The 72,089-nt window shown below is 35.0% G+C and overlaps 1 protein-coding gene and 1 long non-coding RNA gene across 2 annotated transcripts; both read right to left on the bottom strand.

Annotated features, from left to right (window-relative positions):
- Positions 1 to 30,619: 30,619 nt before the first annotated feature.
- LOC149540214 (large ribosomal subunit protein uL18y-like) lies at positions 30,620 to 43,575 on the bottom strand. The gene is made up of 9 exons (XM_089801352.1): positions 43,431 to 43,575; positions 43,256 to 43,325; positions 43,080 to 43,171; positions 42,603 to 42,729; positions 32,982 to 33,061; positions 32,305 to 32,421; positions 31,674 to 31,808; positions 31,149 to 31,318; positions 30,620 to 31,010 (listed from the first exon to the last, which is right to left on the bottom strand). The coding sequence occupies exons 1-9, from the start codon at positions 43,431 to 43,433 to the stop codon at positions 30,911 to 30,913; spliced, it is 894 nt and encodes a 297-aa protein (XP_089657478.1). The 5' UTR covers positions 43,434 to 43,575; the 3' UTR covers positions 30,620 to 30,910.
- On the bottom strand, positions 41,001 to 42,120 carry LOC149540215 (uncharacterized). The gene is made up of 3 exons (XR_016356373.1): positions 42,082 to 42,120; positions 41,881 to 41,956; positions 41,001 to 41,061 (listed from the first exon to the last, which is right to left on the bottom strand). It is a non-coding gene; the product is annotated as an uncharacterized LOC149540215 (long non-coding RNA).
- Positions 43,576 to 72,089: the final 28,514 nt, after the last annotated feature.

Below are 72,089 nucleotides of genomic sequence, written 5' to 3'. Positions count from 1 at the left end.
CAATTTTGAGGCCCAAATGACAAACTATTTTGAGGATTTTAATAAATTCATGAAGAAAAGGGTGAGAATACCAGTTTCCCTAATGGAAAAACACATCAATGAGATATGCTTTTTGGTTGACATTGACAACACCTACATCTAGGCAGCAATACCAAGAGTAAGATGGCTAAGGCCATTGGGTTATGAACTTGATGTAGATGAAGCCTCAGCAGCAATCATAGCATTGCTTGCAGAAGAGATAGATAAGAAGGCTCCTCATTTTGGCACATATGATGTTGTCAAATCAAAGGTTGAAACAGAATTGAAGACAGCCTCTATTATTAAGAAGAAAGATAAATTAGTAAAAAAGATAAAGAAGAAACTTGGGGAAAATATTGAAGGAGAAATAGGTGGTGAAGAAGAATGAGGAGGAGGAGGAGGAGGAGGAGAAAGTGAAGAAGAAGAAGAGAAAGGGCAAGGCCCAGTGGAACTAACACAAGGCTTAGGAGAAGACAAGGAGGAAGGTGTTGAGGAAGAAGAAGCCAAGGAAGCACCTACAAAAGCCAAGAAAAAGAAAAGAAAGGCTGAAACTCAACCTCCAGCTCATCCCAAGCCCAAGAAGGTCACTAAGCCTACACAAGCCAAGCCAGCACTAGCAACAATGGCTACTACAAGGGCATCCACACAAAAGGCCAAAGAGGCAACAAAAGAGAAGAAGAAGGCCAGTGAACAAATTGATGAAGTTCCAAAGAAGAGAAGAAAATATGTGGCATAGCCTGACACGAATGATGAGGAAATAATAGAATCAGAGGATATCAGCCAATTTAGAGTGTTAAGTCATCCTCCCAAATCTGCCTTAGACAATATTCGTGAAGATGTTAGGAATGCAAATTTGAGTGATCTGAAAAATCTTGATTTTAATAAGTTAAGTAGAGAAAAGAAAAATAGAATAGAGGAATCATTATATGCCATGATGGCTGGATTTAAGAATAAACCTCTAGAGCTAGACAATACCATGCCTAGAGAGCTATATGAGATAATTGAGAATAAATAGCATTATTGTCTGAAAATGGAAAAGGAGATCAGGGAATCTACCTTAGCTCAAGTAAAGCCTAACCTGACAAGAGGTCAAATAAAAAAGGCTAATAAGAAATATAGTAGCAAATTTGCACTTGAATATAGAGCCTTTAGCATCCTACAAAACAAGATTGAACATGTAGTAAATAAATCCACACAATTGTGGAAAAAAATTTACAAAATAACTAATGACAAGGAGGAGGAAGCAAATAAGGCAGAGGCCAGTGACAAAGAAAAGATAGAGGAAAAGAAGAAAATAGAAGACAAGAAAGGAGAGGAAGAGAAGCAAGAGGAAGCAACAACAAAAGAAGATGAGGAAAAGAAAGGAGAAGAAGAGAAGGAAGAAGAGGAAGATAATGGAAAAGGTGAGGAGGAAGAAACACAAAAGAAAGAAGATATGGCAATAGCTGAACAGTAGCAAGAAGAGGAATAGAGTGTGCAAGACACACAAATGCCACCTCTTAGCCCTCTTCATGTAACCATCACACCTGTAGACACAATAATTATTAATGATGTTCCTAACAATTCAGCTCAGAACATCAATCCCCTAACTGTAGAGGATCTCTCCAATGTCCTTCACCAGTCCACTCTACAGGCACAGTTATGCAGAAACCCTGTATTGGTGAGTGTAGATGAGCTACAAAAGGCAATAGCAAAACCACAGAGAGAAAAGGTGAAACCACAAGAACCACCTTTCACCTATACAGCTACTGGCACTAAAATTTTGATGCTTCCACCACCTATAGTAGTAGGTGATACTTTACAAAAGCCAAGCATAGAATAAAGGAAGTCAGATGAGAAAGAGGATACATGAAAAGAAAAGGAGCAGGCTGCCATACAGACATTGGTAGAACTACCAAAGATAGGCACTCCTACAAAGACCCTTCAGAAGCTAAGCACTGAAGCCATACCTTTGAAAATCTCAACACCAGGCTTAAGCTCAACCAAAGTGGCCAAGGTACTTCACTATGGAGACCCTGAATTAGATGAAGACATAGTGATACTTGCCTATGACTCCAAGACCATCACCATGGATCAGATCACAGAAATGCAAGATGCATTAAACAAAAGGAAGAGGCAAGAAATACTCAGAAAAGAGTATAAACACAAGCAAGCACTACATGAGATTAAGGACATCTTTATGGATGTCTTCAGCTTGCAGTCACCAAATGAAGCAAAGCCCATAATAGAACAACTATCTGATATAGTTGACCAGGTGACTAGTGAAAACTAGGATACCAATCTTAAACTTATCGAATGGTCTGAGAGAAAATTTCAAGGGAAAGTGAATGAGAAGATATCAAGTGGTATAGCACTTGAATAGGTAGAATTGGCCAAGAAAATTGACAAGGTCAAAGTTGTACTTGAGAACATTTTCTAATTGTACAGAAAGATGTGTGATTTTTCCAACTTCACATGAGAGATAAATCAAAGGATATTAAGCTTGGAGAGAAATTTGAAGATTTCTATCATGCAACTGCCAAGGGATCCAGCTCAAAGTGAGAAGCCTTTTGCCCAATTGCTTCACACTCAAAGAGAATTAGCTACATTAGCAAGTGAAGAGGCCAATATAAAGGCCAAATTAATGCAGATTCAATCCTCCATAACCCCACATTTGGAGGTCCTCCACAAGGAACAAGTCTATGTTGAAACTATTTTAAAGAAAGATCAAAATCTTTCTACATTGGATGGACTTGTACATCTTGCTGCAGAGATTGCCATCCAGCACAAGTCACTAGACATTGCTTTGGAGAATTGGGATGCAGCTCTGAAAATAATAATGGAGGTAAATAGCACATTTTTTGGCAAAATATGGTATTACTCCTTAGAGCCTTTTGACATAAGTATCAACAAGTGGGAGATAGATATAATGTTTAAGGGAAGAAATAATAATATGGAAGATATGACTAAAGGGGAGATAAGTCATAATTTGTAAATAATATGGGGAGAAATAATATTTTGGGGGAGATATGAATAAAATAGCACATAGGTATAGATTATAGATACAGGACAAAGGCAAAGAATATCAGGCACATTCAGCACAGAGTTTTGGTTGCAAAGGATGCCAATGCACAATCAGCTCAAGGGGAGTTATAAGGTATTTTGAACAAATTTTGTACATATTTAGAATATATTGGATAGGGAACTCATAAGGATAGATTAGTAATGATAAGTGTTTTTGACACTCATGTCAAAGGGGGAGATTGTTGGTCTTAGAATGGTTTTGACATTTGAGTGTCAACACACTTAACCATTTTCTACATTGAAGCTAAGTACACTATGTATGTCGAGCCATCATATGTGTCGAGTCATAATTCCAATAGGTGTCGAGTGACTTTAGGTGCCAAGCATTATATAAGTGCTGAGTGATATAGGTGTTGAGTCACAGTTGATGCCGAGCAAGATAGAGTGCAATAGGTGTCAAGCAAACTAGGATAGTATATGTGTTGAGCACCAATAGTTTGGTATGAACTGAGTAACACAAAATTAGCATATGAGTTTGTGCCCTTAGAAACTCATATGTAAACCATTTTTGGAGCCGACATAGAAGGATTTTGAAGGATAACAAGGATAAGGATGAATCTTTTACATTTCCTATGCAATCAGCATGCAGCCAATTAGAAAAATGGAGAAGGCGTGCAACCAATGAGAAAAATGCAAGGAATAAGTGGGAACTTAAGATTTAATATGGATCATAGATCCATACCTAACCCTAAGTCTTCACAATCTTTAAAGGGAGGACGAAAACCCCATTGTAAGTGTGGATGAGAACACTGTATGGGGAAACTATAGCAAAAATTTATCATGAAGTGTGAAAGACTTAGTGAAGTGAATAGCAATTGCACATCTAGTTGATCAAAATAGTACAAGGGACACGATCATATATTAGATCTCAGAGGATCAAGACCAGAATGAGCAAATCAAGTGCCTAAAATTAGCAATTGAAGATTGTAAGCAATCGGGTCAAAGGATTTCTAATACTCTCTTACCATTGTATTAGATAGTGAAAACCCTATGATGATAGGTTAGCCTAACAACTACTTTGTAGATCCTTTGAAGAGGTGATTAAATCCTTTAACAGGGTGACACTTTATGTAAAGTGTTTGTAAATCCTCAAACCAGGTCACTATTGACACAGTGTAAAGCCTTTAACAGGGTAGGCCTTTCACAGGGCAGACCATCAAAAGTGGTCAAATAATTATAGTTGCAGTAATTTTTGTGGATATCATCCCCACCCCAGTTTTACCTTCTTATTATTGGAGGGTTTTTGGGTTACCAAATCTAGTGTTATGTGTGTCGATGCATGTGTTTATTTTATGTTCATTTAATATGTTTACATGCATGCAATTTTCAGTTATTTGTGTTAAAGGAGTTGAAAAGGCTAAAGTGTGGTACTTCTGATTCACACCCCCCCCCCCCCCACCCTAGAAGTACTCTTCCCATTTTGAACATTCCAATAGGCTTGGCTTAGCTTTCTTGATATAAACAATTACTTTGCTTTATCGAAGTTTATCTAATCAAATGTCCATTGTAACTTCCTTTTCATCACTTAAACCTTTCCTCTAGGAGCTATAGTTATGAGAAATTTTTCAAATCCTCTTCATCAATCAAATAGATATGACATTTAGATTAAGTAGCAATATGTCTCATCCATAAATTTGACATCAATGATAAAACAACAATTGTTCTAATTGTAAGTTTCCAATAGTAGGGTCATGACCCTACATAGCATAAGCTACATAGGATCATGCCCCTATGTAGGCATGTTACTCAATATGTTAATATGACTTTGAAGACTGCTAAAGAACATTAATTACAAGGCAATGTGAATCACAGTCTTCAACTCAACAAATTCAGTCTATAATATATTTTCAGTATAGTTTGAAATAGATATGCTCTCATCAAAGTTCATATTTATTGTCATCATCATAATCTAACTACAAAGAAATTCAATCAAATATATATCATAATTCCCAAAAGATAAATTGAATAATACTCTAATTAGTATAGTATTTCTTCCAATATAAGTTAATTCATTCTCCCCCAAATTGATCTATTTTCTTTAACATGGTATTAGAGCCTAATTGGTAGAGAGATTGCTAAATTACTTAAAGTAAACTCACAAATCACAAAATAAAAGTGACATCATGGAAAGCAATGTTAGAATTGGGGACAAGCTCAAAGGAGCAACAAATTTCTTCTCGTAGAATTTGAATTACAATGATCCTGAAATAATTTGAATTAGAATCATTTATTGAAGAAGACACTTCAATGCTTGAAAATAAGGTAGAAAAATCCACTTGGAAAAGGAAAAATAATAAAGCTAGAAAGATCTTTGTGAATTCACTAAAAGATCACATTCTCCCTTTTCATTTCAAATCTAAAGAAAGCATTTGAAGTATTTAAAACAATTAAGGGTACATTTGAGATTAATAACTTAAGTAGATTACCCACATTTAAAAATCAACTTATGAATATAGGAATGAATAAAGGAGAGTCAATCTCATCCTCCTTTGGAAGAATTTCCAAAATAAAGAATTAACTATCATATATTGGAAATAAAGTTGAAGATCAAGAATTATCTATAACAGCACTTAGAGGGATACATATATCTTGGGAAGAATTTATCCAAGACATCAGAAGATGTACAATACCAACCTTTGATCAACTTAAAAATGATTTCACCTCAGAAGAATCAAGACTAATTTCTAGAGGGATCATTTCAAACTAAGAGGGAGAAAATCAGGCTCTTTTCTCAAACTCTAGTATCAAATGGAACAAGAGGAAATTTAAACATAAAGGGAAGAAAAATGACCACAAAAAAAGAAACAATAACCACAATAGGAAAGGCTTCTTTAAAGTTCAATGTTATAAGTGTGAGAAATTTGGACATAATTACAAATTTTTTCCATAAAGGGAAAAATTTATAGCCACCATAGTCGAAGCTAAAAAGGAAGAGAATATATTATTCTACTTATCTCTATCAAGTGAGATGAATTCCAACAAAAATGTGTGGATAATCGGCAGTGATTCTTCTCATCACATAATAGGATTTGGAGATAAGTTTGAAACTTTTGAGAATTATCTCACTAAAGGAATCACCATTGGAGACAACTCCACCTATCCAGCAAAAGGAATTGGAACATTTTCTATACAACTAAGAAGGAGGATCACTCTAAAATTTAAAGATGTTTTATTTGTACTTGGAATAAAAAGGAATCTAGTATCCACCTCAGGACTTGCAGATGAAGGGCGTCATGTTACCTTTAATGAAGACAAAGTGTTGTACTAGCCTAAAAATTCTAACGTTAAGAATGTCATCACCATATGGTCTAGGAATGGAACTCTATATAAACTATGTAACATTCAAAAGAAAGCCCAAAATCATGAAGTATCAAACCTTAATGAAATATGGCATAGAAGGCTTGGACATCTTAGATTCAGTGCACTACCAAATATAGGAAAAATCACCACTAGAACACTTAAATTCAAACCATATAGGCATTTGTAAAGGGTGCACTCTAGGAAAGAATATTAAAATATATTTTCCCCCAAGAGGACACAAATCTAAATTAGTACTAGAACTAGCTCACACTAATTTGTGTGGACCTATGCCAACACTCTCTCTAAGAGGATATTCATACTACATAACATTTATTGATGACTTCTCTTGGAAAACTTGGATTTACTTCCTAAAAGTCAAAGAATCAAATGAAGTTCTATTGAATTTTAAAGAGTTCAAAGCACTTGTCAAAAATTAAACATCAAAGAGAATAAAAACTCTAAGATTAGACAATGGGGGTGAATACATCTCTGAAAATTTCAAAGATTTATGCACCTCTATTGGGATTAAGAGGGAGTATATTGTACCTTATAGTCCTCAAAAAAATGGAGTGGCAGAAAGGAAAAATAGAACCATTGTTGAATTGATAAAAGCCATGTTACATGATCAAAATTTACACTTCTCATTCTAGGTTGAGGCCACTAATACTATTGTATATATTCAAAACAAATTCCCACGCTCAATCCTAGAAAACACAACCCCTGAAGAAGCCTTTATAGGAATTAAACCTAACCTAAGTCAACTCAGACTATTTGGTTGCCCCCTTTACATTCATATACCCAAAGAAAAAGGAACCAAGTTAGAACCATCTAGGAAGAAAGGTATATTTGTCAGATATAGTGAAAACACTAAAGGGTGTAGAGTCTATATACCTAAGCAAAGATCAATTGAAATTAGTAGAGATATCAAATTCAAAGAAGCCAATGCCTTTAAACTATCCACAACTATAGAAGATGAGCCCATCACAAAATTGGATGAAACTTAGCAAACTAAAAATCAAAGGGGGAACATATCAAAAGAAAATGAAATATTATACATTGAAGATAGGGACATCTCTAATATCGAGAAAATGCCACTATCAGAAAGGAAAACAATTGAAGAGAATAATCTTGAACTGGATAAAATCTCCAGAGAGAGTAAGAAAACCAGAAATAAATCATGCTACACTGCACTAGTAATTGAGCTTACAAAATATGAACCATCAACTATTGCAGATGCTCTATCATGTCAAGCATGGAAAGATGATATGGTCAAAGAATATCGATCCATATTAAAAATGATGTTTGGGATATCGTACCTAGGCCAAAAGACAAATGAGTTGTCTCATCAAAGTGGTTATTGAAAAATATAAAGCAAGATTTTTTGCATGAGGTTTCTCTCAAAACACAGGTATTGATTATGAGGAAACATTTGCTCCAGTTGCTCCATACACTTTAGTAAGGATAATTATTGCAATTGCAGCATCCAAAGGGTAGAATATACATCAAATGGATGTCAAGACCTCATTTATGAATGATTTCATTAATGAAGAATTATATATCGAACAACTCGAAGGTTTTACTATAAAAGATAAGAATCTATATGTATTTAAACTAAAGAAATTTCTTTATGGTCTTAAACAAGCACCATGAGCTTGGTATGAAAGATAGATAGTTATCTCTCCAAACTAGGGTACTCCAAAAATGAAGTTGATACTAACATATATTTCAAAATATGTAATGCTAACATGTTAGTTCTTTTTCTCTATGTTGAGGACTTATTAATAACAAGTGAAGATCATCTATTTGAAAAATGCAAACAAGATCTTATGGCTGAATTTGAAATGAAGAATCTAGGCCTACTACACTATTTTTTGGGTATATAAGTATGTCAAAAGAAAGATCATATTTTTCTAAATCAAGAGAAGTACACCTATGAATTCTTGACTAGATTTGGTATGATGGACTGCAAGCCCCTAGCGTCTCCTATGGAAACAAATCTACACAAGTTAAAAGAAGAAGCAATGAATTCAAAATCTATTGATCCCACTCTTTATAGAAAAATCATATCCAATGAGGATAGGAACCGTGTCCCACCTATCAAAGACCCCAGAGATATGTATTCCAACTCAGGAGTCTACAAAGTGGTCTACTCTTGTAGCACACCTTATATTGGTGAGACGAACTACTCCTTCCAGACTCAAATCAAAGAGAATGTGGTAGACATTAGGCATGATAGGGTGTACAAATTGACATTAGTCAAACATTCTTTTTCTACCAAACATCACATATGTTTGGAGAACACCCAAATCATTTCTAATGAGGGCAACTATTTCAAAAGGAAGCTCAAAGAATTCATTGAAATTAATAACCACCCCATCAACCTCAATCGTGATGATGGTTGGATCTTCAACCCCTCTTGGCATCCTATGTTGTCCTCAAGGGACAAACCCCTCCTTGTGATGGTTAATCTCTTTCTCTGCCTTTTCTTCTTGCTTGGTTGCTATCCCTCTCCTTCTTTCATGTCCCTTTTCCTCTCTCCTCCTCCTCTCCTTAGGTGGTTCATGCTCCCCTTCCTCTAGGGTGGCGATAGCATTAGTGTCTTTATAGTTCTTCCTCTTTTCTCATTTTTCTTGCTTGTCTTGTTTGTGTTTGTCTCGTTTTGGGTGGTGTGGTTTTTCTCTTTGTTTAGGTTCTTGTTGGTGCTCTTGTACTCCTTTGGCTCTTGGGTCCTCTTAATTAGGTGTGTCTCACTTTCCACCTCACTTTTTTGCCTTTTTATTGCACTTTCATCCTAGGTGCTTCTGTTGGTGTTCTTCCTCTCCTTTTATTTCCATCCTATTTGTGTTTCCTTTTTCTATTTTTATTATTCTCCTATTTATATACATATACATATACACATATATACATATGTATATATATGCATGCATATATATATGTATATATGTATATATATATATATGTATGTATGTATGTATGTATGTATGTATGTATGTATGTATGTATGTATGTATACATATACATATATATATATATATATATATATATATATATATATATATATATATGTGCATATGTAAGCACTGTTACTAAAATTTTGCACATGTGTAAAATTTTAAGTATACATGCAGTGAAAATACAAAAGTGCTTTTCATTTCATTCAAACAATAGAAATTTCTTTGTATTTATTTACTTTCAATTATACATTGATGTTTTCAAACAATGAAATGAAATGATATACTGAACAGGAAAAAGTCTCACACAAGCTGTGAGTATAGCTCACTGTATTAAATTTCTTTCATAAGGAAATATATAGACAGATACATATGAATGAAAGAAAAGAGGAGTAGAGATAACCAGTCATTGCCTGTTGCTTTGACTGGTTATAAACCCTCTTCTTTGGCGCACTCATCCAACTCCGAGCTCCATGATATCCAGCATCTGCAAAAACATGGAAGCAACTGATGTTAGATCCCGAAGGATCTAAGCAATGACTAACTATCTCTACAACGACATATTCTATCTGTTGATGCATTTCAAAAGAATGAAAGCTGAAAGAAACAAAAAATATATATTTATGGGTGTCACGAGCCCGTGCTTGAACCTCGTAAATAATATGCCACAGGGTACAAAAGATTACGACAAAAGAATTAATGAGTGATAGCATTGAAATGTATAGCTTGTTGCAGAAAAGCATGGACATGATTGTTTCCTTTAATAAAGACAACAATTGACACAGAGATTTAAATTACATTTTCAGAGAAATCGTTATGTAACAGTAGTGAATTCAGTTGCAAATAATACAAAATGTAATTGGAATATATATATATATATAGATACATATATATACATATATATATACATACATATATATACATATATATACATATATATATACATATATATATATACATATATATATATGCAGTATATACAGCATATCAACAAATACCCACAGCGGAGGAGAAAGTATAACATGGTAATCAAGGACTGTGTCAACCAGATCTTTGCCTTCGAAAAAGTTGTCGCAGACTACATCAAGATACAAGGAAGAGTATTGGATGTGAGTGATGTTTATAATCAAGAGAAGGACTAATATGATCACCAAGGGTTTAATCATGATTTTTGGACATGGTTTTAAAACAAAACTGAGTTCAGCAGGCCTTGTTTATAAGTTTTTTTTTTTAAAAAAAGGTCATTGAGTTAAGCCATTATACAGCAACAAAACGTTTCCAGCAAATAAGATACAAATTGCAGATTTGAACCTTTACTTGCAAGCAGCAGTGAACAAGAAAAATTGGCAACAGCAATAATGAAGAGCTGCAAAGAGGTTCCAGCTGTGAATATAGAATCAACAGTTGGATCATTTACATTTCCCAACATGTCTGAGGGCTCATTCAAGCAAAATCAGTTTGTGTCATTTACCTCTTCATCTTTCCCCACCACTTTTTCAGAGAAATAGGTGATGTGTAGAGAATCTCAAGCAGCAGTGTGAAGCAAAGATGCTAAATTTGAGCAATATGAGTGTGAAATTAAAGAAATACAAGCACTTGCCAGAGAGGAAACTATAAGGTGTAAAGCTGCAAAAGAGGTTATCAGAGTCTTAAATGGACAGCTAAAGGATATGGCTGATAAACTACCAATAAAAACACAAATAAGCAATATCAGCACATTGCTTTCACCCCATCTGAATGCGTGGCATGAATTACTATCTCCAACATATCCTGGTCTCACAGAGGTTCCAGAAAAAGAAGATATCAAATTCAATGACCATAAGTTTTATTTAAGTCCTACTACTCGAGTTCTTAAAGACATACGAGTAAGTGATTCACACAGTTCACCTGTCACACATGGCAAAACATCAAGTGCTGTGGGAAAGAGTTTTGGTTATCAAAATAGTAAACTATAAATTTTTCCATGTTAAGTCCCAGGCAAAGTATCTAAAGCAAAAAAACAAAACAAAATTCCCTGTCGCTGTGATGATTTAAGAAGCGAAAATCCATTCACAAAAATCACAATGGTGTTGTGCAGCAAACAAAGTATGTACAGATTTGATATAAAGAAGAGAGAAACATGTTGTTATACATCTGTGTGAATGTAACAAATACTCCAGATCATCATCTTCAAACGGCAGTGAAGCATTAAGAGAAGACACAGTAGCAACAAATGTCAAGCCAGCAAACTCCAACAACAAATCACCAAGGCGGCATATGTAGAACCCTAGTTGTAACTCTTCTCATATTCCAAAGTGCAAATGCAAAGAATGAATATGTTTTTTTTATGGTATAATAGTTTTGAAACCCTAGTCGCAGCCCCAAGTCATAACTCATAACATTTGGAATCCGATGGAAGTGGAGTGTATCGGGTTTTATTAACCCATATCAATATTCATAAACTCATGTAATATTATTTGTTACTTTATAATATATTAAGTAATATAAGAATATATCACTTGAAGCTTAAATGATATATTATTATTTTACTTAATATTAATGATTTTTTAGTTCTATTTTTTTTTGAATTTGCAAACATTGTAAATAATAATAATTAGTTGATGTTATTATAAATCAATTAATTATTATTAATTTGTGCAAATTTAAATTCAAATGATGAAGTCCATTTTTGGAATTGGGGAAATAAGGAGTTGAAAAGTCAAAATGTGACCAAGCCTATGAAGGTGAGGTGTCTTTTTGATAGTTGAAGGGTATTTATTGACTGTTGGAGCATTTTTAGGGCAGTTCTGAGTGAGTTATTGGATTCATTATGAGGTAGTGGAGTTTTCTTAGGGATAGGACTTAATTTTGTGAGTTATTGAGTCCTTGTTTTGAGGCTATCCTTCCGCATATGACCCAAGGGTTGGGTTTTGTACTTAATGAGTTTTTCAACTCATTGAGAGGGGGTTCTGATTTCATGACTGATTTTTGAGACATCTTTGGAGTCCTGAACTTTGTTACAGAGTCTGTAATTCAACACTTTGAAGAAATAATGCCAGTGACAGAAGTGTGATTATGCCTATGAAGTAAACTATCAAGTTCTTTTTTCCTTTCTACAAATTTTGTGTGTGTTTTGAATGATTTGATAAGTTAACCTGTGAATGTTTACATTATTCCTTGTTTTCTGTCTCATTCCAGCACCTTTTTGTGGAAAAGTAAGTCTGCTTGCAGGTTATGATATGTGTTATAGTTGAAATTAGTCAAAGTGAGATAATAATTTATCCTCTTTTGTAGTTTCAATTTTTTTTTAAACCTTATCATAAATCACTTGTGCAAGCCTTTACAGGAAAATGTGCTTCATCTCTATTTCATAGAACTATAATTCTCTTTGTTACATGTGTGTTACGTCTTCATAGTAACTTTTGGTGTATCACCTCTTTTCTTAGTTTAAGTTTTAGGTTTTAGGTTTATTTTATGTACTTTCTTACCTTTTCCCTCTAAGTTTTCGTTAAGTTTTAGAGTGTTTCACTAAAAGATATAATAGGAGTCGGCCTAGAATCCGGAGGTTTCATTTCATTATCCAGTCTCACGTAATGAAATGACTCCCATGTTAAGTAAGGATTACTAAACATTTCCAGTTTACTAGGGTGCAAATCCTGAAACTTAACAAGCACATATATAGATTTTTTCACAAATATGTATACATATATATCTATGTACATATATATAACGTATATATAGATAGGTTCATATATTTATTTATATTGATCTTTGTGCAATGTATGGGTGCATATATATAGATATCTTTTTGTGGTGGTCTTTTTATTTATTTGGTCCCTCATTCTTCTTTTCACACATGCACATCCTCACACACTTATATAGGCACGTAATCACACATAGATGTGTATGTTCAATAGAGTATTTTTATGGGTGGGAGGTATACATGCATACACACACACACACACACACAGATATATATATATATAGGCACGCACATGCACACATATGTATATATACATGCTAATATTCACATATATGTAGGAATATATAGACACATACATACATACATACATACATACATACATACATACATACATACATACATACATATATATATATATATATATATTTGTAGGTGTATGTGTGTTGATAGGATAGTTTTATATATATATATATATATATATATATATATATATATATATATATATATGTATGTATGTATGTATGTATGTATGTATGTATGTATGTATGTATGTATGTATGTATGTATGTATGTATGTATGTATGTATGTTAATAGGTGTTTGGTCACTAATAGGTTTGTGCAATATAGGACTTTTTTTACATGCACTTATTTTATGGTTATAATTTTATGTAGATGCACATATAGGATATTTTTGGCTTGCACATATTTTTTAGATCATTTTTAGTTTTTCCTCTTATCTTTTGTTTGATTCCCCACCCTTTTTCATTAGGCATTTTCTTAGGATTTATTAATTGCTTTTCTAATATTTCTTTTTAATTCTTCTTCTTGGTTTTCTTTGTTCGTTATACTTTCTTGTTTAGTTTTTTACCCCACTTGTATTATTATTATTTTTCTAGCTTTGGGGTGTGTGTGATTCCTCTTTTCTTGGTCCCTTTATCTTGTGAGTCTATGCTAAATCTGCAACTTACATTGTTTTACGTCTCTTGCTCTCTCATCGTGATGATGGATCACATAGTGTGATTTGAAATGTTGATTGTAAAAATTTCCACACAATCTAATCCAGAAGCTAAGCACCATAACTATCATGGATTGTAGAAATTTGATCTCCTTTAATCATTGGATCACTTATATATTTGGTAAACGCTAGGCTTGATATCTTCTATGCCACCAATGTATTAAGTCACTTCATGTGTTAACCAAAGAAGATTCATTTGATGGTTGCTAAACATATCTTGAGATATCTATGTGGTACTATTGGTCTTTGTTTTAAGTACAATAATGTTGAGATAAATCTTGAAGGATGCATTAATTCTAATTGGGTCGGTTGTTCCATAAACTGTAAGAGTACTACAAGGTGTTGCTTTAGTCTTGGATCAGCAATGATAGCTTGGTTCAGTAGAAAACAACTAATAGTTTCCTCCATGTAAGCTCACGAAGTAGTATGGTCGAGAAAGCTACTATTTGGACTATTTGAAAAGCAACTAAGCTCCACAGTGATTCATTGTGATAAGATTCATTGTGATAACCAAAGTTGCATCAAAATTTCTACTAATCCTTTCTTTCACAATCAATCAAAGCACATTGAGACCTTATATCATTACATAAGAGATATGTTTGATAGAAATGTTATTAAATTGATTTATATCAACGCTGATGAGCAAAACGTTGACATTTTCACCAAGCCCCTTGCAAGGTTGAAAATAGAGTACTTCAGAGGTAAACTTGGCATGACAAGTTTGTAAATACTTTTGTAATTTAATATATTCATGAATAATTGAAAGAAAAAAAAATTGCATTTGTGTGTTATGAAAGGTGACAATCTTTCAAAGATGTGTGTGAGGTCACTATTGTAAGGTGACGACCTTATCAATAGTTTGACCTAACTCCTAGATACACTATATTAACTTGTAGTGCCTAAATGTACTAGATGTCTTTGAGCGAGTGTTATCATGGTTCTTTGGGCTAGATATTTTTGGACACCACGATAAGCAACTTATCATGGTTCTTAGGGTCAATTTTTATCCAACACCATGATAACTAACTTGTCATGATTCTTTGGGCTAGATCTTGTCAGACACCATGATATAGTTACTATTATAGACCACACTTAAGTTGGAGTTTAAATTTATATTAAAGTTATGGAAATTGCTTCAATTCCCTCTTTGCTAAAGAGGGAGTGTTGAGAAATTTAGCCTCATAGTGAATTGAAGTCAATTCTAATATATGTTAATATATGTGTGTTGATGAAAATCCAATTTATGAAAGTATGATCTAATATATGTGTGTGTGTGTGTGTGTTTGTGCACACACACACACACACACACACACACACACACACACACACACACACACACACATATTTACATATATCATATATCAAAAGCATATTATTGAAAACATGATAAGTATCAGATTTATTAAGGACTGAATGTCAATTAAGTATTGACTATCATTGATAATCATATTACTTTGAATCGGTAGTCGCAAGTGATATCAAGTGTGACCACGTAGGGTCATGCCCCTACGTGGGCATGTTACTCTATATATTAATATGTCTTCGAAGACTAATGAAGAACATCAATTACAAGGCTAGTTATCATGGTTTTTTGGGCTAGATCTTATCGGACACCATGATATAGTTACTATTATAGACCACACTTAAGGCGGAGTTTAAATTTATATTAAAGTTATGGAAATTTTTTCAATTCCCTCTTTGCTAAAGAGGGAGTGTTGAGAAATTTAGCCTCATAGTGAATTCAAGTCAAATCTAATATATGTTAATATATATATGTGTTGATGAAAATCCAATATATGAAAGTATGATCTAATATCTATGTGTGTGTGTGTGTGTGTGTGCATCAACATACACACACACACACACACACACACACACACACACACACACACACACACACACACACACACACACACATATTTACATATATCATATATCAAAAGTATATTATTGAAAACATGATAAGTATCAACTTTATTAAGGACTAAATGTCAATTAAGTATCGACCATCACTGATAATCATATTACTTTGAATCAGCAGTCGCAAGTGATATCAAGTGTGACCACGTAGGGTCATGCCCCTACATGGGCATGTTACTCTATATATTAATATGTCTTCGAAGACTGATGAAGAACACCAATTACAAGGCAATGTGAATCACAGTCTTCAACTCAACAAATTTGGTCTGCAATATATTTGCAATACAATCTGAAATAGATCTACTCTCATCAAAGTTCATAGTTATTGTCATCAGCATAATCGAACTGCAAAAGAAAGTCAATCAAATATTTATCTGAATTCTCAAAAGGGAAATTGAATAATACTCTAATTAGTACAATATTTCTACAAATATAAGTTAGTTCAGTCTCCACCAAATTGATATGTTTTCATTAATATGAAATACATATACATATTGAAGAAGAACCTATAGAAGAAAAAAGAACACCAAAATGTGTTACAAGGAATCATCCTAAACATCATATCATTGGTAATGTTGGATGGAGAGTGATAAAAAGAGGTAAGATAAGAGAAGAAATTTGTTTGATTTCATAAGTTGAACCTAAGACTACTAATGAGGCTTGTAAGGACGAATTTTGGGTGAGTGCAATGAAAGAAGAACTGGAACAAATAGAGAAGAATAAGACATGGGAATTGGTCTCTAGACCTAAAGATAAGAATGTTATTGGCACAAAATGGGTATTTGAGAACAAGGTGAAGTTGTAAGGAACAAAGAAATGTTAGTATGCAAAGGATGTTCACAACAAGGTGTAGATTTTTAAGAAACTTTTGCTCATGTTGCAAGATTGGAAACTATGAGAGTATTTTTGGCTTATGCAGCTAGCAATAATTTTGAGGTATATTAGATGGATGTGAAGTCAGCATTTTTGAATGATGAACTTGACGAAGAGGTATATATTGAACAGCCTAATGGTTTCCTATTAACTGGAGACAAATACATGGTATGCAAGTTGAACAATATATTGTATCAATTAAAACAAGCACCTAGAGCTTGGTACTCAAGGTTAGATAAAAGCTTGGGTTTCAAGAAAGGAAATATAGACAATAATATGTACTTAAGAACTAATTCAGATAGTTTTTTAATCATTGTTGTATTTATTGATGATATTATCTTTGGAGGTAATGATGAAGCAAATATAAAGTTTCCCGATGAAATGAAGAATGAATTTGAGATGTCTATGATTGGTGAAATGAAGCATTTTTTGGATTGAAAATAACATAGAATAAACATGGCATTTTTATATCTTAGACTAAGTATATTAAAGATCTGTTGGTAAGATTTGGTATGGAAATTTGTAAACTTGCTAGAACATCTAAGGTGACTGGTTGCAAATTGTCTAAAAAAGATAAGTCACCTAGTGTTATGATATATATAAGGCTAGATATAGAAAATGCAATTGGGATAGTAGCGAGATTTCAAGAAGATCCTAAAGAGATGCATTTGGCGACAATAAAGAGAATTTCTAGATATTTGAAGGGAACAATAGATCTTGGATTATGGTATGACATATCTAATGATTTCACACTATGTGCATATATTGATGTTGATTAGACAAATAATGTTGGTAACAAAAAGAGCACAAATGGTGTGTGATATTTCTTGAGGGAAGATTGGTATATTGATTAAGTAAGAAACAAGATTGTATTTCACCATCCATAACAAAGGCAGAATATGTTGCAGCAACTAACAATTATAATCAAATTATGTTGATGAAGCAAATATTGAAGGTCATTGTTATTGAATTTTCAAAATGTACAATTATGCATTGTGATAACACAAGTATAGTGGGTATGTCGAAGAATCTTGTTTTACATTGAAAGGCTAAACACGTTACAATAAAGTATCATTTTCTGAGAGAGAAATTAATAGAGAAAGAGATCATATTGGAATATATGAGTACAAAGGAACATATTACAAATATATTTACAGAACCATTGATTAAGGATGCCTTTGAGTATCTCATAGGCATGCTTGGGGTAATATCCCCACCTGATATAGTGTAAATGATGAAGCATTGCATCAATCTAGTACAATTAGAGAACTATTCATACACTTGGATGTGATGCTTAGTATGATGCCTTAAAGGGAGTGGTCACAGTGGACTGAAATATTCTATTCTTATGATTGATTTCTGACATAATAGTCTTTGTTAGCTCTTATTGTAGATTGGCTTAATCCAATGCAAGTACTTTGATGAGGATTTTCATTAAAGGGGGAGCATTTTAGATTGATATTTAGTGTATTTGCACCTTTTCCATTAATGTCAAAGAGGGAGAAGTTCAATGAAAAACCAAAAGAAATATCTATTGATGTCAAAGGAGGATTTTAGAGGTTTGACAGGTTGTATATGTTGGCATTCATAGTTTTTCATCTTATGTTCTCATCAATAGCAAAGTGGGAGATTGTTAGGAATACAGGTTTGGTTGGCACTTGGATATGTTGTATTTATGATAGTTTTTGTTATTAATGACAACATATGTTTGTAAGTTCATGATAGACATAGATTATGTATATTGTAAAGGATTATTGGCACAACGAAGTTGACACAAAATAGGTTGAGTTATGCAAGTTTAGAATTATGTTTGTGGATGAGTATAGATAAGATAAGATAAATTTATTAATGTCCAACAAGAGACCAACGAGGATCTAAGGGACTGGAAATAGTACAAAGTGCAGAACGCCAGCAAAGGAAGCACCAAACAGCATCCATAGAAAGAAAGTGAAAGCAAAACAAAAAAAGAACCAATAAAAATAAATAACAATAGTTAAGAACTCCTCACAAGCGAGAAATAGTCCAGAATGGAAAGGTGGACATTAGGACAATCAGGTACTCTAGAAGGTCGCCTTTGAGGTCTACTAAAGGGATGTTCTTAAGTGTAATTTCGATAGGGTCTCACAAATCTAGTGTGAACCAAGACAGTATAGAGAGGATGCTTTGATCCTCGGGCAAGAATTGTAGGACTGAAGAAAGAGGTGATGATCTACATAGGGATCAATGTCGAGAAAAGTTGGAGCTGTATAGTATGCTCGCGAAGCTACATGGTCTCCTGAAGGTAGAGTGCAAGATAGTGTTGGTCAATATATCTGAAGAACGAGGGAAGAGACTAACACTCTCTAAACAAATAGTAGAATCTCCCTCGGATCTCATAGTAAATGGGACAATAAAAAATAAAGTGAGACTTGGTCTCGACCTCCCCAAGGTGACAAAGCGGACAAATCCTATCCTCCCTACTAAATTAGTGATCAGTCTGAATACATAACCGGTGAGAACCCACCCTAAAAGATCCCAAGGATATGCAAAGAGCATGAGTCCAATGACAAGTGAGTTACCAGGGACGTAAGATGATCCTGTCCTAGATATCAAAAAAGTGCTCAACATAGAGGTCCATGCGCAAACAAAGCCCACCTAGGGGATTCTTTCACGTCATGATAACATATTGTCTATAGATGTCAAGTCTAACATGTTCGTTCAACTCCCGCTGAGGTGGAAGAAGATGGGTTGGAGCATCTAGAGTAAACTAGAGGGGGGGAAGATGATCCAAACTAATACCAATCGAGCCCAAGAGAGTAGAGACTTGGGTGTACCAACAACGAGACCTGTGACTAGAGTCTAAACCCAAAACCTCCATAGAGAAACAATAAGCTAAGTAGGAATATTCATGACGATTGTTAGATGAATCAATGAAGCTCTAAAGCCAGTGAAGAAGCCAAACTAAATCAAAGATAGTCCCCAATCTGAAAGAGTGAGCACCAAACTCAGCTGAAACAATGTTGTGTGGTGTGAACTAGTGACATCTGATAATGCGCCGAAGGGAAAGAGTTTGGATTCTCCCAACAGAGGCCCAGTCAGACTCCAAGAGGGACGGGCCCTAAAAAGTAGAGCCATAGAGGATAGCCAGCTTGAATAGGGAGTCAAGAAGAGACATCTTAGTTGTGGTGTCCTAGAAGTGGTGTCAAAAACATTATTGCTCAAGAATAGCAAGGAAGCCAAGCCCCTTTTTTATTCTAGGTTGCATGGCTGGTCTCAAGATGAATCGAGGTCCAAAAAACTTAACCCCCAAGTAAGTATATGAAGAAGCAATCTTGATATCGATAACTTGGAAGTAAAAATGGAGATGGGATGTCCTCAAATAATTGAAGACCATAACCTGAGTCTTGCCTAGATTTACAACTAGCTCACATGAGTCGCAAAAAGAGGCCAAGCCATCAAGGAGTCTCTAAAGACCATCGGGAGAAGATGTTAGGAGAATCACATCATTAGCAAATAGGATAATAGAGATCAATACCTAATGCAGATAACAACCATCGCCAGGGAACGAGCAATCACGGAGAAAAGCCTCAAGCTCATCGATGTAGATGCCAAAGAGAGTGGGGGAGAGAGGATAACATTGTTTCACCCTGATAATGCTCTAGATAGGATCAAGGAAGTCTTGTGGAGTCCTGAATCTTCCCTCAACACGCTCGTATAACCTCATAATAGTTGTAAGAAGAATCTCTGAGATCCTAATGTTCCTAAGACACTAAAAGAGAGCCACCCGAGGAACAGAGTCGAAAGCTTTGTGGAAGTCAACAAAACAAAAATAAACTTTTGCCAAGTGGTAGCAAGCCTCCTCAATGGTGGCCCATAAAGTCAAAATGTGATCAATGGTTTGAAAGTCAGAACAAAACCCAACCTGACCTCTAGCCCAACAATTTCGTTGATCAAGCTCACTAGATAGGATATCGTTCAGCACAGTCGCATAGAGTTTGGCAAAGGTATGCCCAACCATGATGATCCTATAATTTTTGAAATTAGGGGCTCCCCTAGATTTATGTATTAGATAGATAATATGTCATGACCAAGAGTCGAGGAAGCCAACACATACCACTTGATTAAAGAGCATTGTAAGAAAGGGACCTAGGACAGAGATACCCAACTTGAAGTATTCAACTTGAAATCCTTCCTCATCTAGAGATCTACTATTGTTCATAACTTTAACTGCCTCACTAATGTTGGAAAAGGATAAGAGGTGACAATAGGTGGGGGGGAGGATGAGATGGAGAGGGGTTTGGCCAAGAATATCATAGAGTGTGGAGGTGTGGGAGGCAAGGGAGTGAAGATCCAAAGTAGGGGGGGGAGGGGAGTGGCGAGGAAACATGGTGCACCAAAAGAGCTTTGGGGATTGGAAGAACATGGCACAAAGAGACTTACACTTCAATAAGATGAACTTCCATTTCTTATGGCAAAGAAAGCAGCGATAGTCGAATCTCAACTGAGAGGAAGAGGAGGAATAAGTAGTGGGTAGAGTAGAGAAAAGCATGCGATGAAAGGATTTGCAGTTCTCATTGAACCATTGGTTCATGGGGCAAGACCTACGAGTAGGGTGAGGGGTGAGCAAGGAGGTGCAGTGGGGAATGGAGAGAAGGGAAGATTCTACAAGGCAGATGCAAGTGAGTGGAACATGGAAGTGATGTCCCCGGAGCCGGAGAAGAGGTCCTAGGGGAGAAGTCATCCGAGGTGATGGATGAAGAGCTCTACATCACCAAAAATAAGTGTGAGCATAGGGAGAGGGAAGAGGGGGGAAAGAAGAAGCAAATAAGAAAGGCGGAGAAGGTGTCAAGGGTCCCCGAAGGATGATGCTAAAGAGGGCATGATCAGCCAGAGGAAGGTGAGAGATGGTAAAGCATCAAATGAGAGGAATGAAGGAGGCAGTAGAGAGAACATAGTCAACAACGCTAGCACCACCACCATGTGGCCATTAAGTGAAGATTTTGGATCTAGGAAAGCAAGAGATTCCATTCAAGATCATTAAGTCAGAAGACTCACAAAGTTGTAGCAAATTATGACCATACCTAGTGAAGGGCCCCTAACAATCCTCGGAGAGCTGAAGCAAATGCACAAAACCAAGATCAGAAGTAGTCGTACACATGGGATTAGACCTGTGATCATGCAGAGGAGGTTGTAGGTCTCTGGTTCGCGCATTAAAGCCTCCCAAAATAATGATGTCCCCCATGGCAGAGAATCTGATAATGTGCTCAAGAAGGTCCTCATAGGGGTCCCCACCCTTAGTGCTGTGAATTGCATAAAATGAAGATGTTGGCAGGAAGTAGCAAATAGCGATATAGGCATCTCTATAGTGCAAGGTTTCTCGATCAATGTGAATCCACATGAATATGGCATAGCTATCAGAGTGAACCAATGAAATCTTATTGAAAAGGTGGTCTTGAATAAGATAGGTGACCCCACCAGGGCACCTGACTTTGTCTCTAAAAGAGGAGATCCACTGATAGCCAGAAATACTAGGAAGAGGACACATGGGCCTCTCATGTGTCTCTGTAATAAAAAGAAGGTCAGCATAACCAATAACATCATTAAGTAAGCCATGCATAGACCAGAGGATACCATTACTGTTCTAGCAGTTGAGACACAAAGACCTTGTGCTCAACTACCATTGAGCCAGTCATTTGGCCTTAGAGGTCACCCTCAAAACCTACCCTACAGGAAAGCTGTCGTGGATTACTGCTTTAAGATTTCTAATGACTGCATATTTACCCTCTTGTCTTGTTGCCACAACAAGGGCACGAGCTTGCTTGAGTTCTGCCACCTGTGATCGGGTGAGGTTCTCATCTAAGTAGATCTTAGGGGAAAGAGAGAATAACTTCTTCTTTTCCCTAAGAGCTCGCAACATGTCAAAGAGGGAGAGGAACCAGATGAAGAGAGTACCATCAGGACCTAACCAACACCTATCGAGAGTGATGCCTGAAATGTCCAATTGATCCTTGAGGAAAGAGTATCTAGCAGTCAAGGGATCATCAATGGTGGAGAGACCATGGACTTGTAAGTTTAGTTCATGCGTCTACCTTACCCGCTCATTGTCCATTTTCCCTTGAACTAACTTCTCAACACCTAAAAGGGGAGCCTCAATCGTAGAACTACATAAAGAAGCCCAAGACTTCACCTTTAATTCAGTCTCTATTAACAATGAAGAATGTCTATCGACGATCTCTGATTGTTTCTACTTGATAGTGTATAACTCCCTAAGCTGCAAGGTAGCAAATTCCAAATTAGCCTTGAGGCCTATATTTTCAGCAACTAGAGATTACACAGTATCTCGTATAGTGTGGTTCTTGGATTCCAATAAAGCCAACCATTCTGCGATTTTAACATAGAGTGAAGTTGACTAAGCAATAGCACTTTGTAGGACAACATTAGTAGACTCCACTATAGCCAAGCAATCAGCGAACTGCTGGAGTGCAATTGGACCAGACATTCTATCAAACACCTATTACAATGCCACCAAATACCCCCACACACAATAGTGAACAGAGGCCCAATTCACCAGTCAGACATTCCGTCAAACGATTCCCATGCAAAGAACCAAACGATGTTTGCAAATGATATGCATTAAGACTTGATCATTCTCAATGTGCAACTCCAAAACTGAGTGAGCATACCATAGACTCCATCCAAACCATACACAAGGCTCCAAGTTATGTCTGTGGCCCTCACACAACCCTTCAAATCAATTCGCAAGTCCCCTTGTCGCGAATGACAACCCCTACCAGTGAATTGCGGGCCCCTGATAATGAGTGTAGCATCCAACATAGAGATTGCAAGTCCCTTAATATCAAACGCTGCCCTATATTTCAAATCGCAGTGCTCTAGACATGAAAGACAGGCTAGAATATCCAAATGCGGCCCATGTATATTCAATCGCAGGTTTGATAAAACCCAAATGCTACCTGATAATGCAACCCCTTAATAGTAGCTTTGTAAATCTATGTTACTTCAATTTATAAAAGAAAACTGAAATCACAAAAGATAACAAATAAACTAGGTATTATAATAGTGGACTTTAGAAAATGTATGGTACTTCAACTCACAAAAGTAAACTTAATAGAGTAGAACAAACATTTACAATTGGGACACAAAATTTTAGTTTATAGTTCACTCTATCTTGTAATTAAAATGCTCTCTTCAAATGCCTTTGCATCACCATTAACCTATTTTGAAATTACAAAACTATAACAAGTCTTAAATGTCCTTAAGATTTCTACCCCAAACAATTAAGAAATTGTTGATTTTAAATTAAGATGTCACATCTATCTTTGCTTGAGTTTATGATGAGTATTGGCTGAGTTAGAGTTCATTTGGTGAAGATTGGTAGTAGACAATGTGCAGGAAATACTATTAGAGATACTTGTTAGTATTTTGGCTATATCTTATTGGTGAGATGGAATTAATGACAGCAAGCTTGGACCGTGGTTGAAAACATGTTCGTGATGCCATGTTTGTGATAGCAATGCTTAGAGATTATTCTGGAGAGGTCGCTGAAGTGAAATGTCTGATATGTTTTACTAGCAGATGATTGTTTTGGTGTAATGTGTTGATCTTAAATCATTGTAAAATGTTTGAATTTTATTGTAATGTGTGGGAACCTTAATGTAACAATTGTAATGATGCTTAAGAAGGTGTGTATGCCTTAGTGAGGTCCAATATAGTTAATTGTACATTCGGGAAGCCTTAGCAAACTAACCTAATTAATTATTTGGAAAGAGTATAAAGGAAAGATGTTCTCCTACATTGTGATCATCCATGTATCATATGTGTAATTATATGACGCGAGCTTGAAGGGTGGATAATTAGACCAAAGAAGAGGTCAAGTTGATATATTGATGCAAGAGCATCAAGCTTGGATTTTTGTGGAGTTATGCTTTTCATGGATGTGTTGGAGACACATTGGGGAACCTTTTATCATGATTTCATAGATCTTGGATGGATTCAGTTGAAGTTTGAGTTGTTTGTACCTTACTGTTGGAACTGTATTTTTTGATTTATGGGTGCCTATTGCAGGCCATGTAACTAATTTTCCACAATGAATGAGAGGATGATCTTTTCAGGGATTGAAGAGGGCCTAGAGTACTATCTCTGGTTAAAGGAACAAGTTCTAATTCTTTATAAGTTGGGAGATATGAAAATTCTCCTGGAATATCAATTTCTGGCAATTTTGTGCATAGTTTTATATGTGTGACTTTCGGGATAGATGTGCACTTATCCTTGATGAATCAACCTTTGCGCACTTAAGGGGTTGTAGAGGACCTAAATTACTACCCTCGGTTTGAAGCGTGAGTTCTAATTCAATCAAAGCTAGGAGATATCGTGATTTTTCTCCAGGATCAATTTCTAGACAATTAATTGATGTTGGAGGCCGACTTGTGGCTCTTCAAGTATTTAATGTTAGTTTTTAGCATTCTGGACTTACTTGTTCATGAGAGAAGATGGCATAGCAAGGTCGAGGTGGAAGAGGTTGGTTTTGTTGATTAGTTTGTGAAGTATGATACAAAACTTGTAGAGCAACTAGAGGTTATTGCTGAAGATATTCCTAACTTTGTAGATGCTAGGATAGACATTGGTTTTCATGATCAATCAATTAGATCTAACATGGAAATTACAGAGCACTTGGTCATGGATGATCCGATTGCTACTGGTGATGAGTTGTGTGTTGTAGAGCATCCTGTTGTGAGAAATGAGATGGTTTGTGTTGTGAGTTTGGCATGTTTTGATGGAGATCTACATATTGTTGTTGATGTGAAGTTTGTTGCTGCTAGTGTGGATTCACTAGTTGCTGATGTGGATGAGGGTTTGTTGATGAAGCAATATGTTCACTTTTTTCTTGGGTGTGAGTGTGTTGATTGGGTTATGATTCTGATGTTTTAGTGGATGAAGCATAGATGGTGGATATTCAGATTTGTTCTAATAACTTTGATGAAGTGGAAGCCTTTGGTAAAGATGAAGTTGGTTGCAGATCTTTCTTTAGGCATCAAAGTATGGGACATACTTTTCTATTTGCCTGAAGAGTTTGATGTAGGAGCATTGAGCTTGGATTTTTGTGGAGTTATGCTTTTCATGAATGTGTTGGAGACACATTGGGGAACGTTTCCTCATGATTTCATAGAGCTTGGATGGATTGAGTTGAAGTTTGAGTTGTTTGTACCTTCTTGTTGGAACTGTGTTTTCTAATTTTTGGGTTCCTGTTGCAGGGCATGTAACTAATTTTGCACAATGAATGAGAGGATGCGCTTTTCAAGGATTGAAGAGGGCCTAGAGTACTATCTCTGGTTAAAGGCGCAAGTTCTAATTCTTTATAAGTTGGGAGATATGACAATTATGCTAGAGTATCGATTTCTGATAGTTTTGCGCGACAGTTTTTTATGCATGACTTTCGGAATGGATGCGCACTTATCTTTGGTGAATCAGCTTTTGTGCACTTAAGGGGTTGTAGAGGACCTAAATTACTACCCTCAGTTCGAAGCTCAAGTTCTAATTCAATCAAAGCTAGGAGATATCATGATTTTGCTTGGGTATGGATTTCTGGACATTTAATTGTTGTTGAAGGTCGACTTGTGGCTCTTCAACTATTTAATGTTAGTTTTTAGCATTTTGGGCCGACTTGTGGCTTAGATTGGTATAAGTAGGGGTTGTGGTGAAGTCTTTTAGGCATTCATTCATGGAGTGATTCATTCATTCGGAGGAGTGAGTGTGGGAGCAGCCAAAGAGCGAGTTTTCTTGAGTCTGTGGACAAAGCACCGAGTGTGAGGCAGTTTACAGCAGGATTGTGATGAAATTGTGAGTGTGTGGATAGAGCGCCAAATGTGAGGCAATTTACACTTGAATCTTGGATAAGTTGGAGTAGAGCTAGGGTTGCAACTAGAAAACAAGGAGATTGCTTGGTAGGCTTGCGAGCACAAGTTTAGATTTTCTTGGTGGTTTCTTCCAGATTGTTGTTATGTCACAGATTTGGACTAGCTAGTGTTTGGGTTGGATCTTGAGGGATCTTGTAGAATTGATTTTGTAATTGATGTATGTATTTGGCCCTAACCCCTAAAGGCGTTACAGTCGGGCACATTGCATGTAATTAGTTATCTTTTATAAATAAATTATTGTAATTTGGTATCAAATCTTGCATTGTTACTTCTTGTTATTGTGTTTCCATTGTGTGGTTATATAGCTAGGGGCTAGGACATCTCTGGGGATACTCCTGCCTTGCATTGCGTCATATACAGTATTGGGCTTCAAACGAAATATTTTGGCAAGTAAGTTGTGGATTAGTTAGCTCAACTATTTTGGATATGTTATCCTTAAGTATTGATTTTCACAGTTGTTGGAGCAATTTAGACAGTGGGTTTATTTGTTTCCCTAAAATCCTTTAACAGAGTTGGAACCTTCTAACAAGGGTTCAAGGTCTCCTAATAGGGATTTGTCCTCTAATAGGAATTGTTGTACTAAATGCATTGTAATTGGCTTCTAACAAGGTCACATCCTTTCACAAGGAACTTATATGCTAGCACACTATCTTGTGAGTGATATTCCCCATGACTTTTCCCTCGGATCAAGGGTCTCCCTAGTCAACAAATCAATTTATCATTATGCATGGTTTAACTCTTGTTGTGGTTCATTGTTTTGGTTATTAGAGTTGGATTTAATAAGTTTGGTATTAAGTTTAATTGCTCACGACTAGTTCATCCACCTCCTCCCCTCTCAATTGTGTCTAGACTTCACTTCTTAACAAGATCATGCCAAAACCCTTGGTAAAGAAAGAGGCCATCCCTTACCTGAAATGTTTTGCTTCAAATCTTAGTTCAATTTTGGGTTTTCCAATTTATTTTTCGCCCAGTGTAGTCGGCCCTTTCAATTTTAATTATAAAATCACTTTAAAGGGAGGCTTGCTCACTTTATTTAGGCATCCATGATTCATGTGCATGAAGCCTACCTATTCTATGTAGTTCAAAAGCAAGATCCCTTAAAGTCATCATTCATTCAAGTGAGCTTTTAAGGTGCATTCCTTTCAAGCCATCATTCATTCAAGCGAGCTTTTAAGGTGCATTTCCTTCAAGTCATCATCCATTCAGGCAAGCTTTTAAGGTGCATTCATGTGTTACCCTTCAAATGTTCAATAGCATACTTACATTCATGGGTCTAAGATTTGGCACTTTTAAATATATTGCATTTATGAAGACGTCCTATGTTCTACGTTGTCATTCTACATCTACATACTAGCAAATCCATATCTATTTGGTAAGATTTGACAAGCTAGGTGAATATACACTTTTTATTTTTATTTTTCATGTCTTGTCATTTAAAGGTTGACTCATCATAAAAGAGAAAATTACAAATGCAATTGCATTTTATTGCTTTTACTAGATAGATCTCATTTTGCATCTTCTTTTTCATGCATTGGTCTATCTTGCTTAGATTTGAAACTTTCATCGCTAGATCTAGTTTGTATGCATTGTGATCTTTCATCTTTACGTTATATCTTTGCTACATTGTTAGAGATCTCCATGTATTTGAGTTTTGTCACTTCGAGTATTACAATTAGAAGTCATAAACACATAGGTTCTTTTGATCTTGATTCCTCTTTTCCTAATAGTCTTGATGAGACCAACATGCTCCCTCATAATCCTAATCCATTCCTCTCGTTCTTCTCAAGACAATACAAACGCCTTAATCTTCCTCCTATCTACATATCCAAAAGCTTACCAATGAATTAGAGAAATTGAATTTTTGGTTAATTCAAAACGACAATCCCAACATTGTTTCCCCTGTATAAGTTGCAAGGAAACTCATTCAAAATGACGAACATGGCATAACCCTCTAGTGTATCATTTCTCATCTTCTTGCTTTCAATGTTGAAACCTTCAGCAGATAATGCTCTAGAGATATGATAAGTTCGATATGATATGTTCCTCCTATAAATGTTGAAACTTCTCTATCAATTTTCACTTCTATTCACACCTCTTGTTACCACTTCAAGTTTCCAATCCTACCACCATGCGTCTCCATAATCTCGCACTTTCAATGTCCCACACAAGATTTCAGACTAGCTTGTAATAACCCAGTAATGTTTCCTAAGATATTTTTCAAAATGTTTTGAGATTTCACAAACTGACTTTGTGTTGACCACCACTAGCTTTCAATCAAATGCATTTACTACGTACCTTAATGTTCCTCACTTTAAAATGAAGCTCAATTGACTTCGTTAACATTTACTATCACATTTTAAATTTGCCTCTTTACTTTCTAATAAAACTTTTTAATAATGATAAGTAGGAGATAATTTTCACAGCAAGTCAAATTGTGATATTGCTATCAAGATTTAACTGTGTGATTTTGAGTCAAACTCATTGACCCATGTTTCATTAGTAATGATTCAACATGAATTCATCTCTTATGAGAATAAATGGAACACTTAGCACTCATTGGATCTAGGTGATGCTCACAGGGGGTGAAGCACGAGGACTTCCCGGAGATAATTTCCACAAGAAGTCAAATTATGATATTGCTATGTGTAATTTTGAGTCAAACTCATTGAGCCATGGTTCATGAGTAGTGATTCAATAGGAATCCAAAATCTCAGTGCTTCACCCCTATGAGCATCAACTAGATCCAATGAGTGCCAAGTGTTCCATTTATTCTCATGAGAGATGGATTCATGTTGACTCACTACTCATGAAACATGAGTCAATAAGTTTAACTCAAAAATCACCCAGTTAAATCCTGACAGCAATATCACAACCTTCTAATAATCTTACTCAATGTTCAGTGTTTGAAACCAATGTTGTTTTGCAACTCTTGAAAGGGACTATAAACACCCACAAGACTGCCAGTTCATTGTTAATTACCCACATTTCCACTTTCCATTTCAACGTGTACATACAATGATCATTGTATAAAGAAATAAATATTATATACTTTCCATTAATATTTGACTTCTATATAAGACTAATACTGCTGCTTTTGGATTTTTTATCAGACAAGAATTTTAGCATCAATATGCCAATTTTCTCCAATATTGTTACTACAACTCTTTGGACGGGCTATGAACCACGTACAAGACTTCTACTCGATCAATGATAACTATCAACCACCCCCAATCTCCAAGTCAACTTGTACAGACAATAACACATATCTCAAGAAACTTCCCTATAATGTAATTAGATATCTACAATGCATGACGGTAACACTGATGCTTTTGGCTTTTGATCCCATGAGGATTTTAGCTTCAATACACCGTGATCCATAATCAAGATGAAAGGAAGTCTGAAGATAAAAATTGGGTGTTGCAGAAATCTAAAGCAACTTAAAAAGGAAAATTTTGGATAGGTCAGTTCACGTCTACTAATACATTTGTATCTCCTTATACTCAACATCGTGATGAACTGTAGCTCTGAAAAGAAAAATGTATGACAAATAGACGTTTTGTTTATGGCGACTGACTTAACCCATATTACTAAAAGCACACTTGATCAAAAATCCCTTAAAAGAATCTAATGAGCATGCAGTCGAACGATATTTTAACTAAATACATTCACTTTTGAATTTACTTTTCTAGCTCATTAAGGGTACACTACACTAGACTGTGGAAATTGATCCCGTCCCAAGACAAAAATACTATTTCTACTGTATTTAATATTCCTTTTGGCAAAGACCAAAACCCATACAAATAACTATAAATTGTCTAAAAAATACAGACTAACATCAATCAATTTCATACACACCAACACAATATGCACTATACACCACAAAAATTAAGCAAGCAAAGTAACATATCAACATTGTATTTTGGATCTGTTAGCTTCAGTTCATCTATATGTAAACAAAAAATCACCACCCCCCAAATAAAGAGGATTCCAGGAAAAAAACCTCTCAGTTACTCATAAAATTCAATTCCAAGTATATCACGATAAGATGCACTAATCTACAAAAATTGGGGCAGAACAAGCTCCAAAGCCTGCCCTATACATAATAAGTAGAAAGGTCTCATAATGAGCTGCAAGATTTCACTACACTGAAATAACTCAAACTAATAATTTTCACATTTACTCCTCATCATCCTCATCATCACCAGCATTCAAAGCATTCAAGCGAGCAATCAATTTAGCCTTCCTTTCCTCATAGGTCAGTTTCTTCAGATTGTAACTGTCACCGCAAAAATTCAATGTTACTTGCATTACAAATGTAAAATTCAAGATAAAAAAGACTTCACCAGTGTCAAATGTCAAACACTTTAATTCAAGATAATAAAAACTTCACGAGTGTCAAATGTCAAACACTTACTGCGTTTGCTCCTTAGGAACATGTTTCTCTGTATGTTTCACAGATGGATCTGCCCTGATGGCAGCATGTACCTTTTTATACATTTCTTCTACACCTTCAGGCTCTATTCCTTTTTCGAGGTATTTACTGAACTGAGATTGATACTTACTTGGTTCCTCTTCCCTCAACATCTACAGGAATGGCAGATGGCAATAAAACCAGCAGTAATTAATTAGATATTAGGAAATAAAACATAACCCACAATCTGATTGAATGTGCAACACAACCAGGTAACATCTCATCCACGATGCCTAGGTCATGGATTGGCACATAGCAGTGATGCTTTTTAGTGCCCATTCTAGTAGTGAGAGTTCCTAGCAAGCCTACAAAGCTTAAATCTTTTTAGTCATCAAACATCTAAAACATGCACCTGGTTTTTCTAGATTTCAAAATTATCAGCAATTATAATGTAATTTTGACATAATGAAACTTGACTAATGAGAGTTCCACAAAAACTTAAACGCATTATCACAATAGAGATCTCACCTGCATATACGTAGAGACATGACCTCCAAATATATATTTTCGGTGTATGTCAGCATCCAAACTTTTATCATCTTTGCTAAATCCAGCAAAGCGCTTATCACTGTGAGGAATATCTAGTCCCCCATCTAGTGCCCCCTAAATACAAACAGCAGCAACATAAATGATAATGAAGAAACAAGTAAATAGTAGCAATTATAGTTCATTTAGTTCACATTTATTGTTGGCAATCTTACCAATCTTAACAATATGAATTAAAATCAAATTACAACAAACAGTTTATTCTTCTGCAGAAATTAAAACTAAATTTCAAGATTAGAATATCTACCAACACAACATACAGGAAGACAAAATTAAAGTTCACATGGTCACAGAAGGATAAAAATCAACTGTTAAACGAAAAAAAATACAAATTAACATAAACAACAGAAAACACTCAGGTAAACAAGTTAAACAATTGATTCAGATTTAGAGTTGATTGGTAATCACAGAACCAAACTATCTTACACTCAAGAACAAGCTACAATATTACAAATAAAATTGAGTTCCATAATAATTAACAGAATGCCTGCCCGCTTGGCATCCAATTTACATTTATAGGATGTAATTCTAACAGAAACAATAACTTGCCAACCTTGAGAGCACCAAAAACTCGGTTTCCAGTAGTTGTCCTGACAAGACCCACGTCCAACAGGGCCCTGAATGGCCTCCTTGATTCACCTGGCTCCACACTGTAATCTTCTCCAGTGGCCTGTCAAAAATACCACAATAACAAACATTTCAATTCACCTGCCTTGACAAAAACAGTGTAGCAAGTTTCCTAACAAATGTTCAACTAGGAGAGCAGGAAATAATTGAAGATGCTGGAAAAACAGGCCAATGGAAAGAACTCTGATGCTTAGAAGGGAATCCTACTACAGAAACAATAAAGGGACTCCACCAGCAACATCCCCCGTAAAAGACAATTTAAGTGACCTACATTAAAGAAATCATCAAAGCCTCTGTATGTGACAAAATCCATGGCCAAATCTATAACAGTATGAAAGTTAATGGATAATACAAATAAATATTTATTTCCTTGGTAGTCACTAGGCTAGCCCATATAAAATATAAGATTCAAACTGATGCACAACAAGTACTATTCACAATCCAACATTAAGATACAAGATTCAAAAGCTGCTGCTAGGCGGAAATAAATTCCTATACAGCACCCAATGTAGAACCTCTAGTTTTGAAGCTGGGTGTATTGCATGTGGTATCATCGGACTTGTGATTTAAACAAAATTATGCATAAAATAACTCAATCATCACCTCCTCATTGCCCACATATTCATCGTCCATCTCCAACTGCTTCAGCACCCGACGTGCCAACAAAAGACCAGTACAATAGGCTGAAAAACAAAACAAGATGAAGAGATACATAAATGTCAACTGTAACAAAACACTTATAGATTGTCTGCTTACTACAGCATTACAAGCAGTGGCAACACATGATTTAGAGGAAGAAAATCCAACAAGAAACAGATTATACAAAGCAATACAATCCAAACAAGCATGCAAGCCAGGATCTATAACAAATACTCAATTGCCTATGACAAATCACTGATGGGAAGGTCCAGCAATAATTTGTATATTACAGTGCATTAGATGTGAATGAGCATGAGTGAATAGGGATGTGTTTACAAGATGGAAAATAAAGTGCATCAATGTGATGGTACAATTCACAGAGCAGACTAACAAAAGATTCAAGCCAGCCAGTGCGTTAAATATTAATTCAATCTTAAATTGCACATTCCCATGCATTAGATATGGAGAACCAAGTATAATTTGTATATTTTAGTGCACATAATGTGAAGTATCTTTCCATGCACTTGATGTGAATGAGCATGTAAAATAGATGTTTATAAAATGGAAAGAGAGGGTACAATGGTGATACATGCCAAATTTGTGGAGCGGACTGAAAGGGTATACCCAGCTTACTCAATTAGAAATTTAAATGCAGTTGCAGTTTCTTCTATCAACCCAAATAGATTGTTTAAATGCTTGCTGAAGCATTGACAAGCAGTGGCAACACGATTTAGAAATTAGAGGAAAAAAATTCAAAAACTAACACAGATGAATAGATTATACAGAGCAGTACAGTCAAACAAGAATGAAAGCCAGGATCTATAAGTAGATTACCTATTCCAGTAAAATTTATATTAGGGTACTGTTGATGGGTGTTTTACAACTGTAACAACAGCAGAATAAAATACTGAGACATCATATCCTCTCTTGATTAAAATCATGTGTATGCTACGATTGCAAGAAAGATCATACGCTTGATTCCAAGTTTCTTTTATGTCAGTTCTTGGTTGTGGATAAGCTCATTGGGTTGATGTGATATGATGGCATAACGAAGGGCCTTACATAATTTCCTCAAGTCGACTTCGAATGGTACTGGCTCTGGGAGCTTTTGAATGATAATGCAATGAGAGTACCTTATTTTTCTTTTGGATGGGAGTGGTTCGCTTCACAACATATAAAGAAAGTAAATGAACATAGGGTTGAGAGATTATATTCTAGTCCTACAAACTTTAAAGAAAAATACTGCTACCATGAGATCTACCAAACTTTTTGCTTCACCGAAATCATTAACTACACAAAGTTGGTACAATCTTTCAAGGGTTGCACAAATAGTTTTCATATCCCAATGAACTGAAGGAGATATCAGTGAAAACTTGATGTTTTATTCCCTGAAAATGGGTTACATTATAAAGAATATATTACCAGTTTGGTAACTGCATAACCGACAGTCTGTTAACAAACTGTTACACAGTTTCAGACTTAACAATGTATTACTTAGGAACCCCTCCTTAAGGGTTACATAACAAAAAATGCTGATTACATAATTTGAATACATATTTTGAGAAAATTTTCTTCTGAAGTAGCAGACCCTGAACCATGCAAGGCTCCATCAAGTTGTCTTGTGACCCTCAGAAAGGTGTAGTTTTGAGCAGTGTTCTTAAGCCACAAAGTCTTGAATTATTCAATAATGATCCTGTGACAAGTCTCTATCATTGTCTAGGACCATGAAAGGGTATAAGTCTCAATCATATACTCTAAAGTTCACTCAACAACAATCCATATTGAACACAATATCAAGTCCCAAACCTGTCACCAAAACAAAACTTCAGAAAACAAGTGTTCTGCAAAAAGGAATAGAAAGCAGAATACCAAAAATGTCAAAAATGCTTCTCATGCAAAGCACCGTCCCAAAGTCAGAACCTGCCTTGAGATGATGGAAATTCCTCCATCCTCTTGTTGGAAATGTAAAGAAGGCTAGGTGACTGAGAGGGGGGGGGGGTAAAATGGTGAATCAGGACCAAATAAAACTTTTACTTCAATTCACCAATTAATCCTTTCATAAACTAATCTGATCTAATTGCATGCATGAAAGACTAAAAGCAATAAAACATTCATAACACTTGACACAATATTTGGTAACCCAGAAACCTTCCAAATAGAAAGTAAAACTAGGGTGGGGATGATACCCACAAGCTTTAGTACTGCAGTATAAAGTTGGCCTGTTAAGGCTTACAAATGATCGCTTCTAGTGATCTGCCCTCTTAGGAGCAATAAGAACTGTTAAGTCCACCTTGTAAAAGGATTTATACAATACAATGAAGTATGTACTCGATTCGGAGATTTTGCATAAGACCATTAAGTCCACCTTGTTAGAGGATTTGATTGATGCACCTGTTAGGATGAACCACTTGGTTTGTTGAATGAGATTCCTTCGATGTAGAATGATCACCTTAATGTGATGGATGAGACTCTGCTTTTTCCTTATACCTTCAAACTCGCATGATCTTCATATTTCATACATTTCATTCATACTTGGATATGACAAGATATCTTATGTTTATACCAATAATAATTACCTTTTGAAGTCGACTACAATATCATATTAATCAATCTTCACCTAATCAGCTAAGTGTTGACACTCGGGTTCAGAAGTCCACTCGGGTGATATACTGATACTTGGCAACACAGTGAACACTACAATCTCTGGCACTCGGTTGACACTGGTGCTCAGTCCACATTGATCACTTACGAGTAGGCGCGAACTCAGTTAACACTAATGACTCAGAAAACATTGAATAGCTCGGTTGACACTGCAACAACTCAGTTACTATTGCAGCTCGATCAACACTACTAACTACTCTGCTCAGTTAACATGGCTAGTTACTCTGCTCGGTTAACACTATCTGCAAGGTTTACTTGATGGTGCTCGGTGACAATGCAACCAACCAAATAACTAAGTGTTTTGGCACTGATTGACAAATAGGTCGGCCATAAGGTCAACACCTCTAATGTCGCCGACCTCTAGAGTTTGGCATCATCAAAAATCTATTTCATATTAAGATGAAGAATTTGGTTCACCAACCAAGGTATCTTGATAGCTACTTAAACCTAAGTTGGCACAATCTGAAATATTTGTCTCAACCAAGGTAGTTTCAGCATTCTTCAACATCTTAATAATGTGTCTTGTTGTCATATCCTTATGATCATTATACAAACATCCTTCTAAACTCTTTGTGAAATCAATGATAGTAATTATCAAAGCATTTATACAATATTCCATGTACACTCTTTCACTTATCGAAAACATTCCATCTTTTGTTCCCTCATCTTTCTTTACACCGGCGTGTACCTTAATATCACGTGAACATCCAATAATACAAGGATTAATAATCCAAACTAAAAGGTGATATTTTCCTACCTTTTGATTTTAGATATTGAATAAAATGTGGCAACCTTAGTGACATGAGTTGGAGCTAAATCAAGGATTTCAACTATATTGTTTGTGATCATGACCAAAAGTTGAATCCAACCTCCACATTGTTGTTGTGAAAAATCATGATGAGCAATGATAATAGATTTCTTATAGTTCAAAGAGTGGTGAGATATACTTTCTTTAATATGCTCATTGTGCACCATCCTACAAATTAACCTCTTTAACAATCTTTCAGGATTGTACACACAAAGTGATACATTGAAACATGTTCACATCATGTCTATCCCATGACTTGCATTTGGATAGAGAATTCACAAAAATAAAGAGAAAATAAATATTAAGAAATGAACTTTTACAATCCTTAAATCAATTATTCCAAAACTCATCTGCAGATTTCAACAAAAATAAACACCTCTTCTTTCTAACATAGACTCTTTTAAACAAATATATGAAACTTTCCTTTTCTCTATATTTATTCACATTAGATCAATAGGGGCAACATGAATTTGGAAGTGAAACAAACAGAAAATCTGATGTTTGTTGGAATTATCAAAAATGCAATAGTAAAATAAACTTGAGTTCTAAATCGTCATCCATTCTCACTACTTGTGTATGCTTGTCCTTGTAGAAACTCTCTTTGCATATGTTGCTTCTGGAGTTCAATATCAATCAACTTGTAAGGAAGATTCAATACTCTACAACCGTACTATTGATTTTTCAATGAAAATATTAATTTCATTGGTGGGCCAAACCAAGAAGCGCCATTCCTTTCTCAAAACACATCTAACAATGTATTACGTCAACATGAACACTGTGAAAATGAATAATGTGCATCAAAGATAGAAGTAAAGCATCCACATAATAGACCAGATCCAACCTTACACTGCACTTAGGAAGGGCCTAAGAATAGAAGGTATGAGCAAGTCAATTCCACCATCACCTATATCAAATCACATTCATCTAGGTTCTTGAGCACAAATCTATTATGGATGAGGGAGCAAAGAGAACATTCAAGCACCAAGATACACCAAGCAATCACTAAACTACAATGACAATTTAGTATCTCGGGAGCTCATAAACAACAAGCTCCAAATTTTATCCTTTACAAATGAAATGTGAAGAGTTTATATAGGTCTCAAATTACAATGAGCGATCAAGATTGAAACAAATTAACTATTATTTTGCCACCTCGACCCTAATTAGGGTTAGGGAAAGAAGAAACAATCTACAATAAATGAGAGGGTCCACATGGATCATTATAAATACACGTCTAGCGAGGTGTGGTAAAAAGTGCCCAGTATGCACTAAGCAAGAAAGTGGGGTGAAATGAAAGCCTGCTATGCATTAAATGTTGCCTTCCTTGAGTAGATTGTTTTTTAATCCCTTCCTTAAATACAATGAATTTTGATTGGGGTACCTTTGATTAGTTGGAGATGATTGTGCCACATTAGCATGTTGGGTGCCATGTAGGCTCAAGTCTTGATTAACTGCATCTTTTTGCAACCCAAACAAACTTTGATTACTTCTTTTGAAACTATCTCCCTTTGATCATTTTCTTCCTTCCATGTACCTACTTGAGAATTCATCTTCTTGAGATAAATTGGACCTTTTGACTTTTGATCTTGGGTTTCCAAAGGAAATTCAAGATATAATTGAACTTTGATCTTTGAAGTCTCGAACCTTACATGCCTCGAATTAGATTGCTTGAAACATGGGCATATTTAACACTAGAAATGGAATTCTAGGACTTTTATCTCTTTCCTTGAATGTTTGGAACTGCAATTCTTCATCCTTTTTCTTCTTAAAAGCCCAACCTTGATCTATCCAAAAACTCCTCTGTCTTCAAAATTCACACATTCCTCTTTTCATGCTTCAAATTCACTTCGTCAAACTTTCCTTTCTTCTCCAAGAATTCTCATTTTGGCATTTATCTTCATCAACTTTCTCAACCTATGGGTACACACTTGAAGAGGTGAAATTTGAGATTTGGAGAGGGAATTTTCATACTTAACCGAATTTCCTCTGGTCCTTGCAATTTCTTCCTTGAGCATACATGAGCTAGGAGGAGGAATTTTCCAACATTTAGCCATTTTTCAACTTCCCTTGTTCTCTTCATCTTGGGCTCGTAATAGCATGGAGGATAAATTTTCCAACACTAAGCCATTTTTTCATCTTTCCTTGTTCTCTTGAGTGCGGAATTTTCCAACATTTAGCAATTTTTCAGCTTTCCTTGTTCTCTTCAACTTGGGTACATATTAGACATGGAGGATAAATTTTCCAACACTTGGCTATTTTTTCATCTTTCCTTGTTCTCTTGAGCGCATGCATACATTCTCCAAACTTAAACATTTTTTTGATGTTTTTCATCCTTTCCACTTTTGGATATATTTCAAGGATGTTTTCAAACTTAACCATTTTCTGATTGAATGTTTCGCTTGCTCATTCTTCTTAATATAAGACTAGATACCCTCTTCTCTCTTTATCAGTCGAAGCTCGCCTATTGCCAAAATAGAACTACCAAAAATAGACTTTCTAAAAGTGGTAAGTTGTTCCAGTGTATGGGAAATTCCTTAGATATGGAGAATTGATGCTCTAAGGCACATTTTGCCTATGATGGAGGAATTATGACTTTTGAACACATTCCTTGACTTGCAGGATTACACACCACTAGTTGCCAATGAGAGGGGACAAAGGATTTGAGTGCAAAATCTTGAGCATGGAGGATTTTGTCTTATGACTTAGTTGTTTTTCTTCAACTTTTTGTGCACATAAGATATAACATTTAAATATACGTTACATCATACTTAAAAGGTATATTTTATAGAAATGTTGCTAGGATGTTTGAGAACAATGTAACACTAGTACTGGGGTGCATTGGGACGACGAGACGAGTTTACGAGACGCGAAAGAAATGGGCCTCATTTTCGGAACGGCGGGGGAACAGCCAGGAGATGACAGCAAGGGGAGGACAGGGCAGGGAGGCGTGTTGTATAGTATACATATAGAACTTGAAATGCTAGTTATGAAATGAAATTTCAGTAGCACATACCAAATTAAAATACTTGAACATAGCAAAATTGAAACATGAACTAGAACCATTGAACATTCAACATTGTAACATTATATATATCCAATAGTAACATTCAAAAATCAAAATTCAAATAGAAATTCAAGTACACGGAGGTGGGGATACTAATCTCCAAATCTCCAAGAGTTATAATGAAGATTCTAGATTTTAGAAGATCCCAAAAAAATTCAAAGTCAACCAAATCTTAGTAATCAGCACACTTCCATCAATGAACTTTTCCAAAACTTTTTTTCTAGAATTTCTAATAAATTTGATGCTGAAACAATAATTTTTCAAGAAATGTCACATCTTTTCATTTCAATTCTATCTTCTTTGGAAACATTAGGCATGTAAACACCATTCTTCCATATTGCCAATTTGCTGATTTCTTTCACATTCTTGGACCATCACTTGGCCATTTTTCATGATTTTCCATTTTAAACAAGAATTTTTCAAGAAATATCACATCTTTTCATTTCAATTCTATCTTCTTTGAAACATTAGGCATGTAAACACCATTCTTCCATATTGCCAATTTCCTGATTTCTTTCACATTCTTGGACCATCACTTGGCCATTTTTCATGATTTTCCATTTTGGGCACCAATGGGATGCGACCAAGGAATTTTCACACCCTACCCTCTTTTTAATGCCTTTAAATGCAATGTTACACTGGCGGGGGGTGGAGGGGTGCATCGAGACGAGTTTCAAGTGCAGGAAAATAAGGGCTTCAATTTGGGGACAGCGGCAAGGTGTGGCAGCGGCAGCAACAAGGGGCGGGGGGTTGCATAGTATATATGTGACTGAAAATGCTAATTATGAAATGATACTTCAATATAACATACAAAGTATACTTGAATATACAAAATTGAAATACGATTCACGAACCATAAGTTCAAACTTGAAACTTCATAACCATTATCAATGACCATTGGACTTAGTAAAATACTAAAACTTTTAAACATAATGATAATAATGATAATGATAAATGAAAAATATAAACCACGGATAATATCATGTTAGGGTTCCCTTGCTGAAAGAAACAATTAAAAACAATTGCAAAAAAATTATTTTATTTTTATACATTTTAGCCAACATGTCAACCACACCTCGTGTGCACATAGCCGCACCCTTGACACACCCACGTCCCACCCCTGTGCTCCGACCAGTGCGGCCTCACTGTGCTTTTTGCATGGTGGGGGTACATGGGTGCGCGACATACCCACATCGGGGACATACACACACCCGGTGCGCTAGGTTTTTGACCTAGGTGCACATTACACTATTTAAATGTCTCTTCATGTCCTTTTATAACTGTTTCCAAACTTCGAGCATTTTTAACAATTTTTCAAGTTTTTCTACTTTTACGTGCTTTTAAGGAATGGTCTTCACACTTGACCATTATCATCATGCCTTCCCATTTTTTAACATTCTCGTACTGATGCTCTTTAGACCAACTACCTCATTCAATTACATTTTTTAACATTGCATTGGGTACTCTTTTTCCTCTTCCTCAACCATAGCTCATTAGCTACCACAATTGCCCTGCAAATAAAAAAGACTTGCTATAAATAGTAAGTTCATACAAACACAAAATTAGACCAATCAAAGACAGTCAACGAAAAATAGACACTGTTAAAAATAGTAAGTACTTCAAAACTCAATACAAGGCCGTTCCAAGACAAAGTACTTACTAAAAAAAATACTAAAAATGGAAATTTTCAAAACTATCAAGTATGTCAAAATGTTCAAAATTTAATTGCCATTTTTTCTAGAAGATCAATTCTCATTTACACATGACCTATTTCACTAACAAACATGCAACTTCCATTCTAGAAGCTGCCAGGTGGACAACACTTTTCTTCTACACACAGAACCTTAGGGGACTGAGCCAAAAACTACAACGAACGAAAGCCAAAAAGACAAGGTCAACAGCTTAAAGAAAGGGTTTGAAATGGGGCAATGTGTGAAAAGGTCACAACAGCTTCAAAGTGCAATTGTCTGCAACAGAAGACTAGATGTGAAGGTCCAACAATAATTTGTATACTCCAATGCATTGAATGTGAATGAGGATGCACGAATGAGTGTGTTTACAAGATGGAAAATAAATAGCAACAATGTAATAGTACAATTTGCAATGCAAACTAATAAAATTTCCAAGCAAACCAAGACCTAAAGCCAATGCATTAGATTTGATTCAAAGTTAAATTGCACATTCCCATGCATTAGATATGGATATCCAAAATTAATTTGTATATTTCACTGTGCTTGATGTGAATGATGTTTATAAGATGGGAATAGAGCATATAACGGTGCCACGTGTCAGATTTATGGATCAGGCTGAAAAGGGTATACACAGCTTACTCAATTGCACATTTATCTGCAGTTACAGTTTCTCTTATCAGCCCCACAGGAAACGCTTATCCAAGCACGTTTACTCCTGTACCCAAATAAACAATTATGTGACACAATGTAAGCACATAACTGAATATACAAATGTTAGCCTCACCGAAAAAACACAATGTCTACCTCGATTAATATTGGCATTAAAGAGTGAGTTCATACTTGCTTGTCATTATGTTACGCACAAAGAGGGAGATATGCTTACCACAAATATCCGTATGAAAAGCTAGTACTGTGTTAAGAAATACAAATCTGTAGCTTACCGAAAAAATGCCGATGTCTACTCAGTTAATATTTGATAGTATAGGGTAAGTTTATGCTTCCTTGTAAGTATGTGACAGACCAAGAGGAGATGTGTTTACCCCACAGAAAGTATGGATAGCTACGCTGAACATTAAAATTTCATATAAACCTTCTATGAGCCAACAAGGGCATACATACTTCTACTACAATGCCTAAATTGCCAACAGGACTAGTTACTTCAATCACCCAATGCATATTGTAAGTTCATGAGCCAATTTATACTGCAACATTATACAACAATGGTGCTACTGCAACAAATTTGCAGAGTAACATAAACATAAGTCCAACGGGATCGTCAACGTTGATAACAGAAGAGTTCAAATATTTATGTTTCAAATATCAATCAAATATGACGATAATGTAGGGTTATTTGAAAGTACCAGCAGCATAATTTGTGAGACCGACTTCCAGGCCATACCGAGGGAGCTCGTTAGAGTAAGCAGCTGCCAATGTTACATCTCCAGCGAGCGTTGCATATATGATCTGTGCAACAATATCTGTGTTGCTCTTTTGTTCAAACATCAGTCGAGGATTACACAAATGTACATCTCCGACCCTAATATGATATCAGCCCAAAACCCTAAAAGACAATTTTCCCGTAAGAGTCAGAAATCACAAGATTTCACCTACCCAACAATCCATCAAGCCATCCTCTTCATAGCTTGCCCAACATTCATACATTGGCTTACATACAGAAAACCCTAAAAATATTTATTTTCAAACAACAAAGCTCCCCTAGAGGGGGCTTTTTTTTTTAGCGCAGAAGAAAAGGACGTTACTTTTTCTCACATAAACAGAGCCGTAAAATGTATTTCTTAAAAAACAAATCTCCAGAACCAAAGTACTGAAAAGGATACAAATCGTACTACAAATCTGTACTTCGGCGTATTATACTTGTTCTTGTCCTGATTTATCAAGCGGATTCTCGCTCTATAATCAGTCTTACCCTCTGCACAAATTTTAAATCAGCTAAGACAACAAACTACAAAATCCTAAACTCGACTGCATATCGAAATCTATCATACATAAATACCTCGCCTGCGCTTGAACTTGACCTGATACCTCTTGAAATAGGCCTTGGACTTCTGGGCCTTGACAAATACCTATGCCAGTTTTTTCTATTAGGGTAAGTATATCAACAATTTCACAAAGAAGGAATTTTTTCCTGTCTATCCAGTATGAAACATTTTTTTAGGTTTGTTGCTTACCATGTCTACTGTGCCTTGCTTTTCCTGCTACTCTACTAAAGAGATTCGATTTTCTCGCCTCTCCCTTTTCGCTTGACTCTTCCCAGAGCAGACACAGACGCAGCTATGCTGCTTGCCTACAATGGCAACGCAGCAAACAACTCTACATGCAAGGTATTGGTAAAACCTAACTAAAACGGAAGTGAATCTTGCCAAGTTTGGAAAAAAATAATAATAATAAATTAATTTTAAAAAAAATATTCAATATTATAACCATTTGTGGAGAAAATGAAAAATAGGGAAATTTTTTATAATCATTGTTATATTGTTACAATGATTTAACTTTGCAATTTTTGAATCAAATTTATTGATTTGTGTTCTTAAATAGTAGTTTACAAGAATTTATTTCTTATTAGAATGAATAGAACTCTTGGCACTCATTTCATTTAGGTGATGTTCAAGAAATTTGTGAGACATTATCTATTTGATTATTATTCTAGCTCAAGCACTATTAAATTCACTACTTTAAAATGACTTTCACATTTAAGCTTGTCATTTTTACTCTTAAGTGAGAAAATATCTCCTACTTCTTAAATCCAATTTTCTTCTTCTTTATAGAAGACTAATAGGCTAATAGCAAATGTCTATATGGTGTCATATCAACTTCCAAACTATTATTTCCCATGCCAGGTAAGAAATCTAATTGTAAAATATAATTTTTAATGTGCTTATGTCATGTGTAAAGTGTATTTAATGTGCTTATGTCATGTGTAAAGTGTTGATCTATCTGACATGTCAAAAAATTGACAAGTTGGTGAGGGGACTGATACGTGTATGGGCCCACCCCAACAAGCTACATAGTGTAGCATCCAAAAAGATACTTGTGACTAGATGACATGCCCCAACTCTACCACCCTTTAATCTAGATTGTAGTCATTTATTGTTCCTTGTCACCTTGTGATCTTTTTTGCAATGCATTTTGTATCCCTTTCTCTTACATCCATGGCAATGTGTGCAAATCTCGAGCAATAGTTGCATACAATGCATTTCCCTTCATCGAATTCTCTAACTTTGGGTCCTTCAGACACTTGTCTCCCTTCCACTTTAGTGATGGCTATACCCTAGTTCTTTGACAACATGACTTCGTTATTTCCTCCACATGTAAATGTTGGTTATGGTAGTAATCCTTGTTATTTATTTGCATTTATAGAGACATTATGGTTTGCATTTCCATTAATTTTGTATAATTGTTATGTTTGCATTTATTAGAAGGGTAGTGAATAACAATTGAATACTTTATTTTGTGTTTAAAAACATGTATATGGTTGTTCATATTTTGATGATAGGACCCACTAATGGGCAATGTAGATTGTGTTAGGGATCTAATGGATATTGGGTGATTTCACACCCATTTGTTCAACAATTATGTCTAATGTGCATGTATGTCTACATATAAAATACTAATATTGTCCTTGTTGTCTAAATATTTATTACAATATTAGATTATTTATTTATATTCAATAGTTTAATTTTAATATATAATATATAAAAGAATAGCATTACTACTTCTCTTATGCAATGTCTCTCTCCCCAAAAAAAATGTCCCTGATGCACCTTAATGGCAGTCATTGTTGGATACAATTGATTAATTGTGTGTTGTCTTTGATGTTACACAAATGTCATATTAGTTGTCAATCAGTGCTTACCGAGCTCACTTGGTCAGTGAAGATAGTTTTCCTTATCTATCGAGCATTCACAGGTTTACTCTAAATAGATGACAATGTCTACCGAGATCACTCAGGCGTCGAAGGAATTGAGGCAGAAAATAGTGTTAACCGAGCTCACTCGGTCAATGAAGGGAAAGTTGGACAGAGTTAGTATTCACTGAGTTCACTCAGTTGCCAAAGGATTTTTGCAAGTTCACAATGTTAACCGAGCTTCTATTGGTTAACACAAAGAATCATTTCAAAGTTTGTTTCTACCAAGTAGGGTCAACTTACAAAGGATTTTTCTTGTTTTGGCATATGAAGCTTAATTACTTTATGTATTGATTCTAGTTGACTATGGTGATGAATATTGGTTATTGTAATTTGAATTTGGGTCGATTTGACAATTTGGAAGGTATAAATAAAAGGTCGAGTTGAGATTTCTAGTGTGTGTGCAAGTGTATTGATTGAATTGAAAAGAAAGAGAGGAAGCAAACTTGAAGGATAAGCAGGTATCCTTGTGGTGCAAAAAAGTAATATTCGATTAGGAAGGATCAAGTTTAAGCAGAAAAGAGATCTGGATTTAGCAATTTAGTCGCTTCACAATCAGGTCATTTCATTATTACTCTCTAACCATTGTAGCAGTGATCTAAAATCTCTTAACGGAGTTGGTTTAACAGCCAGTTATAAATCCTCTAACAAGGTGGCAATTCCATTGAATTGTTTTAAGACCTCTTGCAAGGCCACTCCTAGTAGGGTGATTAAATCCCTTAACAGGGTCACACCTAACAGTGTGTTGTGTAACCTTTAATAAGGTTGGCTCCTAACAGGGCTCACTTCAGAAGAGTGAAAAATAGTAACTAGTTACATTGGTGGTTTTTTCCAAATTGGGTTTCCACGTTAAGTCCCGGTGTCTCATGTGTTCATGTTATTTTTTTTATGCTTACAAGTTAATTATTGTTAATGTTTTAAGATCTGCTAAAAGTAAATCACACTCTGCATTTATCGAGTTACAGCATTTTCTATGTGTTTACCGAGTAACAATAGCAGTTAGTTTTCTCAGTCTAAAATTTATTATTGACATCTAATAGGATTTATTCTAGTAGTAATTGATTCCAAACCCCCCCCCCCCCTCTCAGTCACTCCTTTATTCCAACAATTGGTATTAGAGCATTTGGTGCTTGCAAGAAAGGTTTCAAGGACATAAGGTAAAGATTAGGATGTCTTAGAAGAGAGAAATTCTAAAGCTAAACAAAGACAACTTTTCAGCATGGCAGGGACTCGTGAGACTTCATCTGGCCACCATTAGTGACTCAGGCTGCAAATACCTTGATGAAGAATACAAAACTCCTACCGATACATTATTTGTTAGAGATCTTGCTGAGAAAAAGAACCTTAACATCATGATGATTGATATTGCATCTACTCTCATCTATGATGAATTTGATGAGATCAAAGATTGCAAAACTATTTTTGATATGTGGAACAAGCTAAAGGACATCTATGGTGGTGATGACAATGTAAGGAGAGCCAAAGCAAAAAGCCTTAGAGGACAGTTTGATTAGATGAGAATGAGAGAAGATGAAAATGTTGCCAAATATGTGAAAAGAATCAAAGCTAGTGTCAGTGCAATCAAAGCGTCTGGAGGAGAAATCAAGGAAGAAACTGTTGTAAGTAAAGTTCTCAAAACATTGCTTCCTATCTATGCAATTAGAGTATCTATTATTCAAGAAAAGAGATGTGATCCAAATCACAAGTTAAGTTTGGATGCCTTAGTAGGAAGATTAACAACTTTTGAGCTAGACAACTTTGACAATTATGTTCCAGCTTCCAAAAATGTTGAGTCTACATTTGAAGCTAAACTTTCACTCAAAGAGAAAGGCAAAAAGATAAAGGACATTCAGTCAGAAAGTGAAGAGGAAACAGAGAAAAGTTCTAATAGTAATCTTGAAGTTTTTGAAGCTTTACTTGCAAAGAAATATTCTAGAGGTAGAGGAAAGTACAAAGGTAAAGTTCTTTTAATATGCTTTTCATGTGAAGAAATTGGTCATATTGCTGCTAGGCGCCCAAACAAACAAAGAAAGGATGAGAAGAACAACCACAAGTACAAACGCAAGAAGGAATCCAAAAGTCACAAGTCCTTCAAAGACAAAGGTAAGAAGACTTGTTTTATGGCTAAAGATTCTAATAACAGTGAAGATGAAAATAGTGTACATTGTTGTAAAAGATGAATTTGATGAAGAAGAAGATAAGATGGTACTTATCTCTCATGTTAGTAAAAATGACACATGGATCATAGACAATGGATTTTCACATCATATGACTGGAGACAAAACAAAATTTGAACACTTTGAACACTATGATGGAGGTAGTGTAATGTTTGGAAACAATGAACCTTGTTGCATAAAAGGGAAAGGTTGAATCTCATTAACCAATGAACTTGTATGTGACAATGCCCATTGGGTTGAAGGACTGAAACATAATTTGCTAAGTGTGGCACAGCTAATCAACATTGCATTCAAGGTAGAATTCATGCATGGCAAGGCAAGACTGTTGGATGAAAAAGGAAATCTTATTGGATCAGGCAAACAAACAAGAGGTAACCTATTTTATCTTGATATTGGTGATTGCTCATGTTTTATTGCTCAAATGGAAGAAAGTTGGTTATGGCACAGAAGATTATGTCATGTAAACTTTGATAATATGGTCAAGATAAGAAAATTCAAAAAAGTAAGAGGTATCCCTAGTTTGAAGAAACTAGACGTTGGATTATGCAAAAATTGTCAGATTGGCAAAATGGGAAAGACTAGTTTTAAGAGCAAAAACTATCAATCTAAAGATGTCTTGGAAATTGTGCATATTGATTTGTGTGGACCCATTGGAATGGAAAGTTATAGTGGAGAAAAAATATTTATTCTTTTTGTTGATGACTATTCCATAATGATGATTGTTACGTATCTTAGAGAAAAGTCAGAAGCATTTGAGAAATCCAAATGGTATCTAGCAAGAGTAGAAAAGAAACTGGAAAAAGATTGAAATGCTTAAGATCAGAAAGAGGTGGTGAATTCATCTCCAATGAATTCAATAATTTCTACATTAAAAGAGGAATCAAAAGGCAAGTATCAACCCCTGGTACTCCTACGCAAATTGGAATAGCTGAAAGAAGAAATAGATCCGTTATGGATTGTGTGAGGATTCTAATGATTGAAAAGAATGTTGCTATCAAATACTGGAAGGAAGCCATCAGCACTACAGTTCATACTTTGAACCGAATACAGTTGAAGAAGGACTCACATAAAACTCCCCATGAATTATGGTATGGCTACAAACCCAATGTATGTTACCTGAAAGTATTTAGCAATAAATGTTATATCTTGAAAGAGTCTAGAAAAGGCAAGTTTGATGTAAAAAGTGATGAAGGTATATTCTTGCAGAAGGCATACAAATGTTTGAATTTGTCTACTCATAAAATCATAGAAAGTGCATATGTGAGAATTGATGAGTTTGCAAAAAAGATTGAAGGAGAAAGCAAAAGGGAACCAGAAGATTACAAAAGATTGGTCTACTTCGAACCTGATACATTGCCAGGAACATCTAACAATAAGGAGACTTGATCTCCCAAGCCTTCCATAGCTATCGAGTTGCAAGAAGTACAAACCGAGTCATAGGGACTCGAGTCACATTCTGAAGCTACCAAGCCAATGTCTACCAAGTCTGAATGACCCGAGCTTGAAATTGAAATTCAAAATGAAGACAGTGCAATTCATTCAAAAGGCAAAGAACTTGTATTGGCCAAATATGTCAAAAGGCATCATGCACCTGATCAGATTATTGGAGATAAATCAGAAGGTACTATGACAATAAGCAAATTGAAAGGTACATGTTTACTTGCTGATTTTGAATCTAGAAGTGTCAAGGATGCTATAGAAAATGAAAGTTGGATTGAGACAATGAACAAAGAAATAGAACAGATAGAAAAGAACAAAACTTGGACTCTTGTTCCTAGGACTAAAGATAAAAATGTGATTGGAACAAAATGGGTATTCAGAAATAAGCTGAATGAAGATGGGCAAGTATCAAGAAACAAAGCTAGATTAGTGTGTAAAGGGTATTCTCAAGAAGAAGGAATTAATTATGTGAAAGTTTTGCTCTTGTTGCAAGATTAGAAGGTGTTAGGACCCTACTTACATATGCAGCTCACAGAGGATTCAAAGTATATCAAATGGATGTTAAATCTGCATTCCTTAATAGAATTCTTGATGAAGAAGTCTACACTGAACAATCAGAAGGTTTTGTTGATCCTGACAAAAGGGACATGGTCTGTAAATTACACAAAGCATTGTATGTTCTCAAACAAGCTCCTAGAGCCTAGTATGAAAGACTACATAACTACTTGATACAGATTGGTTTTCAAAGAACAAATGATAACAATAGTCTATACATCAAGGAAGGACTAGATAACAAAATTGTGTTGGCAGAGATATTTGTGGATGACACTCTATTTACAGGAAATGATGATCTATGCAGAGCATTTTCAAAACAAATGAACAAAGAGTTTGAGATGTCCATGTTTTGCAAAATAAAATTCTTTGTTCGATTGTAGATATAGCAGAACAAAAATGGTATCTATATCACCCAATCCAAGTATGTAAAAGAGATACTCAAGAAGTTTGGTATGGAAGATTCAAAACTAGTTGGTACCCCCATGTGTACTGGACTCAAGCTTACCAAAGATGATGATTCCAAAGAAGTAGATCATACCTTATATAGATCAATGATTAGAAAATTACAGTATGTAGTTCACAAGGCTTGATATTGCCTTTAACAGTTGGGATAGTGGCAAGATTCTTAGCTAAACCTAGAGAAAATCATATGATGGCAATCAAAAGAATCTTGAGATATCTGAAAGGTACTAAGGACTATGGCTTATGGTACAAACTTGGAGGAAACCTAGACCTAAAGGTATTCACTGATGCTAATTGGGCAGGAAATCTTGATGATAGAAAAAACACAAGTGGTGGAGCTTTCTTTCTTGGAAAAAGGTCGGTATCTTAGACAAGCAAGAAGCAAAATTGCACATCCAAATCCACAACAGAAGTAGAGTATGTAGTAGCAGCAGTGAATTGTTTTAACATTGTTTGGTTCAAACAATTACGAGAAGGAATGAAGGTTGAAATCAAAGAGCCAATAGTCATGTATTGTGATAACACCAACGCAATTAACATATCAAAGAACCCAGTAATGCATTCCAAAACAAAGCACATTGCTATAAAATATCACTTTGTCAGAGAACTGGTGCAGGACAAAGAAATTAGATTGAAATATGTCCATACAAAAGAACAAATTATAGACATACTCACCAAGCCATTACCTAAGGATGCATTCTTGTATCTAAGAGGTAAGTTAGGGGTCATTCCCCTATCTGAAGTTCACTAAATAAAGTTTAGTGATGCATCAACAAGAACCAAGTTAAAGATCAATCAGTTAATGCAACATAATCAAAAGAATATTGTATATGAATCAGTACTCAAGGTACATCGATACAAATTTGGCACGTGTTGTCTTTGGCATATGTTGTCAAAGAGGGAGAAGTTTACTATCATATCTATATCTTTCTAAAATTTTGTAGAGGGAGAAGTTTGAAAAGAAGTTATGCTAAGGGAGAATACAACATAAAGAAGAAGCTCTTGTGTAAAATCAAAGAGGGAGAAATTTTCTGTCAAAAGGAATCTTGTTTTCAAAATTTCATTATGCTATGACATGTTGTGCTGCCATCAATGCCAAAGAGGGAGATTGTTAGATACAATTCATTAATTGTGTGTTGTCTTTAATGTTACACAAATGTCATATCAATTGTCAATCAGTGCTTACCAAGCTCATTTGGTCAGTGAAGATAGTTTTCCTTGTCTACTAAGTGTTCATAGGTTTACTCTAAACAAATGATAGTGTCTACTGAACTCACTTGGACATCGGAGGAATTGAGGCAGAAAAGAGTGTTAACCGAGCTCACTCAGTTAATGAAGGGAAAGTTGGATAGAGTTAGTATTCACCGAGTTCACTCAGTTGCCGAAGAATTTCTGCAAGTAGACAGTGTTAACTGAGCTTTTGTTAGTTAACACAGAGAATTGTTTCAAAGTTTGTTTTTACCAAGCAGGGTCAGCTTATGAAGGATTTTTTTTTGTTTTGGCATATGAAGCTTAATTACTTTATGTATTGATTCTAGATGACTATGGTGATGAATATTGGTTATTGTAATTTGAATTTAGACCGACTTAACAATCTGGAAGGTATAAATAAAAGGTCAAGTTGAGATTTCTAGTGTGTGTGCAAGTGTATTGATTGAATTGAAAAGAAAAGAGAGGAAGAAAACTTGAAGGATAAGCATGTATACTTATAGAGTAGAAAAGTAATATTCGATCGGGAAGGATCAAGTTTAAGTAGAAAAGAGATCTAGATTCAGCAATTCAGTCATATCACAATCAGGTCATTTCATTGTTACTCTCTAACCATTGTAGCTATGATGTAAAATCTCTTAACAGAGTTGGTTTAACAGCCAGTTGTAAATCCTCTAACAAGGTGGCAATTCCATTGAATTGTTTTAAGACCTCTTGCAAGGCCACTCCTAGCAGGGTGATTAAATCCCTTAATAGGGTCACACCTAACAGTGTGTTTTGTAACCTTTAATAGGGTTGGCTCCTAACAGGGCTCACTTCAGAAGAGTGAAAAACAATAACTAGTTACATTGGTGGTTTTTCCCAAATTGGGTTTCCACATTAAATCTTGGTGTCTCACGTGTTCATGTTATTTCTTTTATGCTTACAAGTTAATTATTGTTAATATTTTAAGGTATACTAAAAGTAAATCACACTCTGTATTTACCAAGTTACAACATTTTCTGTGTGTTTACCAAGTAACAATAGCAATCAGTTTTCTAAGTCTAAATTTTATTGTTGACATCTAAGGGATCTAAGATTTATTCTAGTAGTAACTGATTCACCCCCCTCTCAGTTACTCCTATATTTTTAACAGTCATAAGTATTTTCAATAGAGCATTTTTGGGATAATAACCACTAGGGTGTGGGTTAACTAGCTACTACCTTGCTCAACATTTTGTCATGCTTGATTCAACACCAAACTTCAAGAAAACCTAAACAAAAAAATGATTAGATTTTAATTAGGGTAAAAATCATAGTTGTTCCTCGAGACTAGCTTTTCTTTGGTCCTTCCCACACAACACGTAGGAAAAATGGGTTTGAATATTAAGTGATTCTAAGGTAAAAATCATAGTTGTTCCTCGAGACTAGCTTTTCTTCAGTCCTTCCCACACGACACGTAGGAAAAATGGATTTGAATATTAAGTGAGTCTAAGGTATTAAGATCTCTAGCTCTAAGTTTTAATGCTTTGGATGTCTCATATTGATGCATGAGCATTGTTAATGATTAAAGTGGAAAAATCATCTACATGAACACCAATGTGTTCTAACCCTAATCTATTACGTGTCGAGGATCTTTCATAGTGGCAAGAGAAAGCCATCATTTAGATCTCATAGTTTCTTTGATTTGTGATGCTCTGAAGGTGTTGGGACTCAAAATTGAAGCCTTGATTTTGAGTATCATTCTAACAATCAAGTCCTATAAGCACTTTTTAATGCATGTGTACCCAGCTATTCTTTTAAGGCCTAAGAAGTGTTTAATTTTTCTAACACTTTGCATTAAGTATGTCTATGTATTGCATGAAGATAAGTTGTCATTCCGAGTCTTTCTATGATTATTCCTGGTTTTTGTAAACTAAGTAGGGTTTGGTTCTTTTTAAAAATTGTTAACCTTAAGAAAAACCCTAATTAGTATCCTACATTTTGTGCCCTAGGTAAGCCCTTTAGGTCGTATGCCTTTACCTTATAAATTGAGTGGGAAAAACCATTTTGAAAAGGTATATACTTTTTCTGGAATTTTTAAAGAATTTTCATTTTTGCTTCTTTTTTCCCCGAATGATTCCTCATAGTCAAATCTTTTTAAGATCTACAGTTGTTGTCTACTATAAAAACTTGCATTCATTTTACTTTATGCGACATAGCAACCAAGTAAGTATTACAACTAGGTTCCAATCAAATAAGCATGATTTTAATGTGTATTGCCTACACTGTCAGATCTTTCAAGATCAATGGTGGTCATTATGTCACTGTTAGGAATTGCAAGATTTTTATCAGTCACAACATGGCAACCTCCCACAAAAGAGAAACACAGAGGGGCAAAAAGTAAATATGGCACCGTAAATTATGTCTGTCATTAATAAGTCGTGTCATCATTATGGAACATCATATGTGTTAGGCATAGTAAAGAGTGAACCATGAAATGAACGTGTGTTACTTCACGATGCTATATTTCTTCAACAAATACACTGGTCACTATGTCACCACTGGAAATTATAAGAACTTCACCGATTGCAACATAGCGACCTCCTATGAAAGGAAAAACACGATGGAACCTATTTTCAAAGAGTAGTGCCAAAAGGGTTAACTGTTATAATTGACCATGCCAAGATGTCAAGTTAGTCTAATATCACATGCCACTGGCATTTGCACTTAGAAGAGGATTCGCGTTGATTGACGTAGTCAGATCTCTCCTAGATCGATGGTGGGTGCCATGTTGCATGCAAAAGTTGCTCGACGTTTATGCACAATGACTTAGCGAGAGTGTGATATGTGTCCACGAGTGACAGTGGGTCCAAAATAAGTTTCTAGTAGTGGATGGAAAAGCTTATATGGAGAAATTTGATTGGGTTGACTACCAACCTGGCAAATTGAAAGTGAGTCATTCACGATTTTATTCCTAGATCGTTGGATTTTTTAGAATTGATGGTGTGTTTTCAAAATTAGAAGGTGATGGCACCCTATTTCTCCTTACAATTCATTTATGAAAGTTGAAAACTCCCCATGTGAACTAGAACCAAAGATATATTGCAAGATTTCACCATTTTTTCTCTACACAAACAAATTTCAAAATTTCAGAGAGCTAATAGCCATTGAAGAATTGTTCCTTGCGTGATTAAAGTGCGAAAGAATTTCCAATATCCACAGTATGTTGTAGAATTGTAGTTTGAAGAGCTTTGATATTACGATGAGGTCGTAAGATTGGGAAAGGGAATTTCAAGCATCTATGATGTTATGCTAGGATGGAGGATGTCGGGAGATTGCGAGAGATAAAATTGGGACTTGCGATGCTACGATGGGGCCTCTTGTCGTGTGATCAAGTAGGTGAGGATAAAGAAAAGGGTCATTGTCATAGGATCATAATGTTGGGACATCATAAAGCTAAAACAAGAGGCATACAATGTTAAGATAATCTTCTTTCATCGTAAGGTCACAAAGAGAACAGGAGGGGTCAACAATGTTACAAAAGGTTACGATCCTATGATGGATTTGTTTGATCGAAGGTGTTGAAATTGGAATTTACAATGGTATGATGAGTTTGAGTTCATAATATTGTATTGTCATGTGGTTGGGAAATTTTCAAATGGTTTTCAAATGTTGCATAGAGATGTGGGGCCCGCCTTGGTGAAGTGGCGAATAAAAAGTCGACAAGTGGGAATGGGGAAATGGATAAAGAATAAAATCAAATTTTAAAATTTCTAAGCGTGCATTTGATATGATGAAAGATTTAAATGAAATTGATATGTTATATAGTTTCTAACTATATAGTTTATTTAAATTTTTCATTTTAAACTTTGTCCATGGCCTGGGGCCTGAAATTTCAAATCAATCTCAAAGGTATTATTTTTACCTGAAACATATAGTGTAATATACTGTTGGAATCGACAAGAGATGAACTATCCATTTTTGCAATTAGTTTTTGCATAGGAGGTCACTAGTTAGAGTTATGAAAGATTTGTATTAGGTGTCCAATTTTTAGTTTAGTTTAGTTTAGTTGAGGGAGTTCAGATCTAATTTCCAGAGACATGGTGAGCTGAGTAAATGTAAAAGGTAACAAAAATGCAGTTGTGGGTGAGTTTTGTCATCTCCAAATCAATTGAACCAAGGTATCATGTATATTTCATGACGCTTTTCAGATATTTTAGTAATAGAAGGGTTGTTCATCATTTAGGAAAAGATATTTTGGGTTTGTTACAAAATAATGATGAAAACCAAATCAGATCTCATGAGTACAAAGATGAGAGAGGTCTTACAATAGCAAGGAATGGAGATTCAAGTTGACACATGTCACTTCCAAATTAGATCCAGAATTCCATTCTTCTTCTATATCTTTCTCTTTCTCATCTATGGTAGGGGTTCTAGTTTTGGAGAAGATTTCTCACTGCTGTGATACTTGGTTGGTAATTTTCAGTGTGATACCAAATTGTTAGTTCTAGTTTGTTTGTGAGACCATATTGTTGGATCTAGAACTATGATTCCACCACACTCTTCAACATATTTCTCTTGTACGAATAATAGTGGTGAAGAAAATATAGTTAGCTCTGATCTATTTAGTGACTTTATGAGTTGTTTTACATGCATCTGAATGTATAGTTTCAAAGAAATGAATACACATGAGCAAAAAACTCTTAGTTTAATTTTGATTATTGTCTCCTATCTCTGTAGCCTGCAATCTTATGTGGTTTAAGGACAAAGAACTAAGACCCATTTGCACCCCCTTAAGGTTGTATGTCTGATATATTTTGCTATTGGAACAAAGGCTGGAGTAAATGCTTGATGTATTTGACAGGGTTGCTAGTTATTTTGAGAAGGATATTTCATGAGAATGTGGTCTTTATGAACACTAATATATGATTCACAAAGTGATAAGACAAATTTGATATTGTGATGTATGGAATATGTTATTGGTATCATAGATGTATGTGTTTAATAAGTGGAATTGCCTAATAGATAAGGCACTGATCAGCTATAGGATCAATTTGTTCTTATTGCTGCATATTTGGGATTTTGCCGAAATCAACATCATTAATCAAATTTTTTTCCCTTTAATGTTGAAGAGCTAAAAAGGATGCCCTCACTTAACTTAGCAATTTCTTTGGCCATGTTATCAACTATTTCATGTCTGAGATCTTTACATAAGTGTTAGAAGATTAAGGGTTTTTATCTGCTTTATTTAGATTTAGTCTATGCTTTGACCACTGGTACCAAATGAAGAATCTAATAGGTACACCTGCTTAGGTATTGCAGTGCCTAAAGTAGAAGAAGGGTCTAGCCTCATAATTGGCTCGATGTCTGAAAGGGTATGTTGAAAATGGGAAGAAGTTGCCCCTAGATGTATCTTGTTCTCATTGGGGTAATTTGAAATTGTGTTGTTTCAAAATGCCAACAAAATAGCAACTCGATTGGGGAGTCTATGAAGGAATTCATTGATTAAAAGTACTAGAATCTCTGGCATAAATAATATTTTCAGAATCTCTATGATAGACAAACCTTGAGAATTTGAAAGAAGATTCAATACAGTAGGAAGAAGTTGCTACAACAACAAGGTCATGAAGTGTTTTCCATTTATTTGCTAAATATTCATGTCTCCCAATGAAGTTTTATCCATTTGCAGCAACAACTTTGAGGTTGAGTGTAAGTTGTATTGCTAAGAGTATTCGTCTTCAATCAATTTAGCTAGATTTTGTTTTCAAAGTGTTGTAAAATCAGACTCAAGAATGAACATAATTTTGTGTTCCGCTTTCCAAGTTTGTAAATCTACAAGAGTGGTTTGATGATCTGTATCTCCCCTATATCTGAAGGTCTAGTTCAGATCTGTCAAATGACAAATTGTGTTTTATCTCTCACAAAGTGTGAGTGGTGACTCTAAATCTCTGCACCAGTTGTTTCTAAGTTGATTTCATTGCAATATTTTGAAGGACTTTCAATTGTATGGGCAGATATGAAGCTTTTGATAGTCTCTTGAAAAGGAAGTTTAAGTTCTTGATAAGTTTTGAAGTGTTGTTGCATCTGTTGTTATAAGAAAGTGAAGTGTTAAAAAAATAAATCACAATAGTGAATTCTTTATCCTCTTTCAAGGAGGTGGTGGTTCTACAAAGTTTTATCCATGGTATGAAGGATTCTTAGCATGCACTTGTGTCAAATCAGTAGATCAAAGTCTTGCATCAACACTCAAGGTATTTTTGATTTTCATGTTTCTCTTCCATGGAAATCGAGTGTAAAAATGGTTGCCTCTATTCAATGATTTTCAGCACTAGAAGAAAGAGGTAGAAATTTTATTTTAAGATGGAGTATGATCTCATAACTAAGATTAGTTTGCTAAGTTCTGAAAGTTTAGAGACTGTGGTCAACAAGATTGCTATGTTAAATAAACTAATCTATAATAAGATTGTCAGTGTTATAAGAATTGAAGTAGGAAGTACACAAGGTCTAAATGTTGAACAATGTTATCTAAGGATTAAATCAGTAATCAACAAGATGCTTTTTCATTCTAGACCTAAGGAATCTTCCCTACCTAGTGTTTTCCTTGATGTTCTAGTGCCTGATTCGGTTAATTAGCCAACACCTATAAGACTACAAAAGTTTTTGCAGGTTGAAAGATTCATTGAGGAGATGGAAAGTGATAATTATAGAGTTAATAATGTATCTTCTAATGATAATAATGAGTGTGTTGAAAGTCAAAGTAGCAATGAATGCAATGAATCTATATATAAAGATGATTTGTCTTCCAAATGTGAAGAGGTTGATTCAAATGCAAATGAATCAAGTAATTGCAATCAGCATGAGGAAGATAGATATGGAAGTGAAAATCAACTTTGTTACAGTAAATATGAAGTTGATGAATTATATGACAGCATTGAAGGTAGCTCTTGCCATGATAAGAATGAATATTGTAATGATTCTGATGTTCCAAATTGTTATACTAATAATTTTTTGTTGTAAGTTCTTCATGTCATCTAGATGATAATCATAGCTAGGAGAAGATTTGTGAGGCAATCTTCTTGAGCCTTGAGGAAATTTCAATTTTATTGGCTCAGGATAATTTGAAAAGCATGTAAGCATTTCTAAGGATGCTCATATTTTCCCTCATAATGTTTTTTCATTCAGTCAAGTTACTTCCCCAAAGTTTGATGTGGAAAGAGATGTGGAATCCAAACAATCTTTGTCATATTTTGGAGGTGTATATGATGATACCTCAAATGTCTTTGCACATGATGACTTGTTGGATTCAAGGGATGTTAGTAAAGGGGAGTTTGATACTATTTCAGATTCTTCTCATGTTAGTTTTGTTGTAATATGTTTTGATGTTTCATGTGATGAAGGGAAAAACAATGAATGTTGTCAATTCAATTATGGATTTTCTTTGTGTATTGATAAGTCTTGTAAAGATAAATTCAAGGTTCATTCTAACATTTTCTTAGATGAAGAAAATGATTGTGATCAGCATAGTTTAGATCAACACTTTCAGGTTGAGTTCTCATACTTGGTGACTAATCAGTTGTGTGAATGTGAAGAGGTTTCAGTGAAAGATGAATATGATTTGATGAGTAACATGACTACAAGTAGGCATCGATCAGATTTCACATACTCTTCACATCCGGTTACACAAGGTGAGTTGCAAAATTTTGACATATGCAACTTTTTGAACAAGGTAGAATATAAATCCTTCATGTTTCCAGTTGATAGCATACATCAGTTATATGTGGATAATGGTTTTTAGCTTGATCCTAGTTTGCATGAGCATGCTGATTTGTTTTCTCATAGTGAGCATGATGTAGAAGTTAGTGTTGATGTATACATGCATGATGAGAATGAAGGAAGTTATTTTGTTTTGATAAGTGATTTGTTTTAGATGCTAATCTGATTGGTGAAACTGATGAGAAAGATGTTTTTAGCTTACCTTGTGAAAGTGCAAATGAAAATCAAATCCATGATAGAGGTAAGAAGTTCTAATAAGTTTGGTGGCTCGGGGCCATCGTTTATACAGTTTAGGAGTAGTTGTTTTTTCTTTCAATAAAGTTATTTGAGAGAATTTTTTGCTATGAAGTGTGTGGTTTGCTTCTACCAAAGATTTGAATCCTTGCCATGCCTGCAAGGGACATGCACCCCCAGACAGAGCCACTGTTGGGACTCAAAATTGAAGCCCTGATTTTGAGTTCTGATCTAAAAGTCAAGTCTTATAAGTGTTTTTTAATGCATGCATACCCAGCTATCCTTTCAAGGCCTAAGAGGTGTTTAATGTTTCTAACACCTTGCATTCAATACATCTATACTTTGCATGAAGATAAATTGCCAATTTTGAGTCTTTTTGTGATTGTTCCCAATTTTTGTAAACTAATTAGGGTTTGGTTCTTTTTAAAAATTGTTAACCCTAAGAAAAACCCTAATTAGTATCCTACATTTTGTGCCTAGGTAATCCCTTTAGGTCGTATGTCTTTACCTTATAAATAGAGCGGGAAAAATCATTTTGAAAAGTTATATACTTTTTTAGGAGTTTTTAAAGAATTTTCATTTTTGCTTCATTTTTCCCTGAAAGGTTCCTCGTAGTCAGATCTTTTTAAGATCTACGGTAGTCATCTTGTCACTATAAAAACTTGTGTTCATTTTACTTTATGTGACATAGTGACTAAGTAAGTATTACAACTAGGTCCCAGTCAAATAAGCATGATTTTAATGTGTATTGCCTACGTCATTAAATCTTTCAAGATCAATGATGGTAGCTATGTCACCACTCAGAATTGCAAGATTTTTATCAGTCGCAACATGATGACCTCCCACAAAAGAGAAACTCAGTGGGGCCAAAAGTAAATATGACACTATACATTATGTCTGTCATTAATAGGCCTTGTCATCATAATGGAATGTTGGACATGGCAGGTGTAGTAAAGAGTGAACCATGAAATGACATGTGTTACTTCACAATGCCAAATTTCTTCAACAAATACTGTGGTCACTATGTCGCCATAAAAAATTATAAGAACTTCACTGGTTGTGACATAGCGACCTCCCATGAAAGGAAAAAAACAGTGGGACATGTTTTCAAAAAGCAACGCCAAAAGGGTTAATTGTTATAAATGACCATGCCAACATTTCAAGTTAGTCTGATGTCACATGCCAGTGGGATTCACACTCAGAAGAGGATTCGTGTTGATTGATGCCATAAGATCTCTCCTAGATCGATGGTGGGTGCCATGTTGCATGCAGAAATTGCTCGACATTTATGCATAGCGACATAGCGAGAGTGTGACATGTGTCCATGAGCTCCAGTGGGTCTATAATAAGTTGCCAAGAGTGGATGGAAAGCTTATATGAATAAAATTGATTGGGTTGACTGCCAACTTGGCAAATTGAAAGTGAGTCATTCACAATTTTATTCCTAGATCGTTAGATTTTTTAGAATCAATGGTGTGTTTTCAAAATTAGAAGGTGATGCCACCTTATTTCTCCTTACAATTCATTTATGAAAGTTGAAAGCTCCCTGTGCGAACTAGAACTGGAGATATATTGCAAGATTTCACCATTTTTTCTCTGCGCAAACAAATTTCAAAATTTCAAAGAGCTAAGAGCCATTGAAGAATTATTCCTTGTCTGATTAAAGTGTGAAAGAATTTCCAATATCCATAGTGTGTTGTAGAATTGCAGTTTGAAGAGCTTTGATATTACAATGAGGTTGTAAGATCGGGAAAGGGAATTTCAAGCATTTGCAATGTTATGCCAGGATGGAGGATGTTGGGAGATGATGAGAGATAAAATTGGGAGCTGCAATGCTGCGATGGGGCCTCTTGTCATGTGATCGGGGAGGTAAGGCTAAAGAGCTATGACATTACAAAAAGGGTCATTGTCATAGGATGGTAATGTTAGGAGATCATAAATCTAAAACAAGAGGCATATGATGTTAAGATAATATTCTTTCATTGTGAGATCGCGGAGAGAACAGGAGGGGTCAATGATGTTACGAAAGGTTATAATCCTATGATGGATTCATTTGATTGAAGGTGTTGAAATTTGGATTTATGATGTTATGATGAGTTTGTGCTCGTAATATCATACTATCATGTAGTTGAGGAATTTTCAAATGGTTTTCAAATGCTGCATAGAGATGCGGGGCCTGCCTTGGTGAAGTGGCAAATAGAAAGTCAACAAGTGGCAAGGGGAAAATGGACAAAGAGTAAAATTAAATTATGAAATTTATGAGCATGCATTTTGATATGATGAAAGATTTAAATGAATTTGATATGTTATATAGTTTCTAACTATATAGTTTATTTAAATTTTTCATTTTAAGCTTTGTTCATAGCCCGGGGCTTGAAATTTCAAATCAATCTCAAAGGCATTATTTTTACCTGAAACATGCAGTGCAATATACCATTGGAATCGGCAAGAGATGAACTATCCATTTCTACAATTAGTTTTTGCACAGGAGGTCATTGGTTAGAGTTATGCAAGGATTTGTCTTAGGTGCCCAATTTTTAGTTTGATTCAGTTGAGGCAGTTCAAATATGATTTTCAAAGACATGGTGAGATGAGTAAACGTAAAAGGTAATAAAAATGTAGTTGCGGGTGAGTTTTGTGATCTCCAAATTAGTTAAACCAAGGTATCATCTACATTTCATGATGTTTTTCAGATATTTTAGTAACAGAAGGGTTGCTCATCATTGAGGGAAAAATATTTTGGGTTTGTTACAAAACAATGATGAAAACCAAATCAGATATCATGGGTAGAAAGATGAGAGAGGTTTTACAACAACAAGGAATGAAGATTCAAGTGGACACATGTCACTTCCAAAGCATATCCAGGATTCCATTCTTCTTCTATATCTTTCTCTTTCTCATCTATGGTAGGGGTTCTAGTTTTGGAGAAGATTTCTAACTGCTGTGATACCTAGTTGGCAATTTTCAATGTGATACCACATTGTTGGTTCTAGTTTGTCTATGAGACTATATTGTTGGATCCAGAACCATGATTCCACCACACTCTTCAACATATTTCTCTTGTATGAATAGCAATAGTGAAGAAAATATAGTTAGTTTTGATCTATTTAGTGATTTTATGAGTTGTTTTACATGCATTTGAATGTATAGTTTCAAAGAAATGAATACAAATGAGTAGGATTCTCTTAGTTTCATTATAATTCTCATCTCCTATCTTTGTAGTCTACAATCTTATGTGGTTTAAGGACAAAGAACTAAGACCGTTTGCATCCCCTTAAGGTTGTATGTCTAATATATTTTGTTGTTGGAACAAAGGGCCAAGTAAATGCTTGATGTATTTGATAGGGTTGTTGGTTATTTTGAGAAGGATATTTCATGAGAATGAGGTCTTTATGGACACTAATATCAGATTCACAAAATGATAAGATAGATCTAATATCATGATGTATAGAATATGTCATTGGTATCACAGATGTATATGTTTAATTTTTGGAATTGCCCAATAGATAAGGCACTGATCAGCTACAGGATTACTTTGTGCTTACTACTACATATTTGGGATTCTGTTGAAATCAACATCATTAATAAAATATTTTTCCCTTTAATGTTGAAGAGCTAAAAAGGATGCACTCACTTAACTTAACAATTTCTTTGGCCATGTTATTAGCTATTTCATGTTTGAGATCTTTGCAGAAGTGTTAGAAGATTAAGGGTTTTTATCTACTTTATTTAGATTCAGTCTATGCTTTGACAACTGGTACCATATGAAGAATCTAATAGGTACACCCGCCTAGTTTTTGTAGAGCCTAAAGTAGAAGAAGGGTCTAGCCTTATAGTTGGCACGATGTCTGAAAGGTATGTTGAAAATGGGAAGTAGCTACCCTTAGATGTATCTTGTTCTCATCGGGGTAATTTGAAACCATATTGTTTCAAAACACCAACAAAAGGGTTGTATGTATTTTTCTCCACCTAAGTCTCCATGGTGTGCCTCTCCATTGGCACATTTTATCCCTACACTTTAAGTGAACCCATTTTTTATAGTATTTATTTCATGTTTGACACTTAAGGTTAATGTGGAAAACCTTATTAGCGAAAAAAGATGATTTGTCATGGAATAATGACATCATTTGTAGATTTATGAGAACCTAGCCAAGCCTATGAGATCTCCATTCTTGTATTTATGATAATTGGGAGAAACATGTGTTAGATGAAATTGACTTTTATCCATATGCCAAGATATATTATTTTAGAATCTTAATTTGATGATGATAAGGGTTTGGTTTCCAATGTTAGCCCTTGGTTTTTTTTTTTGGGATACATGAAGCCTTGGTTCCCTTCCTTTGATCCTTAAAATGTATATATTCTCCTCTACATTTGTGCAGGTGCGTCTTCCTTATCTTCCCTTAAAATCATGGTGAATCAAGAGCCTAATAGTTGTTAGTGATATTCTAAGTAAATATTATTTGTTGAGAAACATGTGCCTAAACCTTGCACTTTTTCCAAATAATTCCAAAAATGTGGTTGGCATTTATCTACATGTTGATGCCTTGGGAAAGGTAAAATTAGTTGTCAATATATGCCATGTACATAGTACAATATAGAAGGTCCTTTTTCAATAGATTATATGACATATTTTGTGACAACTATAAGTGCAAAAAATAAGAGACAAGACTTTGGAAATGAAGACTATTTTTAACCTAGTTCATGTGCCTATCTTGGACAACATGTGTCAAGGAGGTCTTGTACATGGTATTGTAAAACCATGAGTGGTTTCCAAGTTGTGAGAAGCCTATAAAACAAGGACTTGGGGAAGAGTTTGAACATTGAGTTTTGTTTGCAAGACCAAGTGTTAGAAGGATGCTAGTGAAGTTACCCCAAGCTTGCATTAAGGTGAAACTCTTGTAAGAACTTGCATTCCAAGTGCATTGCATTATCTTTTTGATTTGATAATCATTATGCGGGTTTTTATCTCGTAAGGGTTTTATTGCAATAATCATTATGTCATGTGTTTATTATTATTTTATTAATATTCATATTTGTCTCTTGAAATCTCTATAATAAAAAAGTAAAATTTTGCATATTCATCTTCTCAAGATTAGCGTAGGAAGCATTTTTGCATACCTTTGCTTCCTTGTAAGTGGTATCAAAGCCTGGCCATTTTTTGTTCTATTTTTTGGGTGTGGGATTTTTTCAATTAATCAAGGTTTGAGTGGAAGCTTGTATATTTCATTTTATATGTTGTCAGATAGTAAAGATAGCAAGAATGTTGAGGAGAATTGACGTAGAGAAGTTTCTAGCTCAAAATGTAAAATGTGAAAGTTGGGGATAAAAGTTTTGTTGATTGGTTGGGATCTATGGGAAGTAGTGGATGAAAATATCTAGAAGCCTACAGATCCAACTTTAGTTGAGAAGTATGATGTAATGGATAAAGAAGATAGAGGTTTTGTAAGATTATGTCTTTTAGACCCAGATATGATAAATGCCCATGAGGAATCTACTTCAAAGAAGATTTTTGACAAGCTAAGTGAGATATACTAAGAAAAATTATTATTAATAATATTCTCTCAATTAAGAAGCTTTATAACTTGAGAATAGAAGAAGGTGGACAAATATTTGAGCATGTGAAAAGATTTAATATGTTGGTGACCCAATTAATCTCAATATGGGTGCCAATGGATGAAGAACAAAGGTGCCAAATCTTGTTATATTTATTTCCAAACTCATGGGATAGCCTTATCATGGCCATAGGAAGCACTATAGATATCTTGAAGAGGGATGATGTTGTTGGTTATCTACTTTTTCAGGAGTTAAAAAGGAAGGTCTCTCCAAAGAGAGTTTGAGTGTTCAAGGAAGATCAAGAGAGAGAGGCAAGGACAAAAAGAAGAATGGCCCTTCTAAGTTCAAAAGTAAGGGGAGATCACAATCCCCTAGGAAGTCGATGGAAATTTGTTGCAACTATTGAAAATGTGGATAATTCCAAAGGACTGCAAAGAAGAAAAGAAGAAGAAGAAGAAGCAAGTTTATAATTTTGAGTCCAAAAAGGAAGATGGAGATTCCATTATTGTATCATTGGCCACTTCTACAAGTGTTGATTCATGGTTGATAGATTTAGATGCATATTTCCATATGACTCCTAATAGAAATAGGTTCAGGAAGTATGAAAAGTTTAATGGCATGGTAAGACATATTTGAATGGTAACTCTTTTCTTGATATTATTGGCCATAAAAGGATTAATGTGGAGTTTTTTTATGGTAGCATTAAATATGTGACATTGTCTTGCATATCCCAGGACTAGCAAGAAATTTATTATATTTTAACAAGTTAATAGATGACAGTGTGCATGTTTAATTTTTTGAAGCATTTATGAAAATTGCAAGAGGTTCTATGTTGATAGAAAGAGGAAGCTGATTGGGTACATTGTACAGGCTTGTTGCATGTGCAATTAAGTGCAATATGTTGGTCCTAACCACAAGTTAGTATACTAGGGGGATGAACCAGTATACTTAATATGCTCTACTTTTTACTTTAGATCACACTCCTCACTTATCTACTAGTTAGTGCTCACTACAACTAAACTGGTTAGGATTATGAAAAAACACATCACATGAAAATAAAAATCACATATTACAATATTTATCTCATGGAAACCCAGGTGGGGTAAAAACCATGGTGTGTGAGCTGATCCTCATAAGGTTGCACTCTTCTGAATTGTGCATAGTCAAGAACTTATCTCTATTAAAAGATTACAATGACATTGTGAGGTGCCACCCTTTTAGGGGATTTTGATGAGACTTGTTAAAGTCTTGCCTTGTTATGAGCAGCCTGGTTAAAGGATTTTAGAACACAAGTTAATGTGTCACCCTGTTAAGAGATTTATATAGAGAATTAATGCAGTAAGAATACAGATGTACCGCAAAATGAGGTGATACAGACACCAACCAACAAACACACAACAACAAAAAATGACCAAGAGGAAAGAGATTCAGATCTAGAGACAATATTTCATATATTCGAATCAAGAAATTTACATCCAACATGCCCAGCTATACAACCTTCCAGGTTATGATCATTACAAAGAAGAATACACCTAAAGAAGAACAGATCTCCAGACTCAAATGTGAACTTCTATCTCCAAGCTACTCCATGTTAAGACTCCTTCTACATCTTTGTCATTGAATAATAATCCTAAGACTCTACCCAAGACCCCTTTAAATACTTGTACGACCACAAGTCAACCTATTACAAATTAGGTCAACTAAATAAATCCTTACATTAAATGCATAACTAAGCCACAAGTCGGCTCACAACAAATATGAAATATCTATCACAAAGATAAATGCAAAGGTTGGCTCAAACTAGAAATCGATCACATAAAACTAGGTAAATACTATAGCTCGGTGAACCCTACAACTTGACAAACATTGGCTACCGACCAACTTGACACTTGAAAGATCACTCGATCGATACTGGCAAAATAAATGAGATAACATGACATCCGGTAGGTTAATATGACATCGAAAAACTACAACTCGGTCGATACTAAATAATTACTAGCACTTGGTAGTGTCTGTAACTCAGTAGCAACCAATAGAATCAACGGGATAACATTACAACTAGGATGCTCCTGCACCATTCTACCAGGGTAAATAGAAAAGACTTTAGATGCTCCTACATCATTCTCCCTAGGAAAATACCAAAAGAAAATTTTGCACTCAACTTCATCTTCACCAAAGGTTTCCACTCAATCAAGGATAAAAGATCAAATTTGAAAATTAATCATCTATGCTTCATCCATTCAACAATCATAATCTCACAACCACTCAACGTACTCACTCACGAGTAATCTCTGCAACTTATCATAAAAAAAAATCCATAATAACACCCTTATATATGAAAACTATATCATCAACAACATATGAACTCAGATCCTTAATAATAACAACATATAAATCCATAACACATAAATCCTCCACCAAATCAATAGTAAATGAATCCATATCAGGAACATGAAACAATGATCCTAAGTCATCCATACTCATAACCACAACAATATGTATATTCAATTAAAGAGATTTTGCATAGAAGAAGATAGGTCATGGAAATGCATGATGATTTTGTTGAAGTTGATGAAGTATCTTTTGGTTTTCATGAGCGGATGGATGGATCTAACATGGAAATTATAGGACATCTTGTTGTGCACAATGAGATTCATGAGGAGGAGAGTTTCACTTATATTGGTAAGGAATTGGAAGTTTCTTTTATTTAGAATGATGTTAATGTTGATATAGATGCGTTCGAGGATTTATATATTGATCTGGAGTTACATGTTCCTTCTATTATGGGTGTTATTGATCTGGCTATTTCTCATCATAAGAAGATGGATTTACTTGTTAGTGATGTTGTTGAGGGTTTCAAAGATGTTATTGAGGTGGATTTACATGATGTTCTTGTTGCTGATATGGATCTAAACTTATCTATTTCTGAGATGATGAAGGATGTGGATGTTGCTTCTAATATGGATTTTGATGATATTGTTGATATGCATGTTGTAGGAAGAATGAATATATATACTATTATGAGTATGGATGACACAGGGTTATTGTTGCATGTTCCTGCTATGGATTTGGTAGTGGATTTATATGTTGTTGTTATTATGGATTTGAGTTCAGATGTTGTTGTTGGTTGGGTTTGTGATTTGGATATTGTTGTTGATTTGGTTTTCATATATGAGGATGTTATTTTGGCTATTTGTGATGATAAGTTACAGAGATTACTTGTGAAGCATTGTGGTTTTTAGTTAATCCATATGAGTGAGTATGTTGATTGGTTAGATGAGATTCTATTTTTGAATGGATGAAGCATAGATGGTTGATTTCCATATTTGATCTTTTATCCTTGATTGGGTGGAAACCTTTGGTGAAGATGAAGGTGAGTGCAAACTTTTCTTTTGGAAGCAAAATGTGGGACACATTTTTCTATTTTCCTGGGGAGAATGATGCAAGAGTATCTGAAGTCTTTTCTATTTGACCTGGTAGAATGATGTAGGAACATCCTGGCCGTCATGTTATCTCATTGATTTTGTTGGTTGCTGTCAAGTTACAGACATTTCTGAGTGCCAGTAATTATTCAGTATTGATCGAGTTGTAGTTTTATGACATTGTGTTAACCTAATGGTTTTCACGTTATCCCATTTATTCTGTCAGTATTGACCAAGCAATCTTTCAAGTGTCGAGTTGGTCAGTAACCAGTGCTTGTTGAGTCGTAGTGTTTGTCAAGTTGTAATGTTTGCTGAGTTACAGTGTTTGCCAAGTTTCAATGTTCACTAAGTTGCAATGTTTGTCGAGTTATCTGTGATTAGTTTCTAGTTTGAGCCAACCTTTGCATTTAATTTTGTGATGGATGTTACCAAGTTTTTAATACCCACATTTTAAACTTCAAATTCGATCCCATAGAAGAATCTCTAAAAAATTGTATTGCTAATGATGTTGTTGTAAATTCCAATTTGTAAAGAAGGTGGTGTTTTGAATTTATGTTGAACTTGAACTTTGAACCTCAAAATTCAAAGGTTCAAGTTTAGAGTTCAAGATTCACCAGCTCTAAGGTTCAAGTTCAAAGTTCAAAATCAAGTTCGTTAATTCAAAGTTCAAGTTTGAGTTTATAGAATCAAAGTTCAAGCTTCAAGTTCAAAGGTCCACCTATCAAGTTTTGAAATGCAAATTTAGAGGATCAATGGCTCAAAAGTCCAAAACAAAGTTCAAATTTAGTTTCAAAGGTTCAAAATGAAGATTCACAACCCAAAGTTCTATGTTTGAGTTCAAAGCCAAAGTTCAAGTTCAAGGTTCAATTCAAAATCTTAGCATGCAGTTTAAATTCATTTCATTTGCAAATGCCTTACATAATCCATCTTGACCTCCAAATATGATATCATCAACAAAAAATTTAGCTAGTAAAATACCTTTACCTCCTTCTGTCTTCAAGTATAAATTGTTGTTATCATTAGTCCTCTCAAATCCAATCTTCACAAGATAGTTGTGAATTCTTTCATACCATGCTCTTGGGGCTTGCTTTAAACCATATAAAGCATTGTGTAGTCTACATACCATGTTCTTGTTGTTAGCATCAACAAATCCTTCTAGCTATTTTATGTAAGCCTCTTCTTCTAATATATTATTCAAAAATGCTAACTTCACATCCATTTGATAAACTTTGAAACCTTTGTATGTAGAGTAAGCAAGCAGAGTTCTTACTCCTTCCAATCTTGCAACGTGGGAAAAATTTTCTTCATAGTCCACCCCTTCTTCTTTTGCATACTCCTTGAAAAATAATCTTGCCTTCTTTCTTTTGACTCTACCATTTTCATCTAACTTTTTTCTGTACACCCAGTTGGTTCTTATCACATTCTTATCCTTTGGTCTGGGAATTAGAGCCCATGTCTTGTTCTTCTTAATATGTTCGATCTCTTCTTTCATAACTTTACTCCAATACTCATTTTCTAAGGCATCTTTCACCATCTTAATTTTATGCATGCTTAGCAAACATGTATCACTTCTTAGCCTATTCCTTGTCATTGGTCTAGCATCTTTATCTCCAATAATTGGTTCAGTAGTGTTAGGATTAAACCACATACATAAATAACAATTACATGCAAATATAACCAATAATAGAAAATAATAAATCACATAGAAAAGAACACAAGACACCAAGATTTAACGTGGTTCACCCAATCCCTAGGCTACGTCCACCAAATAGCAAGTCTGATATTATTACGATCTAGTGATTATAACCTAATTACAATCCATAACCCCTTACAGCTCAATACTGTCGCGAGAACCAATTTTGCATCACAACCATGAAACAATCCCTAACCCTAAGCTCTTTTATACAAGCATTTTTACTGCTTTAGGGTTATAATTAATAATTACATGTACAATACATTCCTGATCAATCACCACAATCTATTCCTGATCAATCACCACAATCTAACAAGCATGGTGATGTCTTTTGACATACTTCGACAATCTTGGTTCTACTCTACTTTCCTCATTAGGTCTATCAACTTCTAAGTCACTATGGACTTCTCTATTAGGTAATTCAACATCTCTTTCATGTACATTAATCTCAAAATTAGAATATGCCTCAGCTTCTATCTACAATTATGTTCCTAGTTGTAGTTCGGTTCCTGAATGCAACTCAACATTCATTGTATGTGACTCACTAGTCACTGAAACTTGCTATTGATTTGCAACTTGGTTTACAACATCTTCATCAATAGACATTCATTCATAAAAGTATACAAAATATTTGTATTCCTCTGGTCCCTTCATAGGTTCAGCTTCATGTACCTCTGTATATTCATCAAACTTCACATTTGCACTTTCCACAACTTTTTAAGTGTTAGTATTTAAACACTTATAAGATTCACTTCTTGTGGAATAACCAAGGAATGTACTTTCTTCACTTTTAGCATCTAATTTACCATTCCTAAAATCTTTAAGAATGTAGCACTTGCTTCCAAATACCTTAAAATATTTTACATTAGGTGAGTATCCATAATATAATTCAAAAGGTGTTGAATGAGTACCTTTCTTGACTTGAACACGGTTCAAAGTATAGACAACTATACTTATAGCCTCTCTCTAGTATTTCAAAGCAACATTCTTCTCCATCATGAGTGTCCTAGCACAATCCATTATAGATTTGTTCCTCCTTTCAACAATTCCATTTTGTGGAGGGGTCCTAGGTGCAGATGTATATTTTTGATTCCTCTATCATTACAGAACATCTCAAACTCATTTGATGTACATTCTCCACATCTATCATATCTTAGACATTTCAAGCTTTTGCCTATTTCCTTTTCAACTCTAGCTAACTACCACTTAAATATTTGGAAAGCATCATATTTCTATTTCAGAAACATAACTATCATCATCATAGAATAATCATCAACAACTAGGATAATGTACTTGTCACCCTTGTAGCTTTGCACATTAATTGGTCCACACAAGTCAGTATGAATAATCTCAAGAATTTCTTTAGAAGTGTGAGTCTTACTCTTAAAAATATATGTTGTCATCTTTCCTAATTGACATTGTTTGCAAATTATATTGTCAGGTTTCTTCAATTTAGGCAAACCTTTGACTCTCTTCGTATTAGTGATACTCACTAAGTTATCAAAGTTAAGATGAAATAACCTCTTGCGCCATAGCCACATATCATCAAATTATACAACAAGACAAGTAGCATCATTCATATCAAGATAAAATAGATTACCTCTAGTTTGATCACCTTTTCCAATTAGTTTCCCCTCAACGTCATAGATCTTAGCTATTTTATTCTCAAACTCAACCTTATAACCTAAACTATTCGGTTATGACAGACTCAACAAATTATAGTTAAGTCCTTTAACATATTAAGGATTTTCACACAAGATCTTTTTTGTGAGTTTGATAGATCCTTTTCCTTTTATCAGACATGGTGCATCATTACCAAACCTTACACTATTTTCATCATAATAATTCAGGGTAATGAACTTACTTTTAGCTCTAGTCATGTAATGTGAACACCCACTAGATCAACGATTTGTTTATCACTATTGTTCACATAAGACACCACTATACTTGACTCATCCTCATTAGATTCATCTTTAATTGCAACATACACCACTTCATCATCATGGTCATTAGATCCATCTCCGGTTTCCTCTTCTACAATGTAGTAAGACTTCTTGCCTTTGTCTTTGTAATCTTTGTTATCCTCATCTCTTCTAGTTCTATATTTGTCACCACTTCTATTTTCCCTCTTCTCTAGAAATCTAAAAATAATATGATCAACCTCATTACAATTAAAACACATGAAAGGAAACTTACCTTTAACTTTCCTTCTCCTCTATGAAATCTCCTTGCTAGCAGCGCTTCAAGATATTCTACATCTTCCTCATCTATGTCACTATCACTAGAAACATATTGACCTTTTTATTCTTCTCTTTAGGTTCCTTTAGCTTTGAAAGCAAATTCAATATTGTCATATTTTAAGTTATCAAAATTAGAGAGCTCAAAGGCAGTGATCCTACCTACCAAAACTTTCAGAGTCAGATTAGAACCTGGTATACATC

Source organism: Cupressus sempervirens, chromosome 9 (genome assembly GCF_028749045.1).
Source record: "Cupressus sempervirens isolate cs-2001-9-10 chromosome 9, ASM2874904v1, whole genome shotgun sequence".
Taxonomy (NCBI): Eukaryota; Viridiplantae; Streptophyta; class Pinopsida; order Cupressales; family Cupressaceae; genus Cupressus; species Cupressus sempervirens.
Note: the sequence above shows the minus strand (reverse complement) of the source record. Positions and strands in the feature narration are given on the sequence as shown.

Bases quoted from the DNA above. Each gene is read 5' to 3' on its own strand.
- LOC149540214 (XM_089801352.1), bottom strand. The intron at 33,062-42,602 runs GTACTTTCAAAT...TTTGTTTTTCAG, and splicing joins TCTCACAAATTATGCTGCTG to CCTATTGTACTGGTCTTTTG. The intron at 31,319-31,673 runs GTGAGATCTCTA...CCATTCCTGTAG, and splicing joins ATGTCTCTACGTATATGCAG to ATGTTGAGGGAAGAGGAACC.